The sequence below is a fragment of the Adiantum capillus-veneris genome, chromosome 17 (assembly GCF_014529385.1).
Source record: "Adiantum capillus-veneris isolate H3 chromosome 17, ASM1452938v2, whole genome shotgun sequence".
Classification (NCBI taxonomy): Eukaryota; Viridiplantae; Streptophyta; class Polypodiopsida; order Polypodiales; family Pteridaceae; genus Adiantum; species Adiantum capillus-veneris.
This window is the reverse complement of record NC_140947.1, coordinates 119,861,565-119,933,653: the sequence shown is the minus strand read 5'-3', so window position 1 is coordinate 119,933,653 and position 72,089 is coordinate 119,861,565. Positions and strand designations below refer to the sequence as shown.

General features: G+C 41.4%; 3 protein-coding genes across 5 annotated transcripts; all 3 read left to right on the top strand.

Annotated features, from left to right (window-relative positions):
* The first annotated feature begins 18,605 nt into the window (after positions 1 to 18,605).
* Positions 18,606 to 19,938, top strand: LOC147437977 (uncharacterized). Its single transcript, XM_086487363.1, has 2 exons — positions 18,606 to 18,858; positions 18,987 to 19,938. Exons 1-2 carry the CDS (start codon positions 18,715 to 18,717, stop codon positions 19,578 to 19,580), a joined length of 738 nt encoding a protein of 245 aa, XP_086343489.1. The 5' UTR covers positions 18,606 to 18,714; the 3' UTR covers positions 19,581 to 19,938.
* Positions 19,939 to 51,264: 31,326 nt separating this feature from the next.
* Positions 51,265 to 53,423, top strand: LOC147437976 (prohibitin-3, mitochondrial-like). Of its 3 annotated transcripts, none has more exons than XM_086487360.1 (2): positions 51,265 to 52,220; positions 52,920 to 53,423. In XM_086487360.1, exon 1 carries the CDS (start codon positions 51,353 to 51,355, stop codon positions 52,181 to 52,183), a length of 831 nt encoding a protein of 276 aa, XP_086343486.1. In that variant the 5' UTR covers positions 51,265 to 51,352; the 3' UTR covers positions 52,184 to 52,220; positions 52,920 to 53,423. The 3 variants fall into 3 exon arrangements, with proteins under 3 accessions (XP_086343486.1, XP_086343487.1, XP_086343485.1); XM_086487361.1 differs by having other exon boundaries at positions 52,857 to 53,423; XM_086487359.1 differs by lacking the exon at positions 52,920 to 53,423 and adding an exon at positions 52,414 to 52,601.
* A 617-nt stretch (positions 53,424 to 54,040) lies between these two features.
* On the top strand, positions 54,041 to 57,117 carry LOC147437975 (uncharacterized). Its single transcript, XM_086487362.1, has 2 exons — positions 54,041 to 54,156; positions 54,244 to 57,117. The coding sequence occupies exon 2, from the start codon at positions 54,757 to 54,759 to the stop codon at positions 55,546 to 55,548; it is 792 nt and encodes a 263-aa protein (XP_086343488.1). The 5' UTR covers positions 54,041 to 54,156; positions 54,244 to 54,756; the 3' UTR covers positions 55,549 to 57,117.
* Positions 57,118 to 72,089: the final 14,972 nt, after the last annotated feature.

Sequence of the window (72,089 nt, the reverse complement as noted above, 5' to 3'; positions counted from 1 at the left end):
GCGGATTGTGTCGACAATAGGAGATCAATATCTGGCTATGTGTTCATATTTGCTGGAGCAACAGTATCTTGGAGGTCATGTTTTCAAGATTGTACGTCGTCTTCCACTACGGAAGCAGAGTATGTTGCATTGTCGGATGCAAGTAAAGGTGGAAACAACATTTCCGAGACTCCGACATTGTTGGATCTTCTCAGTCATGGGAAGAGATTAAGACTACAGTGATCGAACGCTACTCACCGACAGCTATAGGGCCATCAAAATGAATGAGTTTTTCTCACTCAAGCAGCTATCCTTGACTGTAGAGGGATATGGAACAAGAGTCCGATGTGTGGGTGTGTAATGTCGTCCACTATGTACTTGGTGGCGACGAAGTCAACAGGCAGGAATTATGGCCTAATGCTGATCTCCTAAGCCACTGTGGCATGGTATTAAATACCATGACCTTGGTTTTACCAAGGTTGATAGACAATCCACTATCCCCTCTCCAGTATCTTCATTGGTGTCCGAGCCGGAACCTCCTTTCCCTCTCTCTTTCTCTCGTGTTTGCTCTCGGCCCCTCTTTGTTCAAGTTTGTTGCCCCCCTCCCCCACCCCTCTCGTTCTCTTCCTCCGTTCCCCTCCCTCTCTCTTTCTCCTTTTCCTCTCTCTCTCTCTCTCTCTCTCTCTCTCTCTCTCTCTCTCCATTCATTCATGACCGCTCCCCTTGATCCCCCCCCCCATGCCCAATCCTCCTTTCCCTCTCTCTTTCTCTTGCCCGTGATCTCCCTCCCCCCCTCTCTTTCTTTTCATCCTTTCTCTCTCTTCTACCTCCCTCTCCTCCTCCCCCTTCTGTCCTCCTCCTCCTCTCTCCTTTGTGTGTGTGTGTGTGTGTGTGTGTGTGTGTGTGTGTGTGTTTTGCATTCAGGGTGGCTCTCCCTCCTCCCATTTCTTCTCTCTTCTTCTCTTTCTCTCTCCACTTTGTCCAGGTGGACCTTTTTTTCCTCTTCCCTCTTGCATTCACGCCCTTTTCTCCTCTTCCTCTCTCTTTCCCTATGTTGACACCCATCCTCTCCCCCCCCCCCCCCCCCCCCCCTCCTCTCTCTCTCTCTCTCTCTCTCTCTCTCTCTCTCTCTCTCTCTCTCTCTCTCTCTCTCTCTCTCTCTATATATATATATATATATATATATATATATATATATATATATATATATACGTCCGCTCCTTCCTCCTCTCCTCTTCTCCCTCTTTATCTCCTTCCATATAATTCTCTCCCCTCCTCCCTCTCTCTCTTTACCTCTCTCTATGTGCGTTCGTATTCACGAGGGTGCCTCCCCTTCTCGATCGGGTGGACACCGCCTCCTCTCTCTTTTCATCCTCCTCTCCATCTCTCTTTTTCCACGGGGTCTCTCTCTCTCTCTCTCTCTCTCACACACACACACACACACACACACACACACTTGCAATCCCTCTATTTATTTTTATTCAGTTGTATATACAAATATAAATAACCTTATATATATATATATATATATATATACACACACATATTTATAGTAAATTTTAAAATTTTCTATACTATAATGAATTTGTTTATCTTAAAAACTTTAAATCAAAGAAATCATTTGAATCATTGATGAAGGTCACATTAGTTCTTTTGAGTCATTGATTAGAGATTACATGCATACACACACATATTTATAGTAAATTTTAAAATTTTCTATACTATAATGAATTTGTTTATCTTAAAAACTTTAAATCAAAGAAATCATTTGAATCATTGATGAAGGTCACATTAGTTCTTTTGAGTCATTGATTAGAGATTACATTAATGTTTTATTTTAATTTATTCAACGACGTTCCAAGAACATTGTTATTCATGGAATTCTCGAAGAGAAGTTAGCGACACCTCCTTCTCTCGCCATTGTTATTGAAGATTTTTTCAAAACCCACTTTGGCATGTCCGGAGTTATGGTATATAGAGTTATGTCCGGAGTGGGTAAGCAAGGAGCTCCTCGCTCGGGAGAACGGCCAATTGTATGCACTATGTCGGATGAGACCAAACGAAACATTATCCTTGATAATAGTTGGATCTATTTGAGGAATACAAAATGTTTGTATGTGAAGATCGCACTATTAAGCAACAAAATAAGCGTCGCAAGGCATATAAGGAAAAGAATAAGAAAAATAGGAGATCTTTCACAAAGAAAATGTGCCCAAGGAGGAGGCAAGTCCCTCGAGCAAATAGGGAATGTGTGACCTATGAGACCGAGTTACAATTGAAAATATGCTTTTGGAATTGTAATGGATACCCATGGAATGTGGGGGTTGGCATTGATGAACTAACAAGCAAAGCCGATGTTGTACTTCTTGTTGAAACTTGGGCGCATGATACACAAAGGATTAACGTCTTGGAGGATTACAATGTACATTCATTGATGTTGTCAAATAATTTCAAGCAACAAAGAGAGCAAGGAGGGGAAGCATGTATGGCTAAGAATGGATTGAAAGATTTTATATCAATTGTGAAAGATGACAAGTACAAACGTTATGTATGGCTGAAAATTATGACACCAAAAAGAGCACCCATTTTTGTAGCCGGTGGCTACATTCCTCATCATGATTCCCCCTTTTATGTTTGCATGTATAGAGATCATCCATTTTTTGATTTAGAAGAGGACATTGCTTATTTCAAAGGCGAAGGTGATGTTATTGTATTTGGGGATATGAATGCTCACACAAAAACATTGCAAAATGATACTCAACAATTTGATATGCCATACATTTCAAGGGAGTTGGAGGAAGTTCACTTGTATGATCGTACTTCAATGGATGAGAAAGAGTCGGATCACTATGGAAAGTTACTTTTACACATGTGTGATAGCACATGTATGCTCATTGCCAATGGTGTATCTTTGTGGAGTGGAACCAATGGAATTACATGTAGGAAACATAATGAGGATAGTGTGATTGAATATATGCTACTCTCCAAAGCCATCATGTATAGCATAAAGAGTTTTATATTTGGCCAATGGACCCCACAATCAGACCATCGAACTTTATGTATTGACCTTTCATGTGGAGAAGCAATTAAGCATGATAATCTTAGCCAAAAGGAAGAGAAATTATCACTATGTATGGATTTCAAACGGGCACCAATGTACATTGAAATGGTTGAGCAAAAGTTATGGATGACAAAGCTTCAATATGATGCACCATTGGAAACTAAATGGGAAGCTTTCAAGAAAGTTATTTGTTCTTGTACTGAAGAATGCTTTGCCATAAAGCATCTCCATGGTATCAACAAAGATAGATCACGAAAAAGGTGGTTTGATAAAGAATGTCAAGATGCTCGGAAGTCCTTGGTAAATCTTGATGAAACTATAGACAAAGACAACTATCAAAGTCATTTGCATACATACAAGGCATTGATTCAATAGAAGAGAAGAAGATGGGAAGTAAAGCAACAACATTTTCAAGTCCAAGAAAAGGCACATGTATGTGGAAGATTTTGGAGAAACTTGAGGGGCAAGCGGGTTGAGAATTTTGGTACCTTGAGTCTTGTGGGAATGTACACACATTGTAGGCAATTATATGAGCAAGCAAATGCTAAAAAAATACTATTTTATGGTTCACTCCCATGTATGTCCTCTTTTTACTATTCAGGATGTATGCGGTGGGCTTGAAAAGTTGGCTACTTGCAAAGCAGGAGATCTTCAAGGTATCAAGTCGGAGATGATCAAATGGACGGGAGATTATACCCATGAGTGGATGTGTGATATGTTCAACCTTGCACTTCAACATGGTATGCCTTATGATTGGAGTACTAATGGGGTTAAGCCTTTGCATAAAGGAGAGGATGTAAAGAATGTAAACAACTACCGGACTATAATGATTGAGTCTCTTATGGCAAAGTTGTTTGGGTGCATAATGGAGATGAAATTGAGTGATTGAGTGACAAGCATGCAAAAGGACAAGCGGGTTTTTGTTGATGCCATAATTGATCATCTTGTCACTCTTTGTGTTCTCATGAAGGAAAGTTGGTTGAAAGGCAAGCGATTGTATTTTTGTTTTGTGGACTTTAAGAAAGCCTTTGATATGATTCCACGTAACAATTTGTGGAGAAGGATAGAAGAACTCCATGTGCCAAGTGAGTTTATGCTTGCGGTTTCTCGAATCTATGAGAAGGTGATTTGTCAATTGCACATGGAAAGAGGGATTTCAAAAAAAGTTGTAAGCAATATTGAGGTTAAACAAGGATGTCCGTTGTCACCAACTCTCTCTGGTCTATGCATCGATCAATTGGAACAAATGGCACTTGACTTTATGCAAGAAGAAGGCATTGAAGAGGTCACTATTTGCAATGCGGTAATCATGCTTTTGTTGTATGCGGATGATGTAGTGCTTCTAGCACACACTTTAGAAGATGCAAAAAAGCGTATGGTTGTCCTTGAGAACTTTTGCTTGCATAGTGGGCTGATTGTGAATGAATCCAAAACAAAGGTTATGCTTGTGAAAACCAACCATAAGGAGAAGCCATGCATTGTGTACAACAATGAGACACTTGAAGTTGTTGAGAGCTTTAAGTACCTTGGCCTTGAGGTTCCGTCCAATCACAAGTAGCATGAATGTGCTATGCGTCGTTTGGAAGCGGGAAAGAGAGCATATTCTGCATTTGAGAACATGTGTAATGTGTAACATTTAATGGCCTAATAACTTATGTGTAGCGGAAATTAGCATGAACATAGTGGGCATTTCATTAGAATAGATTCCTAATGAGAATTACAAGAGTGCTTGGGTGGAGAGAGCAACAAAAAGCATAACACCTAGTTAGATAGCATCAACAATACTTTCAAAAGAGAGAGAAATTAAGCTATTGACAACAGTTGAGGACCGGATTTGCATGGAGCCGGTCCCCCCTCCAAAAGGCTTTGTATTATGGTTTCTCCCATCAAGAGAGACATTGTACAAAACAATTCTTTGTGTTCCTTCAAAACTAGCTAGTGCAATGAAGATGGAAACTTCATGCACTAAGCAAAACACTTAACAAACACAACTTGAATTATCCCCGTTCTTAGACCCAAGACCTCACACACCTTCGAAGATGGTGAGAGCTAGCAGGGTATGAGAGTAGATTGAGAGGAAGAAGGAGTATCTTACGAGAAAGATGTACATCTCCTCACATAATCACTCATATTAGCATAGATTTAGCTTAGTAATTAGCTTGGTAGAGGAGATGAGCATGCATTGAAGCTTGGCTCTTGGTTGGATTTGCATCCACATGCCAAGAGTGTGTTGATGTAAGCTTCTATCTCACAAGCTTGGAGTAGGTGATGAGTTCTCCATTAAAGCTTGGGAAGAGATAGTCTTCTCTTTCTTCACACATGAGATTGTGTGAGTGTGTGTGTGATAATGCCTTGCAAAAATCAGTCCCCCTCTCTCTCTTGGGCGAGCCCTCTTGCTATTTGCTCTTGCTGAAGCCTTATTGGCCCTCCCCAAGTCAAGACAATCACAATTAAGCAGCATAAGTGATAGCCTTCTGACATGTGTCCCCCTTTCCCCTTTTGTGAGAGCTTTAGGTAATTAAATAATTAAACTAAACTCTCATTGGACCCCTTTGCCTCCTGGCCAATAGGAATCAGGCAAGCCATTGGGCTCCTGAATGCTCATTGGACCCCTTGGGAGACTACCCAATAGTCTTATAGGAGACTTAATTCTCATTGGTTTCTTTTATTAAATGTTTTTAAATTAATTAAACTAGATTTACTCTAGTCTAAATCTCATTGGTCCACTTCAAGGGTCATCCAATAGAAATTGGGCACACCTTGTGGGCATCTGGCCTAGGGAGTTGACATGTGTCCCTCATTCCCTTTGTGTAAAGGGAGCCCGTGTGTGTGTGTGTGTGGCTTTCTCTCTCATCCCCTACCTTTAGGGCTCGCCCCCTCCCATGTAGGGATTGCAAAGACTTTTTTAGTCACACACAAAGCATCCAATTTCCCCTAGGTTTGACCTTTGGACACAACCTTTGAATTTTGGAACCTTAGCATTTTGGAAGTCTTAATGGGTTGAACCTTAGGGTCTTTTTAGCCCATTGTTGCACATGGCTCTTTTGCAGATGGCCCCCCCTTTGGATCCCTATTTTCCCTCCTTTGGATCCCTACTGTGGCCGGTCTGCTAGCTTAACCAATATTCTAGCTTTTTCTCCCCTGGCACTTCCCCACATTAAATGATCAGTTTAATATGAGAAAATCATTTAGGAGAATTAGATATTGATTATTATGACATTACCTCTCTCTTGAAATCATAGTCGTCCTCGACTATGGTGTAGAGAAGATAAAGCATATTCATGAGTCCTTTTCTTAGTGGGTAGAGAATCCCTATTTTACCCTACGACATCATTCCACAATGGATGACTAGTCCATTTGGCGCTTGAGAGCCTGAGGCTGCCGCAAGCATGTCTGCACATTAGTCCTATCAGTCTTCCATAGTAGAGTGACAAGCTCTACTTGGTGTTTGGGAGACGTGGTCTCCGCAAACTTGATCTAAGCATGCATTCTACTTCATTTTTGTGCACAAATAAAGAAAAAGAGAGTCTTATAAGACAAAAACTTTGTTCATTTTTAACATTTTGTACATTTGCTTACTCTTGGGAAGCATTGTAAGCATTGACAAGGTTTAGGTTATCCTTTAATTGTATGCCTTGCATCCATCTAGCATCTTCAAAAGGATAATTCTTAAACTTAATAAGATATCGTCGGATAGTCTTACCGCCTCTTAGTACCTTGTCCTCATGTCGGAGAATGGACTCGGGCTGCAGCACCTCTTCTTGGTCCTCGATCTCCGGTGGGTCTTCAATAGTTGGTTCTTGAGGTGGCTCTCCTTTGTAAGGTTTTAATAGGCTCACATGAAAAGCATTGTGTATGAGCCAATGATTGGGCAACTTGAGTTGATAGGCCATCTCATTGATTGGCCTAAGAATCTGGAAGAGACCATAGTACCTTTTTGCTAATTTAGCATAGTACTTTTGGTGGCCCGTAGGATTCTTGCCCGTCGTGTGCCTTAATCGAGCCTTGGGAAACTTTAACAAGACCCAATCGTTTTCTTTAAAGGCTTGGGCTCTTATGTGCTTGTCAGCAACAGCCTTTTGCGTTTGCTGTGAGATAGAGATAGCATCCTTAATCTTTTGAAAAGATTCTTGTAGGTCTCGGCTATACTCATCTGCAGCGAAGATCTTCCCATGTACCTTAAGTAGCAAGGGACTTTTTGATCTTCCCTCAATTACCTCGAAAGGTGCTTTTCCCGTGGAAGTATGTAGAGTGTTATTGTAAGCATACTCCACTAAGGGTAAGTACTTCTCCCATTGGGATCTTTGATCTACTTCCGTTACATAGGCTTTTAGTAGATCGAGAATGGTTAGGTTAGCTATTTCACTTTGGCCATCAGTTTGTGGATGATAGGCCGAAGAGAAGTTTAGCCTTGTTCCTAAATTCTCAAAGAGACCCTTCCAGAAATTACTGGTCATTCTAGGATCTCTATCCGACACTATGGACATTGGCAAGCCATGGTACTTGAAAATTTGTGAAATGAAGAGGGTTTCCATTTGATGGGCTTTGATAGTCTTTTTGACAGGTATAAAATGAGCTTGTTTACTAAACCTGTCTACTATCGTCCATATTACTGTATTCCCATGGATAGACTTAGGCAATCCAAAGATAAAATCCATGGATATGCTCTCCCATGGTGAATTAGGGATTGGCAAGGGTTGAAGCAATCCAAGTTGCTTCCCTCTATCATATTTTGTCTTTTGGCATACCACACATTTGGAAACATACTCTTGTATGTTCACTTTCATGGTAGGCCAATAGAAATATGTTTCAATTCCCTTTAAGATAGACTGAATCCCTCTATGCCCCGCATAAGGTGGAGCATGAGATTCATACATTACTTTCTCACGTAGTGAGTTAGTAACGCATAGTCTATTTCCATAGAGAAGATAACCATATTGTAAAGTAAATGGTTCTTCTTTCTTCCCTAATGCAAGGGCTGAAATCACATCTCTAAAATCGGGATTAATAGCGTACTCATCTATCATTGAAGATAGATCATTGTGAGTTGCTATGGAAACCGCATTCACTCTCGACCGTCTTGAGAGTGCATCAGCTACTTGATTATGCTTGCCATCAATGTGAGCAATATGAAAATGAAATTGCGAAAGGAAATTTGCCCACCTCATTTGTTTGTCGGAGAGCTTGGTCTGCGTCATGAAGTACTTAAGACTTTGGTGATCTGTTCGCAGAATGAAAGGAGTCCCCAATAAATAGTGCTTCCATGAGTCTAAGGCATGTAGAACTGCAAGGAGTTCCTTTTCATATATGCCTAGAGCTTGCTCAACAGGGTCGAGCCTTCGACTCTCATAGCCTATGGCATGCCCTTCTTGGAGCAAAACAGCTCCAAGGCAATCACCACAAGCATCACATTGGACCTCAAATGGTTTTGAGAGGTCCGGTAGTGTAAGCACAGGTTGAGAGATAAGCTTTTCTTTAAGCTTTTCGAAAGCATTGTTCTCCTTAGCAGACCATGTATACCTAACTCTTTTCTTTGTTAGGTCATGTAATGGTCCCGCAATTTGTGAGAACTTTTCTATGAAGCGTCTATAGTATGCACACATACCTATAAAGCTTCTTAGTTCATGAAGATTCCTTGGTTTAAGCCATCCTTTTATTACCTCTAACTTGGATGGATCCATTTGGATGCCATCTTGAGAGATAATATGACCTAAATATTGAATCTCTTGCAAGAAAAATTCACTTTTCTTTCGATTAACATAAAGTTTATTCTCTCTTAAAACTTGAAATATTACCTGGAGGTGTTGCTTGTGTTCCTCCAATGAATTAGAGTAGATGATAATATCATCAAAGAACACTCCAATGAAGGTTCGATGAGGCCTGAACAACTTCTCCATCAAGCAGTTGAATGTGGCTGGTGCATTGGTCAAGCCAAAAGGCATGACAATATATTCGTAAAGACCAAATGTGGTGCGAAATGCGGTCTTTACAATGTCTTGATCAACTATCCTTATTTGATGATAGCCACTTTTTAGGTCAATCCTACTGAAGTAGGTCGATCCTTGTAGCTTATCAAATAGGTCTTCTACCCATGGAACGGGAAACCTATTCTTGATAGTGATCCTATTTAGTGCTCTATAGTCGACACACATACGATATGTGTCGTCTTTCTTTTGCACTAATAGCACAGGTGAGCAAAATGGAGATGAGCTAGGCCTAACCATGCCCTTCTCAACTAACTCATGCACTTGCCGCATAATCTCCTCTTGTTGAGCTTGAGAAACTCTATAAGGAGGTTTGTTAGGCGGTGAACTTCCTGGAAGAAGTTCAACTGCATGGTCATCATTACCTCGTTTAGGAGGTAGCTCACAAGGGATGTCGTCAATAAAAACATCTTGAAACCCCTTGAGAAAACTGGATAACTCTAATTCCTTTTGGTTGCTTTTATTTTCTTTTGCTAAAGCATTAGGTTCATTTTGAGAATCTTTAACAAAAATCATGTACACGGAAATAGAGCTCTTTATTGAGTTGTTGAAAGCTGGTGTATGTACAATGGGGATAGTGTTACCCATTTCCTTAGCATCTATATACATGTCTTTTTCCCTGAACTTAAAGGAGATTCTCCTTTCAGGAAATTTAACATCGGCAGCCAGGCGGTCAAACCATGGTGCCCCTAGGATTACATCCTCATGCTTGAGAGGAGAGATAAAGAAGTCCTCTTTGTCCACATAGCCTTGGACATGAAGCCTCAATTTCCCGATTAAGGGAGTGACTGAAGCTTCTTGCCCCTTGAAGGCACTGTCTGCGGGTAGGACATCTCCCATCTCGTAGGATTGTATGCCTAGCTTGGTGGCTAACTCCATAGATATAAAATTGTGAGTAGAACCAGGGTCAAAGAAAATAAAAGCATCATGTTCTCTTACCTTTCCCCAAGCATGGCATAGAGGAGATCTTTTGTGGTGAGTTTGGTGAGTCTCCTCCTCTTGGATTTCAACCAAAGAAGCTCTAGGAGGATCTTGGCGGTTGTTCTTTTGGGGACAAGCGCGGTACGCATGCCCTTGTTCGCCGCACTTGAAACACCGGTTATCCTTACGATAACGCTCAAGCTCTTCAGGAGAGAGTTGATTCTTACCTTTGTAAACTCCCTTCTCTTTAGCTTTGTTGGAGTTGCCCTTAGGAGACTTTTGAACATTGTCCTTCCCCTTAGGCTCATTGGAACCCTTGTTTTCTGGGGGCTTATTATTTCTTTTAACCCCCGTTTGGAAATTGATTCGAGAGGCCACCATAGTATGGTGTATTACTGCCGATATGGTACGTGGCCTTTGGGAGTTGACATACTCCGCCATTTCTTCGGTTAAGCCCACACAAAATTGTTGCTTTTTCTCTCCAAAATCCAACTTTTTGAAGACAGTGGCTTTGAGTTGTAGGTCCCAAAACTTGTCTACATATTTGTGGATGGATTCATTGGGAGAGAGCTTTAAGCTTCGCCATTCGGTGAGTACTTTGTCTTTGGCATCGATGGCCAAAAACTGCTTTATAATGGAGGCTCTTAAAGCCTTCCATGTTCGTGGAGCTTCACCGTTGGCTCGTAGGCTAGACCACCATTGTCTGGCGGACTTTTGAAAGTGCATAGCTACATGGCATAGCTTAGAGGACTCCGTGAAGCCCTCATCTCCAAACGCCGCATTGAATTGCTGGATAAAGGCCAAGACTTTGTCCGTAGCACCAAAGGTACCATCATAGGTAAGGAAAGAGATGCTCTTCCCTCCCTCTTTGAATTTCTTCAGCTTGGACGACCTCTTCCATGCGGCATAGGATTTCCTATGGACTCTTCTTTTTGATGGTTCAAAGGTTGCACCATCACTTTCTTCAGAAGGTGAAGAATTTGAAGAAGGTGGAGAAGAGGGTGACCTCTTTCTGGCCTTTTTCTTGTCTTGATCTTTGTCATCTTCACCATAGCTTTCATAAGAGGAAGAGGATGAAGAAGATGGAGAAGAGGGTGTCCTCTTTCTCGCCTTTTTCTTCTCTTTCTTTTTATCATCCCTCTTTGAATTGTGGTGAGGAGAAGAATACGATGGTCTTCTCCGCTTTGGTGGTGATGGAGAGCGTTTAGCCCGTCGTCTTCGTGGAGCCATCTCCGCCGAGGTGGCAGGAGACTCGCTTCTTTCTCGTTCCTTCGGTGGAGGCTCTTGAGTTCTCCTTTGGGAAGGAGATTCATCATCAAGAAGTAAATTCTTGAGCCCTTCATAAGGATTCTCTTCTTCTTCCCGAATCGGAGAGAGACCTCTTTTGGTAGTCTCACAAGGAGGCTTCCTAGGTGTTCTCTCGTCATGGTGATGAGCTTGGAGAATCCCGTGAGCACGGAGCTGCCGTTGCACTTCACTTTGAAGAGACGGATTGCCCATGGCTTGTTGAAGCCTAGAAACAAGATAGTTAACAAGCATTGAAGCATCATTAGTAGATTGCTCATGAGCAAACTCAAAGTTATCAACATTAATTTCACTCTCTTTACTATTGTCAGCCATTCTAACAACTTTTAGGTGTAAACTTTTTAGATGTACTTTGGCACTTCAAGCCCTAGTTGCTACTCCTCTTTACCCCTTTAGAAAAAGCACTCAAGCTACTGTACCCGCGGCTAGAATACCATTAATTGCAAGGAATAGAAGAGAGGGTCTTTCAACACCAAACAGCACCGGCTCCTGTCAAGCTTCTAATAGCTCAATAGTGGTTAAGCCGTAGGCAAGCCCCATAGGACTCCACTATTAAGACCATAGCTCTCGACGGTGATGCCCCGTTAACTGCACAAAGGCAGGCGTACTGCAAGGCTGAAATATCCCTATTCTACTTACTCACAGGCAATTAATAATACCAACCATTTGTAGCTAGCTTTAGGACCTCCCTTCTTGAGCAAGAAAAGAGAAACCTTGAGCTCTGATACCAATGTAACATTTAATGGCCTAATAACTTATGTGTAGCGGAAATTAGCATGAACATAGTGGGCATTTCATTAGAATAGATTCCTAATGAGAATTACAAGAGTGCTTGGGTGGAGAGAGCAACAAAAAGCATAACACCTAGTTAGATAGCATCAACAATACTTTCAAAAGAGAGAGAAATTAAGCTATTGGCAACAGTTGAGGACCGGATTTGCATGGAGCCGTTCCCCCCTCCAAAAGGCTTTGTATTATGGTTTCTCCCATCAAGAGAGACATTGTACAATACAATTCTTTGTGTTCCTTCAAGACTAGCCAGTGCAATGAAGATGGAAACTTCATGCACTAAGCAAAACACTTAACAAACACAACTTGAATTATCCCCGTTCTCAGACCCAAGACCTCACACACCTTTGAAGATGGTGAGAGCTAGCAGGGTATGAGAGTAGATTGAGAGGAAGAAGGAGTATCTTACGAGAAAGATGTACATCTCCTCACATAATCACTCATATTAGCATAGCTTTAGCTTAGTAATTAGCTTGGTAGAGGAGATGAGCATGCATTGAAGCTTGGCTCTTGGTTGGATTTGCATCCACATGCCAAGAGTGTGTTGATGTAGGCTTCTATCTCACAAGCTTGGAGTAGGTGATGAGTTCTCCATTAAAGCTTGGGAAGAGATAGTCTTCTCTTTCTTCACACATGAGATTGTGTGAGTATGTGTGTGATAATGCCTTGCAAAAATCAGCCCCCTCTCTCTCTTGGGCGAGCCCTCTTGCTATTTGCTCTTGTTGAAGCCTTATTGGCCCTCCCCAAGTCAAGCCAATCACAATTAAGCAGCATAAGTGATAGCCTTCTGACATGTGTCCCCCTTTCCCCTTTTGTGAGAGCTTTAGGTAATTAAATAATTAAACTAAACTCTCATTGGACCCCTTTGCCTCCTGGCCAATAGGAATCAGGCAAGCCATTGGGCTCCTGAATGCTCATTGGACCCCTTGGGAGACTACCCAATAGTTTTATAGGAGACTTAATTCTCATTGGTTTCTTTTATTAAATGTTTTTAAATTAATTAAACTAGATTTACTATAGTCTAAATCTCATTGGTCCACTTCAAGGGTCATCCAATAGAAATTGGGCACACCTTGTGGGCATCCGGCCTAGGGAGCTGACATGTGTCCCTCATTCCCTTTGTGTAAAGGGAGCCCGTGTGTGTGTGTGTGTGGCTTTCTCTCTCATCCCCTACCTTTAGGGCTCGCCCCCTCCCATGTAGGGATTGCAAAGACTTTTTTAGTCACACACAAAGCATCCAATTTCCCCTAGGTTTGACCTTTGGACACAACCTTTGAATTTTGGAACCTTAGCATTTTGGAAGTCTTAATGGGTTGAACCTTAGGGTCTTTTTAGCCCATTGTTGCACATGGCTCTTTTGCAGATGGCCCCCCCTTTGGATCCCTATTTTCCCTCCTTTGGATCCCTACTGTGGCCGGTCTGCTAGCTTAACCAATATTCTAGCTTTTTCTCCCCTGGCACTTCCCCACATTAAATGATCAGTTTAATATGAGAAAATCATTTAGGAGAATTAGATATTGATTATTATGACATAATGCGGGAAACATCAAGTGTTGGGTTCTCAAGAAGTACCTTTTTGATGCATTAATGACACCGGTTCTTCTTTATGGAGTTGAAGTGTGGGACGGGAGCATCTCAAAGTCTACTTGGAAAGAATTTGAGAATGTCCAAAAGCATTTTCTTATAAACTTTCACCAAGTTAAGACACAAACACCATATATGCTCCTACTTCTTGAGTCGGGATCTCTTCCAATTGAAGTTTTGGGCGTGGAAAGGGTTGTGGAGTACATGATAAAGATGCGTCAAAACAATTGCATGATGGGAAGCAAGCAAAAAAGTTCAAAAAACGCATAAAAGCAAGATCTTGAGGATGGGATGGATGCAAGACATAAAGAAGTGGTTTGGGAGATGAGATGCATTACATTTGCTACATGATGCTTTGATTGACTCCCAAGTGAATGAATCTTTTCTTCAACGCCAATGTATTACAGCTTGGGAGAAATCCGGTGGGTCACGCTTCATACATTACACCACCTATATTGCCCCCAACTACAAAACCATGTTCTTCGCTGAAAGAGGAAACTCACACTTACATGCTTGAGCCTATCCCCTTATCGATGATACGCACTATCGCTGCCATTTGGCTTAGCTCCCATTTCCTTCAATGCGAGAAAGGGCGTTGGGGCAATTGAGAAGAGTCAAATTGACTATGCACATTATGCTCACTACAAGTTCGAGAGTCTAAGTACCACACACTACTAGAGTGCTCAGTTTTTTGTCACATCCGAACTTGCTTCTCTCACATTTTCAGCCATGACTGAGACCTACACACTTTCCTCTCCCAACCACAGGCCTCTTAGGCCACACAAAAAAATGGCTACATTAGAAATCATGTCAAGGAGGTCTAACAAATTGCTCTTGCATGCTAAGCTCATGTCATTGGTGGTCATTTTATAACATCAATCTAAATTGTATTTATCTTCATTTACTGGTAGATGGCTCAACCCCAAGGGATGGTCCATGGAGAACTTACCATACCATGTAAACATCAATCTAAAATTGAATTTATCTCCATTTAATGATATATGGCTCAATCTCGGCTCAACATCACAATCACATCGTATGCACCTCCATAGTAAATTTTGAATCAGCAAATTCTATTCAGGTCGGGCCTTGGTGTAGCTCAAGGCAATACTACACCAAGGCAATAATAAGTGTTTTTACGAAACTAATAAGCTAGTCTATGTATAAGTAGATTTCAATGAAGCATCTTGTAGTTGAGGGTTATTTGCAGATTCATCTTTGATTACCACGTCTTAAGTCTAAGGCACTCCTTAGAATATAGGTTTACACATTGCCAAAAAATTTATATTGTAAGTGAAAACTACTCAATGATACTCCCATCTCTTCCTCGGTAGATCTACTTTGGATGAAAGGACGGATGATTTTCATTACAGTTTTCTCATGTGATGATCTTGCCTTTAACACTAGGTTGGTAACCTAACAGGACATAAAAGTGTCCTTTCAGGGTTTTGAAAAAAACCTCCAAAACCATAGTAGATCCACTCATTTTGTAAAATCCTTTCATGAGGTTATAGTTCAAGGCCTACTACACATGGAAAAAATAAGAAACTTGTAATATTTCTCATCTTTTGGTCACACCAAGCCTCCAAAGTTGATGGACCAGTGCATTTTCATCAAAACAGTCATTTCTTATGTTTTGTTGCATAAAAATAAGATTTAGGATTTTTGTAGGACTTGAGATAAATTCCCTAGTTAACTTCAATGGGTTGGTGATTAGAACATATGATTGCTTCTCACTCACTATTTTTTGTTTTGCCAAAATAAATAGGTACCAAAAAGTTGAATTTTTACCATTCTGCAAACATATAATCAAAGTTTCTATAGCCACGCTCAATACAAATAATATATGCATGTTTTCTTAGTTCCCTATTGTCCTTTATGTTCATAAGGAGCCATGGAGCATGTCAAAAGAATAATACATCTCTTACCAAGGGGAATCTTGGGGACAAAGATGAAGTGTTAAATACAGCAAACATGAAAAAACTGGGTTCAACATTATGAGTTGTAGAATCCCATAGAAACTATTCAATATCTAGCCAAATTTGATCCTTATGACTAGATATGGTTACTACCTACAAAATGCATGTAGTTGTCACAAGAAACTAACAATATTGAAAAAGCTATACTTGATATACTAGAATGTTTCGTTTTCTTCTATGATTGAAAAAATCAACCATCGTTGTGTACTATGCAAAATAGGATATTAGGTGCCCCAAAACTCAAGGAATGTTAGCTTTATGTTACAATATGCGACATAGAAAATCAAAAATGCATTTGGATATCATGAAATCCACCAAAAAAATCATAGAAGAGCTAAAATTGGCTAAAAGACAGGATTTGACCATTTTTGTAATTTGGTTATAACTTACAACTTTAATATTTATTTCTCCCTAGAAGCATCAGTACATGTTGAGGACTACTAAAGATAGTTCTCTAGCATTATAGACCTCACAAACATGAATTCTAGAGTGGTATAGTTGTAAAAAGTTGAAAAAAGCCAAAAACAGGACCCGTTTTTTCACACAGTTTAGGTTATGAAATGTTGTGCAAGGACAATGTTAAAGATGGAATTGATCTTCCAAAAAAAAGTCGAGTTTTTTTCAGCTCATGAGACAACTTTCTAGATAGATAGCACCTCAAAATCCATTTTGAAACTCTCGACATAATTCAAGGAAAATGGTCACTTAACAGGACATAAAAGTGTCCCATTACCAACCTAGTGTTAAGAGCAATGTATGAGACCTCTTGACTCGAGTAAATTGAGCATCAACTTTACTAATGTTGAAATAGACACCTACAAAATTGTTTTTGATTACCATGTCTTGAGTCTCAAGTATTTTTCGAAAAATAGGTCTACACCTTGTTATAAAATTTCTCTTGTAAGTTAAAATTACTCAATGATAGTTAGATCTCTTCCTAGGTAGATCTACTTTGGATAATGGAGGATGTCTGAGGATGTCTAACTTTTATTGCAGTAATCTCATATGATGAGCGTGCCATGCAAGAGCAACCTATGAGACCTCCTTGACTTGAGTACTCGAGAACCAACTTTGCTAGTGTGGTTTAGAATGAACTTTCTCTAAATCCATAAGTCCAAACTAAACAAAACCCTTTACTCCTCTTATGAGGTTGCTAGGTTGATGTAGCCAAGTTTACTATATACTTTGAAAGATCATTATCTTAACCTTTATATACCCTTTATTTTGGAATGATCTTTTCCAAGGATGGATAGTGATGGACATGCAAGCATTATGGAACATCACAATTGTGACGATTCAAAATCATTTGATAGCTATACAAGACACAATGATCCATATGTGAGAACTGTTTATATTGAGAAGAACATGCATAATCTACTTGAATACAAAGCAACCAAACATAGTTACAAAGATTGTTAATCTTGTGAATAGGTCCACATTTACCATAATTATTGATTATGTAGGCCTGAGGGGATTGTGGAAGATCTATGACTGTCACCACACATCCATTAACAATAAAATTGACGTTTCAAAAGCTATTCCAATTTAGAGATTGTGGGAATCTCATGCGCAAATCAAGTCATAGAGCTTTATCTATTATTTGTCGAGGAAAAGTTACATACAAGGGATACTTCTTTAGCTCGGTTCCTTATACAAAATAATCTTGTTGCTTTTGGAAGAAAGCATTGCCACCTATGAAACTAGAAGACTTCCTAAAAACTTGGACCTACTCTCCTGCAAAGCATGATTTGCCACCTTCCCTTATGGGGGGATTTGTCGACTTCCACGAGTGTAGTCTGAATATGGGACTCATTAGGGCCACTCTCCTCCCACTATTCCTTTCTCCAGTATCTACATGGCATAAAGGTCACATTCTCATTCTAGATTTTAACCTCTTGTAGCTTTCACATTGATATATTCAAGAGAGACCACAATGTATGGCTCATGCTTGAGCTTCTACATTTGCTTCTTACTTTGCATCTTCTTTGTGCTTTCTGTTGTCATCTCTTGCTGCACTTTTTCACTTTGCTTTCAATGACAAGAAATTATTCAGGAGTGGTACGAGTAATTTAAACTTGATGCAACTACCTCCTAATGTCCTAAGTAGGCATTATGTAAAACTGTATGTACAAGTGACGACCCATATACCCTTGTGTGCTAAATGAGCTTGTTGTAATGGATGATATATACATAGTTTTGTAGAATATGTAGTAATTTGTCTTGCAAACTTATAAGCAACTCATAAGACAGAAGGTTGGGAGACAAACTAGTGAGAGGAGGTACATTGCCGTGTATGTGCCAATTGTTGAAAGTTTTTTGGTTGGTGCTATTGCTTTCATTTGAGAAGTGCTAAGATTGAATGGTGAACTTGGTCTTGATAGTAACTAACATAAATAAAAGACTCACTGAGAGCAATTAGAGATCGAACCCACTATCCATTTTGCACAGAGAACCTAAAAGTTTGAACATGTGCCACTATGTGTGTTTGGTTGGCTTGTTTTCTTGAGCAAATGTTGGTAATAATCACACACATTTGGTGATAATTGGCTGAAAATGGCAAGTGTGGGTGGGGTTGCATCTTCTTGATGCAACAGAGGCAATGGACAAGCTCTAAAGTGGCATCATTGGATGAGTTAGACGAGGGATCAACATGTGTTTTTGTAGCATGGTGGACACACAATTGGGAATGAAGGAGTTGCTTGATGAAAGAAAAGTAGAAGGGGAGAGAAAGAGCACAAGGTCTTCTATGGAGAAGGGGCTATGGAGTTAGCAAAACTCAAAACGACACATTGAAAAATGGGGGGCAGAGGAGAGGGGGGTTGTAAGGGAAGAGAAGCTACCATGAGAGTGGTTTGGAGAAGATAAAGAGATTGACGTTAGATTATATCCGTATCGGACGGTGCACATTTAAATCAAAAAGTAGGGTCGATCCAGAGGGAGGCGAGATCAACCAATAGGGGGCCGTTTTAGGCGCCTCATAAACTAGACAGGCTCGTCGAGGGCGATCATCATTCATCGGGTGTGCATTTGTCTGTCTGAGTGCAATCGTAGTTCGTCATTCTCCCTCTCAATAGCTTAATTCTCCGTTCGGACGTTTCTCTATCAAGGTTTCATGGCGGCTGAAGATGTTGAGAAGGTGGAGGAGGCCACTGTGGAGGTCAAGGCCGATGACAAGCCTGCGAAGAAGGCCAAGGCCCCCAAGGAGAAGAAGCCCCGCGCTCCCAAGGCTCCTGCTGCTCATCCTCCATACTTTGAAGTAAGATCTTAATTTCCCTTCTAATCTGTAGCGAATTATAGTAACCACTGTCTGATTAGTACGAATTACTCCTCATCTGGTATTAATTTAGCCTTGTAATTTCAATTCGGCATTTGAATGTGTTGCAGATGATCGTCGAGGCCATCACTGCTTTGAAGGAGAGGACTGGCTCCAGCCAGCCTGCAATTGCCAAGTTCCTTGAGGGTAAGTACAAAACCGGCCTTCCGCCGAACTTTAAGAAGCTGCTGTCCGTTCAATTGAAGCAATTGGTGCAGAAGAAGAAGCTTGTTCAGATCAAGCATTCTTTCAAGTTAGCTGAGGGAGTGAAGAAGCCGGCCAAGCCTGCTGCAGCGAAACCTGCGGCAGCAAAGAAGGTGAAGAAGCCGGTAAAGGCAGCTGCGCCAAAGTCGCCCAAGCCCAAGTCTGCGAAGGCAAAGACAGCAGCGAAGCCCAAGCCGAAGCCGGCTGCCAAAGTGGCAAAACCTGCAGTGGAGAAGAAACCTGCAAAACCTGCAGCGAAGCCAGCTGCAGTAAAGAAAGCAGCGGCGCCCAAGCCCAAGAGGGCTGCTGTGGCTAAGAAGCCAGCTGCGCCGAAGCCCAAGAAGGCAGTCGCTGCTAAAAAGCCAGCGGCGCCAAAGCCCAAGAAGGCTCCTGCCCCGAAGAAGGCGAAGGTGGCTCCCAAGGCTAAAGCTCCTGCTACAAAGAGGGCGAAAACAGCGTAACTTTGTGAGCAGATAGATCTTCGATCTCGCTCTGGCTCTGCGTCTGTCCTAAACACAAAATGGTGTTTTTAAACACCGCCTTTTCTGTGAGGCTTATCAGCTGTGACTTCTTTAGATCAATCGTGCCTCTGTATACTTCCATGGGAACTGTACATACGTAACTCTGCAGTTTAGTGATGTACACGATAGCTAGTTGTGCCATGGCTTGCTGTATTGAGGTATGTTCTGTATTGGCCGGGGACCTAGGTCCCATGATTTCTGTACTGTTTTTCTGCTACACCTAATCGTCAGAGACGGGGTTACGCCCTTTGTATCACACCTCCCAGTTTGAATTAAGCATCACTGCTCACTTAAGGAATTGATGGATTTCTTAGCAATTTATTTGTTGATGCTGATTAGACGACCGAATCGAGCCTCCGACGCAGGTTTTTTTTTTTTTTTTTTGGGGGTTGGGGGGGGGGGGGGGGGGGGGGGGGGGGGTTTGCATTTGGTAGACCATGTTTTACATCAGCTCACTATATAGGATTGTGCTCACAAACCTACACGTGAGTACGTGGGTTAGTGGGCGTGCTTAAAGCCCTAACCATAATTGATGTGCTTATTTAACTGTTAGGCCCACTTTCTTGGCCTACCTAGGTCTAACTTTTGATAGACAAAAAGTTTATTTTGATATTTCCCTCCCAAGTCCTTTTTTCATATGCATAGAATCATATCAAAATTAGTATACATAACATACATTCAAGAGTACAAGTCATGCAATTTTGAGTTTCTAGCATAGGGTGTGTTTAAAAGCTCTTTCAAAGGTCTCCATGTAAATCTTTAAAGCTATGGAGCAACAAGAGCAATATACAATGCAAAATGTTTCAAGCATTGCTATGTTTATGCAGCAATAAGATGCCAACAACTAAAGCCTTTCAATCTTTTGTGAATAAAATGAAACACTGTGAAGGGAAAGATGTCACCAAGTCTCTTTGTTGTTATGGCAAGCAGATGGAGTTACGAGTACTAGAGACAGAGATGATTGGAAGTTTCAAGCTTGTTGTGGTTCTTGAAATTAGAGAGCACGTAAGGGGTATCATATGGAAGAGATTGGGAGCAATTCAAATTGGTCTTAAAGGAAGAATACTTCATGGAGACTTTGAGAGGGTTACGAAATGAACTTTCTTAGAATCTAAACTAACATACTATGGCAAAAAGGGAGTCACATGTCAAAATTTGTGACATGAAGGCCAAACTCCAAAACTGAGAGAAGCCTTGTGTGTGTGAGAGAGAGAGAGAGAGGTTGGTTGTACTAGCGGGTTTCAATTTCATTTCACGTATGCCCTTAACAAGCTTGTCAAGCATAGAGTTATCACCTCTTGGACTCAAGATAGCAGGCTTTGTTGGGATCTCAAGCATGCTAGAGATAGGAGAAGCACCATTCACCACCATCTTGTCTCTGCGTCATTGCCTCTTAGCAAGCAATAAAATTACATTCTCAACCTCTTTCCACTCTACCTTGTTCTTGTCTTCTAACAATAGCTCTAGCTTATTTGGGTCCCGTGGCTTGAAGAAACAATTCAATCTTTTCACTATCCAAAGTACCTCGTTCTGTCCCTGACTTGAGAATAGCGTCACTCAAAGTCTCTTAGCAATTCAATGATAGAAAGCTCTGCGTGAAATGAAATTGAAGTTGGCTAGGCTTGAAGTGAAAGGGAAACCTTTTAGACAAAAATCCCAAAGCAAAGAAGAATTTGTGCACGGATGTATATGGTGTAATAGCACACACCATGGCACATGTGCTTGATTCTATTTGTTATCTGGGGTTTGATTAGGTGGTTGCTATGATTTATCAAGCATTTGATGGTACTCATCGAGATCTATCCATTGATACATAGTATGCCATCAGATTCTTTATATTCTAGAAGACTCTATTTTTTGATGTGACAACTCCGTCTTATAATGGAATCTCTCCCCACATTGCAGCTTCAATAAAGTGCGGAGGCCATAACTTTTACAAATCAACTTCAAATTTGTCGGAGTTTGGGGATTTAGAACTTACTTTTTAAGATCTTTTCAATGATATGTTGGTTGATAGGGTTTTGACAAAGCGTTTATGTACTTCACCACGATTGCCCACTTTGGACAAGAGAGGCAAAGTCAAACCTCCTTATAGGGCCCCTTTGAGAGTCCAAATTTTTCCTAATGAGATTTACAGGGCTTGAATGTGCAAGAGTATGTGTTCAAAGATCTGCAAGGTGATGATTTAGAGGGGGTGCAGACTCCTTTAGCAAGATTTTGTGATGTAGAGGTCACAATGTGGCAGACTAATCCCATACTTGATGATGCCTATTCGAAGGGGGTGTATAATGAGATGCAATCTTTTGGTGGTACATATGATTGCATTCATTATAACAATGATATGGATAGGAAAGTAGATGCTATTTTCAATATGCATGTTGAAGTTTGTGCTACAGAAGTTCATAGATATTTGGATAATGGTTGGTGAGAAAATTGAAGAGCAATCTATATGCATGTTATATGTGGGAAGTCTATCTTGCAGCTTGAGTTTGTAGGGTAGAAGATTCTTCTGAAGCGAAAAACCCAGAGCTTATGTGTTATTGTACAAAGCTTTGGAAGGATTCTCTATTATGGATGCTAAAGGTACCGAGTAATACAGTCTTGTGCATGAGCTAATTTATGCAGATGTGCCTTATGTTGACCTTATGAATATGCTTGATGAGACTTTACTAGATTTTGAGTATGTGCAAAATATGGAATTTTTTTTTGATGTTTCTTGGGAGCCAAATGAGGAGGGCTTTGCCTGGGAATTGATGTATCCAGATACGCATGACGAGGTTCCTAATGCTAGAAAGGGATCTCCAAGCATGAACTCTTGCTCTCTTTTGAGCTTTCATAAAATAGAATATTCTCTCACAATCATTAGGAAGTGAATGGGCTACTGGATGAACTCTTTATTTAAAATGCTTAAAGCTTAAGCCAAGTTTAACCAAGCCTAAAAGAGTGGGCGAAAAGGCCCATGCTGGGCTTTGAAAAATGCCATTTCTATATTTTGTTTTTGAAATAGACTATTTTAACCCAAAAGAGAGGTGGTAATTGAATTTTATAATATATATATTTGAATTTTAAAATGTCTTTTTTCCATCCCTATCCCCTCTCTCTTACATTGAAACCCCTCTCTCTCACTTAGAGGTCATTAAGGAAGCCCTTTTTAACCCCCCCAGCCAGAGAAGCATATTTTTCACATTCTCTCATTACATTCTCTCTCTAAAACATGAGCCAACTCTCTCTCTCTCTCTCTCATCTCTCGTCACCTCCCTCTCCCAATCATTGAAGGGACATTCATTGTTGCCTACTTCTGATGACAAAAAGTAGAGATTACTCTCTCCCCCACTGTCTCTTCCTTTATTATCTCTCTCTCTCTCTCTCTCTCTCTCTCTCTCTCTCTCATGCTTCTCCATCTCCAACGCCAGGTGACAGCAATGGGATACTCCATTACCTTTGTGTGCAACAACATTTCTCTCTCTAAAAGACTCATGATCAACCATTTGAAGTCAAAAGAGATTAAGCAGCATTCCCCCCCTTTCTACCCTCACAACATAATCTTTTCTCATATCTCTAAGTACTCTATGTTTCTTCCCTTCATAGCCAAGATCCTCTACTTGTAGCAATCACCATTACACCTTCTCTCTCTAATTTTTTTGATAGGCTAACACAAATGTCATTGCTAAAGATTGTATTCAACTTTCTTCAATGAAATGGAAGCAAGAAAGCAGCTCTTTGCTGCATATTTGTTGTTGCAAGAGAAGTATGTGAAGGACATTTCAACAAGTTAGAGAGGAAGCCAATGAGAAGACGAACTAACTGAACGATGGGATGGTGAAGCTTAATAAAAAATTAGAGTAGGAAAAAAAGGAGCAAGAGCGTCAATTGGACAATTACGTTCAACTATGGCACACTGCACGTAATACGCACCGTCGAACTAATAATCTCACACACATTCCCTTGGTTTCCACATATGTATGTGCAAGAGACAAGCAATGTCCATGCTATCTTCACGTGGTGGAGCTCAAAAGAAACGTATCTGTCAAACTAGGTAAGGGCAAGAATGCACCCTTTCAATTGGCTACAATTTCCACAAGTGGCTGTAATTTTATTTCAATATGTAGGAATTTGGCTCGAATGATGATGGGAATCGATTCGGATGCTCAAGTGGCAGGGCGTACTCTACTACATCATATCATCAAGACAAACGAGCTGGTGGAGCTATTGGATGATCGATCCAATGCTAGCAGTTGCCAAAGTTTTGTGCGAAAAGTATTTTAGTGACTTGAAGAACATTGTGTCGCCTCAGGAGATGATGGAGGTGTGTGACAATGCAGGAATAAGTTTCAAGGCTTATGAAGCCTTGTACAGAATTGTCACGCCAGAACACAGGGCAAAGGGATTGTTTAGGTTGCTGCCAACACCTTATAGTGTCAACTTTCGTTGCTAAAACATACGCCAGCAATGATGTTGCAAGCTTTTTTGGTGGATTTCAATATATGGAGGATGTCAATGATTAGATTCTCTGGTGTGACACAGGAAGAGTGTGATGGTAAATTTATCTTTGTTGTGAAGCTTGATGAGTGCCAGATTATCAAAGGTCAATAGCTCAAAAGGGCTTATAAGCATTACATTAATAAACAGGACCTTGGTGGTCATCGATATTGAGCTAAATGCTAACAAGAAGGGAAACACGTGTTTAGGGGTTCAGTGAGAGAAGAACATTTGGTGGCTGACAGCTTTTCATCTCCCGCATGAGACACATGAGCCCGTGAAATGGTATTTCGATATTAATTATGCTTGGAATATGGAGCGTGCAGAAAGAAGAAAAGAGTGTATAAGAGAACTTGAGGCTATTATATCGAGTGTTGGTCTCCATGGTGGTGTAGTTGAGCTATCAAAGGACAACAAGGCATGTGAAACTACATAGGATTGCCTTGATAAAATATGTATGGATGGTAGTAAAAAGTGAAGCATTTACTTTCAAACTATTATGACTCACAAAGTATCATTGAGTTTTAGTTTGTGGAAAAAGGTGTGTGGCATTACTACCTAAAGAGGTAACAAAGCAGCCCTTGGAATTAAGTGCGCTTGTGTGTGGCAGTTTGTTTACAATATTTTTCATCTACTTGAAAAGGCAAAGCTAACCTCTGATGAGATCTCCACCTTGAAGTTTGTTATCGATAGTGTCATAAAAACTAATATCTAATTCTCCCAAATGATTTTCTCATGTTAGAATGATCATTAAATATGTGGAGGTATCAAGGGAGTAAAAGCTAGAATATTGGTAAGGCTACCAGACCGATCTCAGTAGGGATCCAAAGGAGGAAAAATAGGGATCCAAAGTGGGACAGTCTGCAAAAGATCAATGTGCATCAATGGATCTTAAAAGACCTAAGGTTTAGCTTCATTAAGACTTTCATAGCTAAGGTTCCAAAATTTTAATTAAAAAGTCCAAATGGTCAAAGCTGGGAAAATTGGATGGTGGTGGGAAGACTCAAAAGTCTTCCCACATCCCTATCAAGGAGGGGGACGATCCCTAAGAGTAGGGGAGTAGAGAGAAACACACACACACACACACACACACACACACACAATCTCCAAAGCTTCCCCCAAAAAGGAAGACTAGACACATGGCCTAATACTAGCCCAGTTGCCCCCAATCTTTTCTCAAATCCGATTGGATGGCCATAGAGGTGGACCAATGAGAATTAGGATAGAGTAAAATTAGTCTAATTAATTTTAAAATGCTTGATAAAATAACCTATTGAGATTAAGCTCCCCAGAAGACTATTGGATAGTCTACCAAGGGGTCCAATGAGCATCGAACAACCCAATGGCTTGTTTGATTCCTATTGGCCAGAAGACTAAAAGGTCCAATGAGAGTTTAATAAATTATTTTAATTACCTAAAGCTCTCACAAAAGGGAAAAGGGGGACACATGTCACAAGGCTATCAATTATGCTTCTAATTTGTGATTGGCTAAGCTTTGCTGCAGCCAATGAGAGGCCAACAAGAGTAATTGGCAAGAGGGGTCGACCAAGAAGAGAGAGAGCTGCATTTTTTACTAACACATTGTTATACACACACACACACACACACACACACACACACACACACACACACACACACACACACACACACACACACACACACACAACTCATGTGTGCAAGAAGAACTCCATCTCCTTCTCCAAGCATTGAGCAGTAGAGGCCTACACCAACAACTCTTGGCTATGAAATGCAAATCCAACCAAGAGCCAAGCTTCAATGGCATGCTCATCTCCTCTACCATGCTAATTACTAAGCTAAGCTATGCTATTAGAGTAATTATCATGTGAGGAGAATACTTCTTTCTCATAAGATACATCTTCTTCCTCTCAATCTTTCCTCATTCCCTGCTAGCTCTCACCGTTTTTGAAGGTGTGTGAGGTCTTGGGACTGAGGCTAGGGACACTAGGTGTGTTTTTCAAGAATAATTTGGTTCATGAAGCTTCCATCTTCATTGCACTAACTTGTTTTGTTAATGAACACAAAAAGTGTATTGTACAAAAGTCTCCATTGATGGGAGAAGCTATAATACAAAGCCTTTTTGGAGGGGTGACCAGCTCCATGTAAATCCGGTCCTCAAATGTTGTCAATTGTTCTATTTCTCTCTCTTTTCAAGCATTGTCTACGCCAAATTAGCTAGGTGTAAATTGCTATGTTGCTTTCTCAAATTAAGTACTCTCTATGCTCATTAGGAACTTGTTCATAATGAAATGCTCACTATGTGATCAATTTCCACTACACACAAGTTACAAGTGCATTAAATGTTACATTGGTATCAGAGCTATTGGTTTCTCTTTTCTTGCTCAAGAAGAGAGGTCCTTAAGCTTGCTACAAATGGTTGGTGTTATTAATTGCAAAAGAGTAAATAGAATAGGGATTTTTAATCCTTGAAGCACACCTGCTTTATGCAGTTAACGGGGATATCGTGGAGAGCTATTGTCAGGACAATGGCAAGGCCGGACTAGACAAGGGCAAGGCTGGGCTAGGCAGTGTGGAAAGGGAGTCCAACTAAGGCAAAGGGCTAGGAGCCATGCTATATAGGGGTGGTTGGGAGGTGGACCCCTAGGTTCTAGTTCCCCTTTCCACTAAATGCAACCTAAATCTAGGACTTATTTCACATGCAAAGTGCCATATTAAGTCATTTTTGTAAAGTCACGACCCCATACATGGTAAGTGGGTCAAGCTGTGGCTTGTGTTTTTTGTTCCCTCTCTCGATGAGAACGTTATATAGCCAGATTGTTGCATGCTTATAGGATAAGCTGCAAGTCAGGCATAAGATGCGTCAAAGCACACAGATTGGGCAGAACATATACAAACTCGTCACTTAAGGAAAGTTCCTCATCCCAACATTTTCTCTCTCTTTCTTATTTCTCTCCATGAATAATGAAAACTTTCTACGCAGTTTTTGATGCATGTTTTGTTTGGGAGTCAGAATGAACCAAGGTGCTCTAACTCTCAGCTAGAAATTGGGCAAGACGCCCTCTACATTAGTCTTCACCGTTTCGTCGATTGAACACTAATTTCCATAAGGGCTATGAGCCACACACGCTGGCTAAGAGTCATTGTCAGATCTCGGGTATGACCAACTGTTGGCATTCCTTGGGCGATTGTTCTTAAGATCGAACAGATCTATCCATTGGACTACACAACGACGTTAATGGACAAGCAAGAGTCTTGTCATTACGAAAGTTTACGGTGTCATTTTTGCACGACATGGTTTCAGTGCAACACTCGAGTTGAGTTTTTTGATAACCATAAACTCAACTTAGCTGATTTTTACCACGGATTTTAGATGCAACATACCGTTGCGACATCATGGATGTCCATAAGAGCTAGGCTTTCCACTTGTGTGGATCTCCTGCTCTCTCTATAGCACTACGAGTATCTATGGACGCATTGTTTTGGGGTAAGGCCCTGCGAATGCTTACTAAATCACCCCATAGGCATTGAGGATTACAGTTTGATCTTTTCCCGTTATACCTTCAACGGAAGAATTTCGCAATCTACCACGCGGTAGCGAAAAAATTCAACTTTTCAAATTGATTCTTGTCATTCTGTACACGGTTAACTATGTTGGTTATTGTTACCTGCTAGTTGAGCAGTTTCTACAAAGGGTCTTACCAAGGGGTTGACTACGTAGATTCTACTCAACGGGTTTGGATTGCAAAGGCAACACCCAAGGTTTCTAGTGCAATGTTGCTTGTTTTTTTTTCACAAGTGGGAGACGTACTCCTGTGCATTTGAATACGGGTAACTGAATTTTCAGTTCAAGCCCCAGGGCCATGCCAAGGGCATGTCGAAACAAGTATTTTGGGCCGTAGTGTCCAAAGTACATTATGCTGTTATGAATCCACTTGTAGGATTTGATTTGGCACATGTTGTCACATGGGATACAACATGGTCTAGGAACTCTAGGAGTTCGATTTAGCCAGTGTGGAGCAATGAATGAGGGTCCCTCTCACGCTTGTCGCGGAGTGTTTAGAGTTACCTCCACACATAAGTACACCTTGTACTTGCTGCAGGATGTTCTTTTTTAAACATCCTTACATGAGACATATTCCACATGTGGAGACTATGAGTCTCTGGATTGACACTAGCGCCCATTATTTTAAATATGTGTCAGGACAAAGTCCCTAGGTGTTGGTCAAATCTATTTTCTAGACCATTTTCAGCACGACGTATCAAGAGCAATTTCGATGGCCAAAAATTGTCGAATAGTTAGAATGACTTATTCAGGTACAAGTACTACTAAACAACATTACAGATGGTTGTTTATACATATAGCAAGGCTCTAAGTTGTTAATGAAAAAGTTTCATTGTTTGTCCCTAGAAGTGATCAATGTTTTACTTTCTATTATGGTTCAGACGTTTCAGCAAGGATTGCAAAAGATTGCAATTGAAAGTATTTAGTTTCTTTTCAGAACTATTTACATTCCTTTTTGATGTGTGCTAGGTGCATCATATTTTCCATAAGTACTGGCAAGGATCACCATGGATATATAGGTTTGAATCTATTTTTTGCTAAATGTATACATAGGTGTTATGGGCCCTAATGTTTAGCAAAGGCTAATTTGGAACGGCATGCATATTCCTCAAGTTGTTGCTTATGAAGCATTTTGCACTCTATGTGCAATATCTCTATGAGATTACTTTTGGGTCTACTAATCACCAATAGAGGTCATGGCTCGGTTTGAGTGCTTGTGGATTTTTCTAGTTAAGCACGATGGTTATTCCGGACATTGTTGATAATGTTACACGATATTGTGATTCCCATTTACCAGTCATCTGGGAAGACTGTCTGTAAACCATGAGGGAAAACACACCTCAGTACTGTCAGTTATCCAAGGGGATAGGCAGATTACAAAGTGTAATATGGGGCTAATGGATATGCAATGTGCGTACATTAGCACCAAGAACTCCAATTAATAAGCATTTATTGCTCTACTTGGAGTTTACTTACTATCAGTTAACGCATGTTTGCGACTAAGTTTAGTCTCTTCATGTTTAAATAAGGCTCTCAACCTTGAACACTAGTTATGGTGGGGTTGTTTAATGATGAACAAGTCAAGGACTTACACTGGGCTTATGAGTTAGCTCAGCAAGTTACTTTCATGGAACATGAAAAGCGGTACTCTTTCAGGTACATCTTTGTCGTGATAACTCGTTTAGCATGCTCATGTGCTTGCTAAATGGAGTCTACACACTAGATGGTTCCAAATGGACAACAATGTGCAAAATCAAGATGTTATTCTTGGTTTCATTGAACCTCCTACCTTACCACATGAACCTGAACGTATTCTCGACTATCATGAGTTATGTACGCGTCATCATGTACGTCAACAAGCCTTAATCAAGTGGAAACATTGACGTGAGGAAGGTGCCACTTGGGAAAACATTAATGTTCTTAAGAAGAAGTTTCCCACTTTTGTTTTCGAGGACGAAAACTCTTCTTTCAGGGGGGAGTAATGTAAGGACTGAAGGAGTACGAGCGGAAGTGCGACGCGAGAGAGAGTGCGAGAAGAAGAGCACGACGATATGGTGAACTCGCTCTACTGTAATGTGTAGAGCATAGTGAGTTCTTATTAGGTTTTTACAAAAGAATATGTGTACATACCTGGCAGCCCGCCCACTTACCTGGGCGACCACATTGGGCTTTATACCCCAACAACCTCCCACTTAAAGTCCAATGTGGTACTTTAAGTGTGAGAGAAGCTACTATACAAGCTAATATACAAGAGATGTAGAGAAGTGATGTACTACCCTACACCTAACTGCTTGCAAAAATGCGCAAAGCTCTCTGAGGGAAGTCCTTTTGTAAGTAGATCAGCAGGATTTTCTATGGTGTGAACTTTGACAAGCTAAAGTTGCTTATCCTCGAGCATTTCCCTGATGAAATGATACTTCACATCTACATGCTTTGTCTTTGAGTGATAAACTGGATTGCGAGCCAATTGTATAGCACTTTGACTATCACAATATAACACAGGCAACACTTCTTTGATTCCCAAATCTGTTACTAGTCGATTAAGCCAAATTGATTATTTGCATGCCTCTGATGCTGCAACATATTCAGCCTCTGTAGTAGACTGAGTAACACAATCTTGTAATCTAGAACGCCATGATACTGCTCCACCAGCCAATGTAAAGACATACCCTGACGTAGACCTTCGGTTGTCTAAGTCACTTGCATAATCTGAGTCTGTAAAACCCTTTACACTTAGCTCCTGACTCCCATAGCATATACGCATACTCTTTGTAGCTTTCAGGTATCTCAATATTCCTTTCACTGCCTCCCAATGTTTCTTGCCTGGGTTTGACATGTATCGACTTACTACTCCCACTGCAAATGCAATGTCTGGGCGAGTAGCAATCATTGCATACATCAAACTACCCACTGTAGACGCATATGGAATCTTATCCATTTCAGCCTTTTCTTCCTCAGACACAGGACAATCTTGTTTGCTAAGTTTCACATATGGTGGCAATGGAACACTCAATGCCTTTCCCTTCTCCATATTGAAACGTTGCAAAACCTTGTCAATATACTTTGTTTGAAATAACCAAATCAACTTCTTTGATCTGTCTCTCTCAATGTGCATACCAAGTATATGACTTGCCTCACCCATGTCTTTCATGTCAAACGATTTTGCCATCTTTGACTTCAAAGCTGAAATTTCTTCCAAGTGCTTGCCAGCAATCAACATGTCATCCACATACAAAATAAGGATCAGCCAACTGTCATCCTTAGTCTTCTTTGTATATAGACAGTGATCGAACTCACTACGTTTGTAGCCTTGAGAAAGCATAAACTTGTGGAATTCATGGTACCATGCCCTCGGTGATTGTTTTAAGCCATAAAGACTCTTTAACAACTGGCATACCCAATCTTCCTTGCCTTTCTCAACAAACCCTTCTGGTTGCTGCATGTAAATTTCCACATCTAAATCACCATGCAAGAACGCTGTCTTGACATCCATTTGGTGCAACACCAAATCTAATATGGCAACCAATGCAAGAAAGCATCTCAATGTAGTCATCTTGACGACCGGAGAGAAGACTTCCTCAAAGTCAATGCCTTGTTCTTCCTTAAAGCCCTTGCCAACAAGCCTTGCTTTGTACTTTGGCTGACTATCATGAGCGGTGATCTTATACTTGTAAACCCATTTACAGGGTAGAGCCTTTTTGCCCCGTGGTAATTTAACTAGCTTCCATGTCTGGTTTTTATGCAAAGATGTCATCTCTGATTGCATGGCCAATTTCTAATTCCCGGAGTCCTTCATTTGCACTGCTTCCTTGTAACATGAAGGCTCATTGCAATCAGTCAACATGACATAGTTCATAGATGGAACAAACCTATCAGGAGGTCGCGTGATACGTCCAGATCTACGCACAATAGGTGGCTCAGGCTCAACCACAACCTGTGGTTCCACTCTATCCTGTCGTTGCTCCTCTTGAGCCCTGACATTTTGTCTGGCACGTGCAGGTCCATCTTCTTGGAAGACAACTCTTCTAATCTCCTCAACCCTCTCTGGTTTAGAATGATATTTGGATTCATTAAAGTGAACATCATTGCTGCGGACAACCTTTCTGGATTCGGGATCCCAAAGTCTGTACCCCATCTCACCAGAATTACCATAGCCTAGAAAGATGCACTTTCTACTCTTTGGCTCAAGTTTGTTCCTAAATTCCTTTGAAACGTGAGTATATGCCTCACAACCAAAGACTCTGAGATGCTTGTATGAGGGCATTTTGCCTGACCATACCATCTCTGGCACTGAATCCTTGTGCAAAACATTGCTAGGAGATCTATTTACAAGATGAACAACTGTTGACACAGCTTCAGCCCAAAACCCATTTGGCAGCTGTGCATTAGACAACATACTTCTGACCTTCTCTTGTATGGTCCTATTCATCCTCTTAGCAACACCATTTTGAGGAGGATTGTAAGGAGCAGTAAGTTCACGTTTTATACCTTTTGACTCACAAAAGTCCTGAAAGGCCTTTGAAACATACTCTCCACCATTGTCAGTGCGTAAGAATTTAAGCTTCTTGCCACTCTGATTCTCCACAAGTGTCACAAACATTTTGAAAACACTAAACGCTTGAATTCATTCAGATGATTGGACATAGGTGTCCCTTCTTTCATCTTCAAGTCAACAAGCTTCTTAAGCCAGTATACCTGTGAAGCTACACTCTGCTTCTCATAAAGATCACTCAGCTTTATCCATGCTTGATAAGCCGACATCTCGTCTGCTACATTGAAGTAAACGCTTTCTGCCAAAGTCAGCATAATGGTAGAAAGTGCCAATTCATCCATTTCGCTCCATTCATCTTCGTCCATATCTTCTAGTTTTATCCCCTTGAGCTTTATAGGTTTTATCTGCTTCTTTTGTACCAACACGTGCCAAATCTGCTGCTTCCACAATGGGAAATTGGTTCCATCCAGCTTCTTGATATTGTAAAGAGCAGTGTCCTGTGATCCAGCCATAGCTACGCTTCACAGTAGTTTACTTTCCTGGGAAAAATTCGGCAGAGTTTCCCCTGTAAACTGACCTCTGAACCAATATCAACCTGTCAAATGAACCAAGAAAGCTTCAGATTCTGCATAAATTTTGGCAGAGTCTCCTTTGTAAAATGGCTATGGTGTACTAAAAAACAGACCAAAAAACAACTCAAAAACACTGTCTCTCTGACACTGTAAGCTACTGGTAAACCTGTCCTGCACCTATACTGTCTCTGACTGTCCTGTGACTGTCCTGTAAGCATAGGCTGCGACAATGCCTCAACGGCAGTAAAGCAAAGATGCAATCCGAACTGTCTAACTCACAGTCAATACATCCTAGCTGCCTATCTAAGGGTGCTCGAGGGATCGCTCCAAGACCTGTATCACCGAAAGGATCTCAACATTCGAGAATCCCCCAGCTCAATAAAACCTCACTCGACCCTCAACAAAGGCTGCAGTAAATCTGACAGTACATAGACTTCCCACAAAGTCATACATCCACAAATTTCCCACTGTATGCTGTAACCGCTGCGGCGGTTGTTTGCTGCGTGACTCACAGCCAGCAAACCCTCAACAGACATACATCATCTCTGACAATACATCCCATGTGGAAGTACGTGCAATGTCAGGATGAAATCTGGAATATCAAGCAGCAAACACAAGCTACCTGATGAACTAGTGGATGTCGCGTACAGTCTGTGTAGATGCGCCCGTGTTGTATGTGACACGCCTCCAAGAACTGCTAGCCGTTCTTCGATGTGTAGACAACCACAAATCAACACTCTAGGAGTGTCGATATCCTCAGCACCTGCAGTCGTAGGCCGAAAACCCCAAATTTGCAGAGTCGGATCTGCACCCGCTGAGACCACGTAGTCGAAAATGGCCTGCGCAGACCTTTGTCGAAGCTGAATGATGGCCAAGATGACCTCAGAATGAAATTTGACAACACCAAGCCCTTCGGGCTTGCCCACGAGATTTGGGGCTGTGTCTTTGCCTGTCGAATTTCACTCCAATCTGAGCTGGTGACTCTAGCCTCCTGCAGTGCTGCCTCGAGCCTCGATCTGAGCTCTGATACCAGTTGAAGGAGTACGAGCGGAAGTGCGACGCGAGAGAGAGTGCGAGAAGAAGAGCACGATGATATGGTGAACTCGCTCTACTGTAATGTGTAGAGCATATTGAGTTCTTATTAGGTTTTTACAAAAGAATATGTGTACATACCTGGCGGCGCGCCCACTTACCTGGGCGACCACATTGGGCTTTATACCCCAACAAGGACAACGGCAAGGCCGGACTAGACAAGGGCAAGGCCCGGCTAGAAAGTGTGGAAAGGGAGTCCAACTAGGGCAAAGGGCTAGGAGCCATGCTATATAGAGGGTGGTTGGGAGGTGGACTCCTAGGTTCTAGTTTCCCTTGTCTAAGAGCTATGGTCTTAATAATGGAGTCCTACGGGGCTTGCCTATGGCTTAACCATTATTGAGCTATTAGAAGCTTGACAGGAATCGGTGTTGTCTCGGCTCTATTGAATCCTCTCTTCTATTCCTTGCAATTAATAATATTTGAGCCATGGGTATAGATGCTTGAGTGCTTATCTTTGAAGGTAAAGAGGAGTAGCAACTAGGGCTTGAAGTGCCAAAGTACAAGTAAAAATTTACACCTAAAATTTGCTAATATCGTTGACAAGGGAAAAGAGATTGAAATGAATGTTGATAGATTTGATTTTGTCAATGAAAGAGCAACTAGTGATGCCCCTATGCTTGTAAACTATCTTGTTTCTATGCTTCAACAAGCTCTGGGCAATCCATCCCTCCAAGGTGAAGTGCTACAGTAATTGCCCACCCATGGTATTCTCCAAACTCCCCACCAAGGAGAGAGAGTACCTAGGAAAGTTCCTAGTGAGCCTTCCAAAAGAGGACTCTCTCCGAAATGGGAAGAAGAGGAGGATCCATACAAAGGGCTCAAAAACTTACTACTCGATGAGAAATCTCCCTCCCAAAGGAGAACCCAAGTTTCAATGGTAGAGCCTCCATCGAAAGAACAAGAAAGAAGTGAGTCTCCTGCCACCTCAGCGGAGATGGCTCCACGAAGACGGCGGGAAAAATGCTCTCCAACATCCCCTAAATGGAGAAGACCATCGCATACATCTCTACAACATGGAAGATATTGATCTGAAATGTTCAGATGTCAAAGAAATTGATGACAGGGTGCTTGTGATTGAGGGGACGGATGAGCTATAAAGTTGTACTATATTCACAATTAATTTTGTAATGCGAAAGCTGTGTGGAGTTTAGGTTCACAATCTCTCTCTCTCTCTCATTGTCTCTCTTTCTCTCCATCTTCTTTCTATCATTGTAAAGAGAGGGAGGGAGAGAGAATAAAACTTACACAATTGCAACAACATCCGACATGTTCATTTGTTCCAACAAAATAGAGATTTACATATCAAAAAGAGGTTTTAGTTACAAATCTTGAGATTTAAGATACAAAAAGAGCTCATTATTGTTTGAGGGGGACGAGTATGGAGAGAGCTTTTGAAGGAAGCTTTTGAGAGAGCTTTTTTTGTTCCTCTTCATGGTCAAATTTTTCTAGCCAAAAGCTTTCCACACCATCGCCGGAGAGAGCTTATTGGAGGGAGATTTTTTTGTTATTTATCAATCCCTAATAATATTAAAACTAGCATTGTTTGTGATAAAAACTATGCTTGAAGCACATGTGTAGGACAACAAGATACATTCCACACTTTTAGGACATTTTAGCCATGACACAAATCACAATTCAAACTCAACACACAACATCTATTAGCAAAGAAATATGCTATGCACAAAGCAGACGCTGCAAAACAACTTCAACCTAGCACATAGCATCTAAAAACAAAGCGATATGACAAGCCTAAAGCAAACAAACTGCATAACAACTAGCATCCATTAACAAAGACATATGTTACGACAAAGTGGCCGAATTTCAATAAAAATAGACATTACATAATCCTGAAGACGATTTTTCTCCTTAAAATAGTTCCAATACCAAATCACCCCGCAATTACATACAAAGTAGCTAGTGCTCAATGGCAATTATGTAGCACGTCGACAATTGAACACACACAACATATCTTCATTTGTAAGCTTGCTCTGATGGACGAACATGTTGTGGTTCGAATCCAAGCCAAAATGCGGAGGAATATGTAGTATATATGCTTGCACACCATATATGGTTTAGTTTGCACAACTCGTTCTGCAAAGTCTCCACATGTACACATCAAACTATTGGCAACATGAACCTTGTACCTCTCTCCTCAAACTTGAGAAGAAGATGTCTCCACCATGAATTTTTCATGCATGTCTGACTTTACAATAGTGTGTTGTACAACATTTGCCTCCATGGTTATTGTAAATTCAATTCTCTTAGAGGCCTGAATTGATACTCCTGGCCAATAACGCACATTGTTGGTTTCTCTTAATGTGATCTTATTTACGGTGAAGCCCCCTGACTCCAAATCCAATAGCTCCAAGGCATTTATGTTTGTTCCTTTCTCCACAGGCCAAGTTTTAGGTACTCTTGTAGGGCATTGAATGATTGTGTTGCAGATTTTCCACGTGTGATCCACACTGTCATTACAGAACCACATGAATTGTGCCTTTGAAGTGCTTCCTTGTCCAGTGGTATCCCCTCTCTCCCATGTACATATCCCCTAGAAAGATGGTGCAACCGCACTTGCATCTGTGTTGCTTAAGTTTTTCTTGCATTTACCAATTCTAGATCCCAACCACCCCTTGACATTGAACCTACTACCCTTTGGTATATGATAGATTGCCCACATTGTCTTATGAATATCCGTCTCTTCTACTATCAGACTACCCTCGCTTTCTTCGACCACCTGAGCTGCCCTTGTAATATATTTTGGTCGGTGCGATGCATTCTCTTCCTCACAATTTACTATCCCAACACTTTTGCGCCTTTTGGCTACTATAATATTATCTCCCTCCATTGATGGTCTTTGATATAGGGGTGTACCTCCTAGCCCATCTTCGATCTCTTTAGCAACGGCCGCTCGACCCGGTGCTTTTCCTTGTTGTGCAGGACGACCAAGTTTTTCAGCTAAAGGACCTGCTCCATGAGATATACTCTCGACAAAAGCAAGCATCTTCACACTTTGCAACAATGAGTTCGACAAATTGGAAACACATGCCTCATACAAGCTCAACAATTCTTTGTTTCCCTCACCAGCAAGCCAACTTGCATGCTTTGTTTCTACAAGGTTTGTAGTTGGAATGTATGAAAAATCATCTACTTGCATTGAAGCATATAATTATATATGCAACTAAGATAGCATCCCACATAGTTTTACCCCAACAAAGTGCTTTCTCTAGCGAAAATAATGCACATACCACCAATTGAGCCAACAATCCATTTGGGACAAGTTATTGTCGGAGACTTTTCCAATTGCCCACCAAGCTCAAATAGTCTTATACAAGCCTCCTCCTCGCTCCGTGCACATCGCCAAAGTTTACATAGACTCTTATGCTCGTCCTGGAAATTTATATGTACGTATTGCATGGTGTGAATGTGCAAACTTTTCTCCCAATGAAACTAGCAAGAACGTTCTCTTCCCTCCATAATATTGTCAAGCCCTCCATTGAATACAGTCCGAACAGCTCACTAATTTGCCCCAGCCTTATCTGCCATGAATCCTTTATAAAATTTGCCGGAAGGTGCCCACTTTCTAAAAGCACTGAATTCATCATTTCCCAAAACATGGTTTGTGCCTATGTTTCAACACTAGATTCTGGTCCAATGAGACTGACATTTTGAAAAATCTTTTTGATTTGTGGATTGTCATGGGAAAAGAAAACCAAGGAAATACTTGTAGCCGCAACTATTTTTCAGCCGAATCAATTGGGACTCTGCACCAACACCAATCCGTGTTGATGTAGCTTCTCACATCCAATGTTTGAATCTGAGTCACAAACAACAAAGAAGAAATCAATAACTTCCAAAGTTAGTGCAATCGATACATTTATTAGACATCATTTAAATATCTCTGTGTATGAATTAGGGGCCGCATTTCCTCTAGTACAGAGGAGCTCATTACTATTCATCTCCTCCCCATTTTCATGCATCACCGCTCCCATAACCATCTGCTTTGCAAGATTTAATTGCAAATGCATAGGGCTAGTCACTGGGCTTTCAGACAATACACGTGACACAAGCTCTCTAGTTTGCCTGATTGCTGATCGCAAAACTCCTTTGGCCATAGGATGATTATACCTTCCGAGGTGGATAAATAACCGGGTCCAGTTGTAATCTGCTAGTAAGTAATAGGCAATGCATGGACACTCCCGAAGAAGAAGTATGATAATTACCACAATGAAAGCAACGTAGTGTCCCATTTTCAAAACTAAACATACCAACCGAAGCAATTGATATTAGTAATTTCCCCGCCCAACCAGTCACGTTAGGCAACCCGTTCACTGCATTTATCGAACATGAGCTATTCTTACAAATGAGGTGCTCACAACACTTACTTCTCTTGATCAAAGCTGGATATCTCATTCTAGACTGGACACGCTTAACCCAACAATGGCCATCATACTTCTGATCCATTCCCATCGCCATCCGGCATCATGTCTAGCTCAAAAACGCAGTCCCCATTGCATATTTGAGGAACTTCATCAACACGCTTCTTAATTGATCATCTAGAGATCATTCGGCTTAACTTGGGGTACTTGTGGCTATTTAGCGCTATGTACTCCAATGTACTTTGTGTTTTGTCCATTTGCTTAAAATCTGCTCTCTTTTGTTTTTTTTTTGATATGTTCCTCACTTAATTTACTTGCCATTGCTTCTTTACGGGCATAAAAGGAATCCTTAACCTTACCAGATGAAATTTCGGTAGACCTTTCTCCTTGTTCTTCAATGGAGCTGTCAGGCAACTCCACTATTGCCACCTTCGGCGTTGATGACATTTTCACACTATCGTGCGTGACCAACAGAAACTTGCAAGACAAGTTTGAATCCAACACAAATTGAAATTGTTAACCTACTTGCACACCATCTGTCTAAATGTCACCTTCGGGAGTTGAAATGATGGCAAACATCTTATGTCACCACCACCGCCATAGTCTCGAGGATTCACCATTGAATATCTTGCTGGGCAATCAAGCAACAATGGGACAATGCCAACATTATTCAAATATAAACTCACCTTGCTCAAAGAAGATGAAGCCATTGCTCAATAAATCCAAGAGAAACAAATGTATATATGTGAATTTCAGAGCTTTTCTCTTATCGTATATTTATAGGCATCCGAGACACATAGACAAATATTATCATAAATTAGATTTGGAAAACCAGAGACCATATTAGAGACAAGACCAAATCCTGACATGTAAGATATTAGTTAGAATATGTCTATATATCCAACACTCCTACTTGTCGATCTCTGTTTGTCTATTTCTCTTCACAATGCACTCTATCATTTGACAATAACGTTTTTAGTACACTACTCTAGAGAATTGGTAGTCCTAGAATTGCCCAAAATCCCCTTCAACTTTTCTATAATTTCCATAATACCCTTAGTTGAGAGATTATATTATCCCAAAAATAAAAATACAGGTTGCCTTCCATAAGAGGATGGATTGCTTCATTACTTCTTGGCATCAGTGCCTATTTTGTACTATGCAGTATGAGACAATTTACTTGCCAAGGAATCAAAATTGGATCTCAATTAGAAAAAAAGCAAAGAGACAGATGTTTTCCCAAAAATAAAAATACTAGTAGTCTTCCATAAGAGGACGGATTGCTTCTTTACTTCATGGCATTAGTGCATTTTTTTCACTTGCCAAGAACTCAAAATTGGATCTCAATTAAGGAAAAAGATTAGAAATATTTCAACAAGCTAACAAAAACATTACAATGGTATTTAAAATATCATTAAATACCCCCATTATTTTGTCATAAATTCCCAAAATGCCATTCAAAATTTACAAAACACCCAAAACAACCCTGTTTAGTAGATTATATATTTTCAAAAGATAAAAAGTTGTAGCTTTACCTAAGAGGACTTATTGTATATAAAGAAAAGATGCTAAAAGTTAGATTTGGGTGAGTGATTTCACTGTTGTACTGTAATTGCTTCATTTATTACAGCCATAGTTCCATTTTTTGCTATGTAATTTGTGACAAATCACATGATAAGCACTCAAAACAGATATCAATTGTCATAAAGAATAAAGTTCAGGAACAAAGATAAGAAGGCCTTGAACAATCAAAATACACCCTCGCTATTTTCATAAAAATCCAAAAAGCCCTCAAATTTGTGAAAAAAATACCTGGCTGAGCACTCAAATTCGGATATCAATTATGAAGTTAGAAAAAAATCCAAGAAACCCTTGCAAAAACTAACAAAAATAGATGCTAATTATAACTAATTCATAGAAAAAATAGAAGCTCAAATCTCTCGCTATAACTTTTTCTCTATCTCCCTCAAGATCGCCAAGTAGGCTGGGCAAGTAGGTGATGTAGGCATAGCTGCCTCGGCCGAGCCAAGGAGTTCCAGTCTTCTTGGGACGCCAAGGACTTGCAAGGCAATGAATTTCTTTACAGACTTGGCAAAGAAGCTTACGATGTGAATATCAATGTCGGAGCTCGAGTTGGCATGGTTGATGACCTCTTCATAGGGAACTTTCTTGGGAAGGAGGGTAAGCTATTTTCACCTTTGATTTGCAAGATTCTCTCAACTTCTTTGATGCTTTGGTATTGTTCAAGTGAGCATCATTTTTATGTAGTTTGGGCATGCACCTTGGCTAAGAATTTTGTGTCAATCCATCTAAAATGCATTCTAGGCACATCAATTCATTGCAATGAAACCCTTTTGGTCTCCAAGGGTGACAAAATCTGTGTGCTAAGTGAAATATGCGAGTTTCGTGTATAGATAATCAATTGGACTGACGTAAAAATAGAAGCTCAAATCTGTCGCTCTCACTTTTCCCTATCTCCCTCAAGATCACCAAGTAGCCTAAGCGCTAGCGCCCAGCCTACTTGGTGATCTTGAGGGAGAAAGAGAAAAAGTGAGAGCGAGGGATAAAAGGAACACGTAGGAGATTATCAAATCAAATTCATATTCTATCGTCCCTCCCTACAAATCCCTACCCTTTTGCGCTCACCCTACTCTCTCAAATGCTTCTCTGCCTCTTTCTCTTTCTCTCAATGCCTTCTGGAGGGTGAGCGATAGCGCCCACAATGCATGGACATAGAATTTGAGTTATAGTTATTAACCAACGGATATTAGGGGCATTTTATGCCCAAATTTTTAGAAAGTACAACAAAGCGAATTTGTGGCTCAAAACCAATAGTAGTTTGATATAGCAAGGGTTTCGGCAGGGGCGAATTGTGTTTGTAGGAAATTTGTGGCGAACAGAGTTTGGAAGAAAGCCCGGGGGAATTGCTTTAGCAAAGGAATCGCAAGTAGGCTTCAAAGGGCCACACAAACTTCGGGAGTTGGAGACCGTTTCATCCAAGCACGCCAGGTAGGCTGTCTCGCATTCTGATTTATGCTCTTCTTGCTTAACATGATAGGCAAGCGCTATCACTCAGGCATAATAAAGAGCATGCAATAGCGCACTTTCAAAGGATGGACTGGAAGTGTTTTGGTATGCTATCCTACTATTGCCCAAGTGTTAATAGTTGTCTCTCAATGTCATTTTGACCAAGCGCATGTTGCATAGAATTAGAATGCTGGAAGCATTAAGCGCTAGTGCTCAGGATCAGGAAGCATTAAGCGCTAGCGCTTAGGCAAAGTGCAGCATAGGGTAGACAACTCCTTCAAAGGATGGATTGGAAGTGCTTTTTTTTTTTGGTATGATGTCCTCATGTTGCCCAAGTGTTAATAACTGTCTCTCAATATCATTTTGACCGAGCGCGTGTTGCATGGAATTAAAATGTTGGAAGCATTAAGTGCTAGCGCTCAGGATGAGAAAGAGAGTAGGATAAGGAAGCCTTAAGCGCTAGTGCTTAGGCAAGGTGCATAGCATAGGGTAGACATACCACGGTGCATAGAATTGGGACATGGCAGTTTGTGGCAATAAGAGTGGGAGGGAAATGCCTATAGATAAGGGTACCTCCATTATGATAAACAGTTTCAAGAATGATAGCTACTTGTAAGGTAATAATCTCTAAGAAACTATCCCGCCCTCTATCTTTTATCATGATGTCTAGGCGCTCACCACACTTGGTGAGCTCAAGGGAGGTAGAGGGGATGAGAGAGAGGGGGAGAGATGGAAGCTAGACATCAAGATAAAAGATAGAGGGCGGGATAGGGAATAATAGATGCCTATAAAAAAGGGTGACTCATTGATGATTGAGAGTAGATTGAAAGCGGTTACATCCGAGCAGATGCGTGTAAGGTAACCTACTCCTTGACACCTAGAGAGAGAGATGAAAGGTATAGAAATATTGGCTCTCTGACCAAATAAGTTCATTATTTGTAGACACAAGTGACACATATTTGTCAGTTTATTTTGTAAAAATGTTTGTCTAGGAAGCTTAAAGATAGATCTACAACATAAAAATTGGATAAAGCATGTGAAAATTGGGTTTTGGAATTTTTGTGGATAGGAGGATGAAAGAGTGTGGGAGGGATAGGGAATTATAGATGGAAAAAGGAATCTTAACCTGATTGTCTTTACCATTTTTGCTTCTCTGTTCTTCTTCCTCTCACTTAATTTCTATCTCCCTCTAGGTCAACAAGAGAGGAAACTAGTATATAGATAACAAGATAGAGTTTGAGATAGAAAGGGAAGTGCCTTAAAATTGGTTCATCATATATATAGTGGAGCAGCTGATGGGGCATAGTTAGTTCTTGTCATCCGTACAGGTATTAAGCGATTGTGAATAAGGTAGCAAACATGCATACATTGTTGTTTTGTTTATAAGTTTAATTAGTGTATTTTGGTTTTAGTTTATTGTGCAGATTTCACTATCTTTGTAGTAACGTCTAAAGTAAAGGGGAAGTGCCAAAAAATACACTATCACTAATGATATATTGGAGCAGCTTATAGGACATTAAGAGTAGGTGAATTTATACATAGACAATAGATGAGAGGCATATTTAATTATTGTCATCCGTGCAGGTATTAAGCGGCTTTCAATAAAGGGAGCCAATGACATCAACTTAATATAAGTATAGTACAATAATTCTTATAAAAATAGATACTTCCATTAAGGTGGGCAATTACAATAGAGTGATTTAGGGGGGTTTTGTGTGTATGTTGGGTTAAAGGCCCGTGTGCCCGACTGCCCGTTGTTCAGCCGCCCATGTACAGCCATTCATTTACTCATTCATAATAACTATACTCATAACTACACATTGTAGTGTGAGTACCGCCCCACCACACACTGTGTCTATCTCCTTCTTCGTGTTGGCTCTCTGTGTGTGTGCTCTCCGATCCCAACAAGTGGTATCAGAGCTTGGTAGTGAGAGCATTGAGAGCTTCATCATCATTGTTGAGTGTGTTGAAAATTGCTGCTGTTTCATTGCCGTTTTTCGGTTTCGCGCACGCGCGCATTTCTAAAGAGCATAAGGTTTTTCCGAGCTTGGCATTGGAAGGTTCAGCACTCCGCGAGTATTTTCGCCAGGTGTCCTGGTGTTTAACCCCCCTTTCGGAGCCATTCGTGCCATTAGAAATCCCATCCGAGCTACAGACTAGGAGCTACGTTTTTCATCTCTCTTTGGTAGTTTTCTGCTGCCAGAGCTTCCATAGCCATTACAGGTGCCATTGTTGTAGTGTCTTCCACTTACGTGAGCCCACAACTCATTTGAGAGTGTGTAGCCTCTTCTTGGAGTGGCCTCATACACACAGATAGAGTGGGAGTTTGGCGACATTGTCTTCTTCGACTACAGGTACAGGTACAGGTGCAGGTACAGGTACAGGTACGGGTACAGGTTACAGGTTACAGGGAGCTTTGGATACAGGTTTCTTCTGTGGTTACAAAACATGTATTTTGACTGTGGGACAACCATGTATATGGTTGTGGTTTGAGTGGGAGCTTCTACTCTTCTGGGCAGTCTGTTTATGCGTGTTCTTGAGCTACAGGTTTACATCATCTATGTATGTTGATGGATGTGGATATGGCAGTTTGACAGACACTCTTTATGCATGATATTGTGGAGATTTGGTTCACTTATACATAGAGCGGGTTTGCTCTTGCTTGCAGTGTTGCGGTTTGAGTACGGACAGGTACTTGGTTGACAGTAGAGATTGGACTTCGTTGAGCTTGTGCATTGGTTATATGCTCACTTGGATCCATTTATGCTCACGGATTTGTGTAAGCTTGGTCAGCTTATGTCTCTATTGTGGTTATTCAGACATGGAGTATGTTTATGCCTCTATGACAGCTCATTGTTGATGCATTTTGTGGCACGGTTTGCCTAGGCCGGTTGAGTTACAGGTGTCACGGGTTTATGCATTTGTTTGTGGATTTCTACGTACGTTTTTTGACCATATTATGGGCTGATTTATACTCTATGCGTTTGCTCTTTGATTGAGCAGCAGGTGTTGTCAGATTTGCAACACTACTTTGTTGTGGCAGTTTGTTGGTTGGTTACAGGTTTCTCATTGTTGCATTCTTGTTGTAATGGGCACTAAAGAGGACACAATTTTCAATATTGAGAAATTGGATGGTGCTAATTTCTCATATTGGAAAGATTAGATTTGGGATGTCCTGGTGCAGAAGAAACAGATTCGACCTCTAAAGTTGCAGGGAGTTAAGCCAGAGAACATGGAGAGGGATGATTGGGAGGAGTTGGATGAGATGTGCAGGTCTACCATTAGGCTTTCCCTTTCAAAGTCTGTTTATTACAATGTGAAAGATGCACAGGGTGGAGCTTATGAGCTATGGCATCGGATTTGCGATATGTATGATAAGCATTCGACTGCTTCTATGGTGTATTGGATTAAAAAGCTTATTGATTTGCGAATGGAGGAAGGTGCTTCCATGAATGCGCATTTGAATGAGTTCAATACAATTTTCAGCCAACTTGCTACGCAGAAAATTACGTTTGAGGACAATGTAAAAGCCATGTTTTTACTTGTCATGTTGCCTGAGTCATGGGACACATTTAGGACAGCCATAAGTAACTCGGTTCCTGAGGATGAGTTGACAAGTACTAATGTGGAGTCTAGTCTTCTCACGGAAGAGATTAATCGAAAGAATAATGCAGGTAGTAAGTCTTCTAGTGCAATGGTTGTCAGAGGCAGGACTATGGACAAGTATAAGTCCAACAGGGGTAAATCTAGAAGCAAGTCCCATGCAGGCACAAGTAAAAAGGATGTGGAATGTTTTCATTGTGGTAGAAAAGGCAATTTCAAAAAGGATTGCTACAAGTGGAAAAGGGAAAATGGAGATGGTAAGAAGAAAGACCATGATGCTAAGGACAAGCCTAAGTCCAATGTCAAGATTGAGGAGTTAAATGCAACACAGGGAGAGTGTAGCTCTCAAGATGACCATGTATGTGCTCCGACTAGTGCTACTAGTGAAGAGCTTGGTGATGTGTTGCTTGCATCCTATTTTGATGACGCTTTTCTTCTCACTCATGAGAGTAGTATGCCTATGGATTGGGTCATTGATAGTGGTGCTTCTTTTCACGTTACACCTCATAGGTCGTGGTTTCATGACTATGATGCTTCGAGCACAGGTACTGTCAGGATTGCCGATGGGCATTCTATGCAGATTCATGGCATTGGAAATATTCATTTGGCTATGCCAAACTCTACTATGTTTGTCTTGCAGCGTGTGCGTCATGTGCCGGCTCTTGCAAAAAGCTTGATTAGCGTGGGTCAGTTGGATTCACTTGGTTTCAATGTATCTTTTGGTGATGGAGGTTGGAAGCTCACTAAGGGCAGCCTTGTTTTGGTTAAAGGTGCTAAGAGGAATACGTTGTATTCCCTTTGTGTAGCTACTGTGGCTGATCACATTGTGGGGATCACTGAGCAACCTCCTGCTTCTTTATGGCATCAACGTTTGGGGCATATGTCACTGAAAGGTTTGAAGTTGTTGGCACGTGCGGATTACATTCCCGTTTCAGATTTTGGTGGTTTTGAGTTTTGTGAGCACTGCCTTTATGTTCGACATGCTCGGTCTTCTCATAAGAAAAGTGTTCCACACAGATCTTTGGAAAAGCTAGCTTTGGTGCATAGTGATGTATGTGGGCCGATGCCCAATGCTTCTCTTGGAGGTGCTATGTACTTTGTTACGTTCATTGATGATGCTAGCAGGAAGGTATGGGCATACCCCATTCGTAAGAAGGATATGGTGTTTGATATATTTAAGCAATGGTTGGCTCTTGTTGAGAACCAATCAGGTTGTAAGTTGAAGTGCTTACGTACGGACAATGGGGGTGAATTTATGTCTCATGCTTTCACAACATTATGTGTTGAGAAGGGTATACGGCGCGAGCTTAGTGCTCCCTATACACCTCCTCAAAATGGTGTGGCAGAGCGCATGAACAGGACTATACAGGAAAAAGTCCGTAGTATGTTTTCTATGGCTGGTTTGTCAAATGGATTTTGGGCTGAAGCTGTTGCCACTTCTGTTCATTTGATAAATCGTTCACCTAGTGTTCCTTTGGGCTTCAAAGTGCCTGAAGAGGTATGGACAGGTTTGCCACCTTCGTATGGTCACCTTCGTGTTTTTGGCTGTGAAGCTTATGGCATGTACCTAAGGCAAAACGCAGCAAATTGGATCCAAAGAGCAAGAGATGTATCTTCTTGGGTTATGGTAGCTCTGGTGAGATGGGTTATCGATTGTGGGATCCTATTGACAGGAAGATTGTGCGCAACCATGATGTTGTTTTTCATGAGGACACTATGTATAGAGCATCACCGCGAACGGTTGAGGTTCGGCGTGTGATATTTGAGGAGGATGGTCATCGGTATGATGGTCCCATGGCTGCTCGTGGGCAGCCCATTGACCCTCAAGTGGGAGATCAGCCCTTGTTGGGAGATCATGTAGATGTGGGACAGCCAGATGCACCTCCTGCACAGTCTTTGAGGCGTTCCGAGCGGCGTGCAAGACAGCCTCAGCGTTTTGTGCCTTCTATGGATTATGTATTGTTGACTGATTGCGGGGAGCCATCATGTTATGATGAGGCCATGTCTAGTGTTGACAAGCTCAAGTGGGAGCAGGCTATGCAGTCAGAGATGGATTCGTTGATCCAAAATGAAACGTGGGAGCTTACTCCTTTGCCAAAGGGTAAGAAGGCACTACCATGCAAGTGGGTTTACAAGATAAAATTGTGTTCAATGGATGCAAAGCCTAGGTACAAAGCAAGGCTTGTGGCTAAAGGATTCAAGCAACAGAAGGGCATTGATTTTGACGAGATCTTCTCCCCAGTGGTGAAGATGTCTACTTTGCGTATGTTGTTTGCCTTGGTAGCTACAGAAGACATGGAGTTGAAGCAAATGGATGTAAAGACAGCTTTCTTACATCCGGACTTGCACGAGGATTTGTACATGGAGCAACCAAGTGGGTTTGTTATTCATGGTTCAAAGAAGATGGTATGCCGGCTTCTTAAGACCTTGTATGGGTTGAAGCAATCATCTCGTGAATGGTTAAGTTTGATGCATTCATGAGTTCATTGGGTTATGTACGCAGTTATGAGGACCCATGCCTCTATACTCGCAAGGCTGCAGATGGTAGTCTTATTGTTTTGGTTTTGTATGTGGATGACATGCTGATCGCAGGGAAGTGTATTTCTGATGTGGATGCCTTGAAACATAGGCTACATGAGACCTTTGCCATGAAGGATCTTGGGGATGCCAGTCATATTTTGGGTATGCGGATCACTCGTGATGCATTCATGAGTTCATTGGGTTATGTACGCACTTATGAGGACCCATGCCTCTATACTCGCAAGGCTGCAGATGGTAGTCTTATTGTTTTGGTTTTGTATGTGGATGACATGCTGATCGCAGGGAAGTGTATTTCTGATGTGGATGCCTTGAAACATAGGCTACATGAGACCTTTGCCATGAAGGATCTTGGGGATGCCAGTCATATTTTGGGTATGCGGATCACTCGTGATCGTTCTCGCAAGATGCTCTTTCTTAGTCAGAAAGAGTACATTGACAAGGTGCTTGAGCGTTTTCATATGGAAGGGGGGAAGGCCATTAGTACCCCGTTGCCTCCATATGTAAAACTCAGCCATGATGACTGCCCTTAGACAGATTTGGAGACTATAGAGATGTCTCAGATTCCCTATGCGTCAGCTGTTGGTTCCTTGATGTATGCCATGGTTGCTACGCGTCCAGATCTTGCTCATGCAGTTGGTGTGGTTAGCAGGTACATGTCTAACCCGGGCAAGCGTCATTGGGATGCAGTGAGAGGTATTCTCAGATACTTGAGAGGGACTTCAGAGTTGTCCCTATGTTATGGTGAGAAGGATATGTATGTTTGCGGATATACAGATTCAGACTATGCAGGGTCAGTGGACTCGAGGAAGTCTACTAGCGGCTATGTGTTCACAGTTGCAGGTGGACCGGTTTCGTGGGCATCACGTTTACAGCCATGTGTTGCTTTGAGCACTACAGAGGCTGAATATATGGCTGCCACTGAGGCTGCCAAGGAGGCTGTATGGCTCTCACGACTAGTGGGAGATCTTGGTATGGCTGGTGATGCTCCAATTCTACATTGTGATAGCCAGAGTGCCATAGCGTTGGCACGGAATCCTGTCTTCCATGCGAAGACAAAGCACATTGAGGTGAGGTATCACTTCATACGAGAGGTGCTAGAGGACAAGCGCATAGAGCTTGTCAAGGTACACACTGACGATAACCCTGTTGATCTACTCACGAAGTCGTTAGCCTCACAGCGGTTTGCACACTGTAGATCGCTGATGGGTATGGCTTGACTTCTTTTGCTGTACTTTGGCCACTTTAAAGGCACACTGCCTTTAAGTGGGAGATTGTTGGGTTAAAGGCCCGTGTGCCCGGCTGCCCGTTGTTCAGCCGCCCATGTATAGCCATTCATTTACTCATTCATAATAACTATACTCATAACTACACATTGTAGTGTGAGTACCGCCCCGCCACACACTGTGTCTATCTCCTTCTTCGTGTTGGCTCTCTGTGTGTGTGCTCTCCGATCCCAACAGTGTAGAAAACAAAGCAAAAACAAGAAGGAGAACAAAAAAAGAAAACACGCCCATCACCATGTACTGGAGATATGCCAGCTTGACAACTTTTGAACGTCCACAAAGACTGGTAAACTTGACACTCAATATGTAGGGTTTGGTGAAGCGCAAGTTACCTCTATCGAGGAGGGACATCAAATGGTGTGGTAAGTAAAGCAATATCAAATTTTTCTTCAAAACTGCAAACACAGTGAACAAATGCACTGAATTTGCATACTATCGTGGAAATGGCACATCCCCATTTGTTGATAATCTGGGGACGAGCGTGCAAACTCTCCCATGAAAAGACACTTGTATGTTTTTTTTTCCTTGAAACATCAAAAAATGGAACCACACAACAATAATAGTGTCTCTAAGCAACGCCAAACTAAACTAGCTCTAATTGTTTGCATCGCTTCTTTGCGAGATACACCCGAACGAATGTGGATTGCCCACCTTCAAAGGGCAACAACCACGATGCCACATGAATGGTTGGAGAAGACACAAGTAGATAATACTTTTGCGTGTTGAATATTTCTTATTGGTTATGCGAAGTATCCAAAACTCTTGTAAATTAATTCATTCTAATACAATTGTCTCCGTTTTGGTTTCTACGTTGCAATTTATAGTTTGTTCCTACACCTACTCCTCCTACTCTACTTGCTCAATTGAAAAAGAAATTCATTACTTTCCAAGATACTCTCAAATATCCCCCTCCCCCCCCCTTTTTCCACGTAATATTCCCTCCCCTCCTCCACGTCTACCGTGCCCTCCTTGTGCACTTCATCCTAGCCCTCCCCCCCCCCCCCCCCCCCCCCCCCCCCCCCCCCCCCCCCCTCCCTTGACCTTCTTTGCTTCCTACGCTTTTTATTAGCCCATTCTCCCTATGACATATTGCACGTGCCAACACCAAAATTGTAGGCTGCCACTGTATACTATCCTTAGGGGAGATGAGCTCCGGATGAGAGAAGCTCACAGTCCCATCAAGCAACTACAACAATGCACGAGCATGCATCAATATATAAGACTCGAGGGCAGTCTTAGAGAGAGAGAGAGAGAGAGAGAGAGAGAGAGAGAGAGAGAGAGAGAGAGAGAGAGAGAGAGAGATTGAATTATTGTCCACCAGGTCAAATATGACCTATGGGACCGAAAACAAAACATTACAGAGGGTTCCTTTTGAGTGAAGGGGTTGTTAGATACATCTCAGTTAAGGATTGAGGGTCCAATGAAGGGTGGAAGAGAGAAGATAAGATAAAATGAACAAAACCTAAGCAGGGGTAGGTGAGGAGGGAGCAAGTTTGGGAGTTCGGAACTCTTGGATAATGGCTTTACCTCCTCGATAAACTGCCTATTTCCTTGCTGTGCCCGCTTCTCGCATCTTTTGGAGTTGTGCCTTCTTTTGTTTGAGTTGGGCGGGTGTAAGATCTTTTGCAAACCAAATTTTAGTGTCCTTGAGAAGCTTAGTTTGATTCAATCTACCTTGGTCTTGAAAGTGAGGATTGCATGGTTGGTGCGATGTTTGTGTGTAGGAGAGGTGATTGTTGCTGGGTCCCATTGTACCATGTGGATTGTTGTTCGGATGTGGGCAAAGGACTCGTGGAACTTGAGGTCCCCCTCCCCTTTCTAGTCACTTGGAAGGCTGCCAATGCAAACATTGAGCACAATATCCTTTCGGCATTGTCGTTCACATAGGGTGGATGCCACATGATCTTCAACCTTGCAAGAGATGATATCCTACACTTGATCTTGACCTCCTTTTGTTTTATCGAGCTTGATTTCTATCTGTGCCATCTCTTCCTTTTTGTAGTTCTATGCTTCAACTCCTCATTCTCCTTGTGAAGTCTTTCAACTTCATTTTGAAGGTGGGTGATGATGTCCATCTTTGAGGGTGTTGCCACAACCTCGACGAAGGTGGGCTTGCCTCGAGATGAGGCCTGAGTGGCCATGGGTATTGCTCAAAGGATGCTGATGGGCTCCCTTAAGTGGAACTCAAGGTAGCGTTGCCAATGCTCAGGGAAAATCTGGTGGGCTCTGACAACAGAGATGCGTGTTGATAGAGTCGGAGACAGAGTCGGGGATAGAGTCGGAGTGGTGGATAGGGGCAGTGCTGGTTGAGGGGCAGGGCTGTGTGTTGATGCCTCTCACAGGGTAGCCCCTCACCTTGAGGATGACACGAGAGAGAAAGAGTTAGGGTTGCAAGCTGAGAGAGAGAGAGAGAGAGAGAGAGAGAGAGAGAGAGAGAGAGAGAGAGACATTCTTGCACCGCCAAAATACGTCGTGAACTCTCTAGACGTCCCTACCTCGTGAACAATCTACCGTGCCACCCTCTAACTCTACCTCCACTCCGATAAGCTAATGGAGGAGTTGCCACCTTCTAACTCTACGTCCACTCCGATAAGCTAACGGAGGAGTCTAGCCTTGCGTTCCTTTAACTTGCCGAAGGGTTTTCCGTAACCGAGGGTTTTAGGGCACCTTCGTCTATTCTCTGCTGTGACCTTGCCCGCCATAGACATGAGTGCTCAGGCTCTCCTACAGAAGCTTTCACAAGCCGCTATCGCGCTCGGTATTGGAGGCAGTTTGCTGTCCACTGCTATCTACACTGTCGATGGCGGAGAGCAAGCTGTGATCTTCGATCGCTTTCGCGGAGTGCTGGACAAAACTGTGGGCGAAGGCACCCACGTTCTCATCCCATGGCTCCAAAGGCCCATCATCTTCGACGTCAGAACTCATGCCCACTCCGTCTCCTCTGTTACAGGCACCAAGGATCTCCAGATGGTGAACCTTGGCCTCCGTGTGCTTTATCGCCCTGATTCCGATCGTCTCCCCGAGATCTACAAGCGCCTCGGCATTGAGTACAATGAGAAGGTTCTCCCCTCCATTGGCAATGAGGTTCTAAAGGCTGTCGTTGCTCAATTTGATGCTGATCAGCTTCTCACAGAGCGCCCACATGTCTCTGCACTTGTGCGTGAAAGCCTTCTTCGTCGTGCCAAAGAGTTCGACATCCTTCTTGATGATGTTGCCATCACCCACTTGTCCTATGGTGCTGAATTTTCACGTGCTGTGGAGGCAAAGCAAGTTGCACAGCAGGAGGCTGAACGTTCCAAATTTGTAGTGGCAAAGGCTGAGCAGGAGAAACGAGCAGCAGTTATCAGAGCTGAAGGTGAGAGTGAGTCTGCAAAGCTTATTTCAGAGGCCACGGCCCAAGCTGGTCCTGCTCTCATTGAATTGCGACGTATTGAAGCTTCAAGGGAGATTGCATCTACTTTATCAAAAACTCCCAATGTTGTCTACATTCCTGAAGGCAACAATATGATGCTTGCTATGAACAACCTTCTCAAGTAGAATGCCGGTTAAGCAAAGAGGGTCTCAAGCAGATTCGGTATGAGATTCAGCACACTATCTTTTACTTTTTTGATCAGTTTTTAGGGTCAATATGAGAACATTGTGATACGAAATGTTTTGTTTTTCATAGTAGAGAAAATATGAGAGCACCTAGTTGTTGACATGTACCTTGGCTAATTATCTTGCATTGTGCTGTCTTTTGAACTGTGCCATGGTGAACATGGCACCAGTGTGCATGCGAAGGGTGATGCAGTTTGACTGTCTGACAGTCAGATTTGCCAAAAAAATTTCGAACTTGTGGCCAGTGTTCTGTGGCCATTGTTGTGGTTCACAGCTTTATAAAAATCTGTGCGCGCTTGCGAAGGGTGATGAAGGACAGTCACATTTGCTAACAAAATAATTCCTAAATTGTTTTCCAGTTTCGCTTTTTTGACTTTTCATGTTGCTTTGCTTAAAAAGCGTCTCACGAAGACCATTTGAGTGATCATGCTCATCTCAGGTTGTGCTTGTCATGTTAGCTGTGTGCAGGCAGTGTGATGGTTTACTGTAGCCAGAGCAAAACTTGTTGGGAACACTCTTAAGAGTAATCAAGGTTCATGAGTCCAATGACTGTGTCTGCTATTTAGTTCCTCTCTGACATGTTTTTAAAGTTTTTGAGGTTTTCATATCTTAGGGTGCTTACACATGGCCATTTGAAAATGTGCTCTGGTCCAAAATATGGTGGCCACATTTTTAGGTGGCAGGCTGCAGATGGAGGAAGAGGGCACTAGGGTACACACTGCCATTTTGGAAACGGAGACAACAAAGGGTTTGATTGGCGGGGAAAAGAATGCAAAGGAAACAACATTTTTGGGCTACGTGACCCGCCGTCTAAAACTTTCCATCTTACCTGGCTGCCAACTAGGAGATGGGGAGTGCCTGCAAATGGCAGTGTGTATGGACCTGAGTGCCCATTTCCTTACTGGCTGCAGCTGACGGGCTTCAAGAAATTAAATGGTGTAGTGTATAAACCCCCTTGGGACTTTTTGTTGGATTTTTATCTGCAGTGCCAACCTCAGAAACTGCCGCGAAGCTGCAAATGTTATCCGGTGGTTGTATCTCCATGGCTGCTTAGCTTTTTTTTTTTTTGGTGCATTTCTTAATTAGAAGCCAATGCTAGGGGTACACTGTACAGCTTGAGCAAAACCTCTCGGAACACTCCAGGGTAATCAAGGTTTAAGAGTGGTGGTTTCGTTTACTATCATATTTCTCGTTCACTGTCCTTGAGTTCTTGAGTCTTCCTCTTTATAGGACTTTTTGTTGGAGTCTCATTGAATTTTTACGCACAAGTCACTTGGTCTGAAATGTTATCTAGTTGGCATTTTTGACATGGCTGCATAGCTGATTTTTGTGGCATTGCTGTAAGAAAAGCTTTCCCTTGTGTAACCTGCTTATGTGCTCCCTGTTCACAAGAGGCGGAAGCATAATCTTAGTCTTAGGCCAGGTTCAGATGAGATGGTGGAGACCCACTATCACTTTGGGGGGGGGGGTGGCTTAGGGCTGGAACGTGCATCCTCTACCATTAGGCTACACCCCATTGGATGCCTTTCCCATGTGTTGCTTTACAGTAAATTGCTGCTTTCGCCTCATCTGAACCAGCAGCACGGAGGCAGGTGATGAAAGTCCAAACCTCATCGTGGCCATCTGAACCCAGCCTTGGCGCACGGATTGATATCCAATGGGCATTGGAGTAGTGTTTGAGGCAATTCCTGAGCAAAACTTTTGGGACCACTTTTAAGGGTAGTCAAGATTTACGAGTGGTGGTTGGGTTGTGCCTGCTGGGTAAATTTCTCTGACAGTTTCTTCTCCATTATGTAGGTTTCTCTCTCTCAGGACTTTTTGGTGGATTCTTTGAGAGTGCACACAGGCCACACAGTCTGAACTCCATTTACAACTTCTGCGAGAGCTCAAGTGTTTGTTTTTAAATAAAAATTGTGAGCACCGCAGTTTCAGGCCTATCAGATTGCGGTGTGTTTAAACAATAAGCTTTCTGATAGCTGCCCTTTTCTTGTTTTTGGCAGGAGGGGGGGCTTGGTACCCTTTGGTATTACGTAATCAAATTATAGGTTTGAAGGCATTACATCAGCCCATAGGCACACACAATTTTATGGATCTGATAGTGGAAAATCTCTTGAGATATTCACCAACCATAGTTTTTTCCAGGCGCGTCCGATTGCCCAATCGGGCTTCCTCACGCGTGCGCGCATGGTTGCTGCATGGTTCAGCTTTTCGGACGCGAGCAGGGCATTTTTGACGCGCTAGCAAAAAAGCCCCCGATTTGTCAAATGTGGCCCAAAATGCCTCTGCGCGAATTGTTAAAAACTTGCAGCCATCCCGTTTCTGCACAGAGAGCCCCAATCAAAGCTTGAGAGCCGAGAGGACTCGAGACCGCGAGCCGGGAGCCCTACCGAGTGCCCACACACTCTCCCGCGCGCGGCTGATTCTTCACCTACGCCGTCTGTTACTCGTGAGGCCTTCACTTTGTCAAGGTTTGCAACTTTGCAGTGTGCACCTTGGAAGTTTGCAGAATCCATATGGGCCGAGTGAAGCGTCCCGAATGGCAGTATGTAGAACAATTGAAGCCTCAAAAGAAAGGGCAATTTACATGTAAATGCAAGTATTGTGGGCATACTTGGGACGGCGGTCCCTCCCGTATTCGTGCACATTTATTGTCCCTCTCTGGCTATGGTGTAGGCCCATGTGGATTGGTGCTAGAGGACGTCAAAGAGGTGGTCACAAGATTGCTTGTAGATGTACAGAATGATGGGAAGGACCCAAATGCATTTGTAGATGCCTTGGTGGATGATTTGGGAGCTAATGCCTTTGCCTCATGCTCAATGAGTACACATGCATCAGGGAGTGCTCATGTAAGTGCCACTGGGACTTCGGCTTCCAAATCAAATGTGGGGTCCTCGAGCAAGAAGAGGAAGGTTGCACAAGGGCTCTTGGCAAGTGCATTTAGCTTGCAAGCACGCAAGCAAGCAGATCAAGCCTTGCGCAGGTTTTTTTATGCAGAGGATATTTCTGAATGGAAAGTGCGGAGTCCTTTCTTTTTGGAAATGGTCAAGGCAATTGGACAAGTTGGTCCATCGTATGTGTCTCCCACATACAATGCTTTGCGCACCACAGAGTTAAATGATGAGGTCAAATGCATTGGTCATGAGATCATGGGTTTGCGCGAGAAATGGAAAAAACATGGATGCACAATTGTATGTGATGGATGGTCTGACACTAGACGCAGGTCTATCATTAACTTTCTTGCATGCTCTATACATGGTTCTGTGTTTTTGAAATCTGTGGACACATCTGGGGAGGTCTATCATTAACTTTCTTGCATGCTCTATACATGGTTCTGTGTTTTTGAAATCTGTGGACACATCTGGGGAGACAAAGACATCAGAATTTATTTTCAAGCAGCTTAAGGATGTGATTATTGGGGTAGGACCCTCCAATGTTGTGCAGGTATGCATGGACAATGCAACTAATTGTGTTGGGGCCGGGCAAATGGTGGAAGAGAAATGGAAACACATTTTTTTCACGAGGTGTGCATGCCATTGCTTGGACCTCTTGTTTGAGGATATTGGGAAGCTCCCTTGGAGTGCAAAAATTCTTGAAGATGCAACAAAGGTTGTCACATTTGTCACAAGGAAGTCCACTGTCTTGGCATTGTTTCGCCAGGACTGCAAAGGCCATAGTGGTCTCGGACATTGTGTTTAATGCATCCTTTTGGCAAGAGGCCAAGTTGATTTTGAAGATTTGTGCTCCCATCTTGAAGATACTTCGTTTGGCTGATAAGGAAGGAGCCACCATGGGGCTTGTGTATGAGCTTACGGATCGCATGGTTGAGCAAATTCAAAACATGCAAGGTATTGATGCGGCAAGGATGCAAGAGATCAAGGACCTATGCGTTGATAGATGGAATATGATGCACACACCATTGCATGCTGTGGGATACTTGTTGCATCCTATATGGTGAGGAAGAGGGCAATTCAATGACAGTGAGGTTCATGACGGGTGGATGACATTTTTGGACAGGTACACCAAGGGTGATTTGACCATGCAGGGTACCCTCATTGATGAGTTGGACACTTTCCTCACTGAAAGAAAGTCATTTGCTCATCCTATTGCAAAGGATCCAAAGAGAATGCAAGAGGGTGTAAAATGGTGGGAGACTTTGTGGGCTTGCACGCCCACATTGCAGACTCTTGCACTTAAGGTGCTTTCTCAAGGGACATGTGTCTCTCCATGTGAGAGAAATTGGAGCACCTTCTCTCTCATTCACACCAAGAGAAGAAATAGGTTACTTCCTGCTCATACCGAGAAGCTTGTCTACATACACACCAACTTGAGGCTCTTATGCAAGAACAAAGAGCGCGGCTATGAGAGAATGGAGGTGACATTGGAGATGCTTAACAAAGAGAAGGATGAGGAGCGATTGCTTGAATTGCAGGAGATTTAGGAGGCTATTGCACAGAGCACTGTTTATGTTATGGAGTCTCTTCCGATTAGCATGCCCAGTGATATTGGGACTTCATGCTCCGTTGTTGAGGATGAGGCTTGGGATGAGGATGAGGATGAGGATGAGGATGATGAGGGTGATGATGAGGATGATGATGAGGAGGTGGCCTTTGATGAGAGTTAGAGCTCATTGCATTTTGCTCTAGCCTCGGTCCTGACTCCTCTTAGCTCTACAATCTACTTATGTTTTGGATTCACTATTTAGCATCGAGCGGTTGGACTTCGCCCTCTAGGCTCTATTTATGTTTTGTCATTTGAATTTTGGAGTACTCAGTACACAATCTTGTTGGTTTTGGAGGCTCCATATTTTGCCATCTAGTATGATCATGATTCATTCATCATTTGATGTATCTATTGATCAGAGATCTTGATCTGTTTCTCTGCTCCCGACTCCTTGATTTAGCTAGATTCTACATTTTCAAGTTTCTATGATGTTTTAATGCATTATGTGGCTTTGGGCTACTCTCTAGAGTCTAGTGTTTTAATTTTAATTGCTATTTGTTATGAGATATATATATATACACTAATATTTTAGTGCCGTATGGTATTCCACGTATGGAATCTTCGGAGGGTCTGAATTGGGCTTATATCAGGCTTCCATACCCGACCGAGTGAGACGCATGGTTGCCGCATGAAAAAACTATGTCACCAACTACAAACCATAGGGTAAAAACTACCAGCGATCCAAAGTTGCAAAAGATGGGCAATTCAGCACCAGCTAGGACCATGGGAGACAAAAAAAAAGGTAGGATAAAGTTGAAGTAGAAATAGGCCACTGGCCAAAAACTCCACCAAAGAATGTTTGATATCCAACTCTGGCTCTCCATTGTCGTACAACACATCCAAGCGGACTAAGTGTCACCTTTTTCTTGACCCCACCATGCATTAATATCTGGGAGAGAGAAACCTCGAACCATCCTTGGCATTGATCATGCCGCCCTTAGTTATGAGTGATAATTTGGATTGTAAGAGGTTTTGATACTGCTGGAGTATTCGTCTATCCAAGGTGAGGGTCTGTTCTCTTCTCAAACCTTGTGTGCTGTTAAGCTTTCAATGATATTGCAATGATACTTTGTCTAGGCTTAGAAATTCCAAATAAGCTTTCAGGCACAACATTCCATTGAGGAATTTTTTTAATGTGTCTACCCGCAAGATTCTCATTTCAATGTTTGGGGGACTTATTGGGCTGTAATTTTTGATTTTGAGGCAGCCCATTTTACTCGTGGTCTTGTGTCAACATCCTATTGCATACTTCAGTTGTCTGGTTGTCCGGTTGTAGTGCGATAATTTTGGATGCACAGGCAAAGGTAGAGCCGAGTTTTTATATATACATATATATATATATATATATATGAGAGAGGGGGAGAGAGTTAGTTAGTTGAAGGAAAAAGAGGGAAGGGGATGAAAATTCGGATGCATCATTATTGAAAATGAGGTTCATTAAAATTGACATTTTGTTAAAGTCGTTGCGTTGAGCTACATTGGTGTCAAGGGGGGTGCCGAGTAACTGAAGGGGGTGAGGTGCAAGTCCTAGGGCACCTCAAGCCTATGTGAAGGTCCTAACCAACTATGCAAGTATTGTTTTTAACATGCTTGGGCTTTTGAATTTTGGTGTATGTGTAGTTGTGTTTTGATCGGTACTTAATTAATTGGCATTGCCTCTTATGGATTGTAGTAGGAAGAAGGGGGTCTAGCTGTTGGTAATGAAAATCTAGCATAATGCATCAAGCATTATGAACCTTGTTTGTTTTGAGTGTTTTGGCCCCACAAGGCAAGAATCAACGTTAAGGCATTATGTCACCACTTAACAACACATTATGGTTGTGCAAGTGACACAAAGTGGAAGATTCCCTCATAACTATAATCATAAAGAAAGAACCCTTACTATTATTAAAGCACCTTTGAAATCAATGACATATAAGTGATAGTTGGTGGATCGTTCATCCCCAAACCAAGTGTATATTGATTAGTGAAGATGTTTTTGTGCAAGATGCAGCAATTCAACCTTTGATAGCACGTGTCTGATGAGATGTGAACCAACCAAATGTGGACTATACATTGTTGTTCCTATTTGATTAAATGGTGGGAGTACGAATATAAGCTTTAACGAGGCATACATATAGCTTATGCACGTTTCAAATAATGTCATGGATCGACCAATTATTGATGTATATATATATAAAATGCAATTGGTGAGGATGAGGATAGGACTGAAAATGAGTAAGCTAGAGGTATGTAAAATGGTTGGTGTAGACTTTACGTGACATTAAAGTGGGCACACCTTTATCTAGTTGTACTCGTACTTGGATTAGGCTAGTTGCTATGACACACAAGTGTCTATTTGTGGTTTTTGATTCATGCTCTATAGTTTAGGAGCATTGTGGATGTCATTCCTCGAAGGCAATAAGGGTCTCTGCTTCGACCTAAGTGGCAACCTTCCGAAGTTCTTTACGGCTTCTATGCCTGATGCATGTTCTTGCCTTCTAGCAATATGTTGGTGTTTGAGGAAGCATTTTACACAGGGTTCTTCACTTGGCGAACGAAGATATTTGGGCGAGTGTGATAAGAAACCTAACCTCCGAATTTGTTGGCTACTTAGCCATTGAGCTCAAAAACAGGGTCACCATGTAATTCTTGCAGGTTCCTGACAAAGAAAGAAGACTTAGGTATGAGAAGGCACTCCATGCGCTTAAAGACCGCTTCGTCAGTCGTCAACTCAAAGATTACTTCAGCCCATGAAACTGTGTCAAGGGACGACACAGGCGAGGAGGGGGGAAATGTTAGCAGCAAGCTAACTCGGATATCATTTTTTCGGAGCTTTCATTAAAAAAACATTTATTATTTTGATGAGTCAGGAATATTGTAACTCTTACTTTCCAGATAAACCTTATGATTGATGAGCCGGGGCTACAAGCTTCCAGATTGTATCAACCTATCTTTGATTACCTAAGTGGCAACCTTCCGAAGTTCTTTACGGCTTCTATGCTTGATGCATGTTCTTGCCTTCTAGCAATATGTTGGTGTTTGAGGAAGCATTTTACACAGGGTTCTTCACTTGGCGAACAAAGATATTTGGGCGAGTGTGATAAGAAACCTAATCTCCGAATTTGTTGGCTACTTAGCCATTGAGCTCAAAAACAGGGTCACCATGCAATTCTTGCAGGTTCTTGACAAAGAAAGAAGACTTAGGTATGAGAAGGCACTCCATGCGCTTAAAGACCGCCTCGTCAGTCGTCAACTCGAAGATTACTTCAGCCCATGAAACTGTGTCAAGGGACGACACAGGCGAGGAGGGGGGAAGTGTTAGCAGCAAGCTAGCTCGGATATCATTTTTTCGGAGCTTTCATTATAAATACATTTATTATTTTGATGAGTCAGGAATATTGTAACTCTTACTTTCCAGATAAACCTTATGATTGATGAGCCGGGGCTACAAGCTTCCAGATTGTATCAACCTATCTTTGATTAGAGCTCCCAGATTATTAGTTTTGACCACCAAAAACCTTGGCTAAGGTATAAAAGCCAAATTTTTGTAAGTTTGCCATAAGTTTTGGATAATAGAAACACAACGTGAGCTAACGGCGCTTACTTCTCTCCTTCTCGTGCTTCCTATTGTCACATTGCAGTCGTGTTTGTTGCGTTGCAACCGCAGGTAAGAGCTCTACGCATTGACGTAAGCATTTCATGGTAATTCGTAGCTTTTGGCGTCGTTGACCCGCGGTCTAATCTCATAAGTAGGAATTTAAGCTTTAAAATCAAAAACTAAGTATAGGCGGGGTATTGGGGTATCATTGCTAAGCATTTAGATGCATTCTGGATCGAAAACGCTAGGTCGAAAACTCACTGCTGTTAATAATCGTGATTTTTTCACTTGACCTACAGTGAGATTTGATACCATAAGCATGTCTTAGAAGTTTTGTAACATTTGGATGTCGTTTGATGTTGTAATGGATGTGATTTGTTTGCTGATGAGCGATTAGCTTTTGGTGATTTCAGTCATTTGAGTGTAGCTTGAGTTAAATGCGAGTTGTTTGTTGTTTTCCAAGAGATTGACAACCTCTTGTAGTCTCTATGCACTAGTCGAGTCAGTTTCGTCGCATGGATTGACAATTATTTTCGTGGTTCTCGCTATGTTTGCAATAAGATAGGAGTGAGGTTAGACACCCGTCCCACAGATTTCCATGAAAGTGTACCATGTGCTTATCTTGGTATAATTTCATAAAAATCTTGTTTGTAAGATTATAAGTCTCAATCTACCACATAACTTGCATATGTTGCTATATCAAAGGTAAGCAAAGAGGCTATATGGATCACTTATCTAGTGGGAGATTGTGTGACGACATGAGGCATAAGATCTCTCTTGAGACATAGGCGCCGTAGCCTCTTATGACGAGCTCTCCATAGAGCAGCTCTCTGCATAGAAGCACATCAATAAACTCTCCATAGAGGACCTCCTGTGGTGAGCTCTCCATAGTGGATCTCTGTACATGAGAGCACACCCATTCATGCGTGCCCCCCCCCCCGCCCCTCTCTCTCTCTCTCTCTAACCACCCCGAATCACATCACATTTATCAACTAGAGCCCTTTCTTGGTCCCCAAGAACATCACACACATGCTAGTTACATGCGCCTATTGCCATAGGAGGCATATCTATGTATACTATGTGTTTAACCTCAAGCCATGCATCTTGATTGTGCGAGTAATGCTGATTTATATAAAGAATCAGTTCTTTTCTAGAACTGATGGGGACAATATGATATGCATCTTAATTGTGCGAGTAATGCCGATCTATATGAAGATTCTGCTCTTCTAGAACTGCTGGGGACGATATGATATGATAAAATATAGAAGAGATATGACAATCAATAAGAGAGCTTGTTTCTTTAAACCGCGCTTGCAACGTCTTGAGACTATGTCCCTACTATGTCATCTTTTGTTTTTGAATTTTCTTTGGATATGTTATTTAGCCTTTAATGTTTTTTCTCCATGGGGATAAAAACCTTGTGGCATACATATCTTGGTGGAACAAGAAGTATCATACACTCGCAACTTTTAGTTGTGAGATTGAGTACATGGAAACTTTCACACAACTACAATCCAGTGAGTTTAGCTCAACTGCCTTATGATCGACTTGGGTGTTGAATAACAATCTAATACTACCACTATCTTCACTGAGTCATAGTGGTTTGGCAGTTGCGAGAAACCCAATGTTCCATGCTCAAACAAAGCACATTGAGGTGCCATTATGTTAGCGGGAGAGTCTTTGCAATAGAGGTCAATTTGACTTATGTGCCTACGCAAGTCAACCCTACCAATCTCTTCGTAAAAGCTTTGCATCATGAAAAGTCCAAAGGTTTTTGAAAAGCTTTGGGCTTACTCCCCTTTGTGAAATGGTCATATAGGGTTTTCATTTTACTACACATGAGTGCTAGCTCATATTAATCGCATCACTTTTAGGGGTTGCTAGCATAGTATGGTAGCAAATACATTTAGGACCCCTCAGGTAATTATTTCCCTCATTGGAAGGTTTTTTTCCACCAGCTTGTATATACACTCATCGTTCTAGGGAAAGCTGCATCTTTGTATTAGCACACTGTAATAAAATGTCCTAAGTTAATTTCCTATGAGCCGCTCTTTCACCTTCTCTATCTTTGTGTCCATTCTTGCAACTATATGTCCAATACAATTGACGAGTAAAAAGATCCAAATCGACTCAATTTTTTTTTCAATTAAATATATAGATAAGGGAGATCTTATTAGAGGTCCTAATGAGAGGAATATGAGAAGCCATAGTATTTAATGCAATGCCTAATATTTATTGATCAAAACTAGTTAATCAAGGAGGATAGTAGTTCATTAGGTACCCTATGAACTTGTTTTACACTTAACTGCTAGTCAATAATCAATGAGAGAGATTAACTACACAAGCTTGACTAACTAGCCGGATTATTGCATTAAAAAGTACTAATTATCACGAGATTGATGTTGGATAAAAGGCGAAAACACTAACAAGCCACTCATAGTTAAGAGAGAACAAACTAGACATAAATTGCACAAATGAGGTGGGCAGGTGTGAAATCCAACTATAGCAAGAAATTTTTTAATCCCTCTTTCTAGGGATGCATTTGGACTCTTGTGGAATGCGTACATGAGGTGAAACATGCATTAACTCATGGTAATCAACTCATACAAGGGAAGGTTCACAAAGAGGTTATGGTCATAGATCAAAGCTCATTCTCAAATGGCAACATATTGTGCGTGCCACTTGCCTCAAGAAATTTTCTATATAGACAAATTGCTTGAGGTGGTGCTTGCGGTTAGGCGATCTATAGTCGGCATCCTCGAAGTGGCTTCCTCGACCACTTATCTAGACTCAAGTGAGACAAACACTAGCAAATCACCACCTAGCTTGCCCATACACAACCCTAACCTATATGTAGTCCCCATTTGATTTTTTCACTACTCCCCCTTGTGAAAGAGTCTTCATCCTTAAAAAAAAAAAAGAACACTTATATTTTACCAAGTGGGAGATTTTACTAAGTGGCACCCTCCTCATGCCTTTCTTTCCATTTCACAAGTACTTGTTTGGTGTGGTCACAATGTTGTTCCAACACGTTCTAGCTTGTGAAGTTGAACTGGAAATTTTATGAAATCTACTAAGACACAAGGAATGATTTTGCCATTGGAAGTAGGACCTCCTTATTGTTCTCATGTGTGTCCAATTGAGAATTCAAGTTACTTTATTGGTTGTTATTCAAGTTGTATTTCTTTATATGACATCAACATAGAAACATCAATGTATAAACCATTTTCTCTCCAAGAGCATGTGTTGCCCCCCCCCCCCGCCCCCCCTCCTCCTCCCCCCTTTTAGAGATCTTGATCTTGGGAAGGCAACGATGTCGGTATGTGATTCCAACAATTGGTATGAGAGCAGGTCACGTCCTCCTGGTACTATCGTCGGTACCCCTTTGCTTACGTCTCAGATTTTTGCAAGCTTTGACGAGCATCAAAAAGTCAAATAATACTTCAAAAAGGCTCATAGCTCTTGTTGTGCTCAAATTTTTCATTCGGGCTCGTTTCGGCCTTCGTTTCCACTACAGGTAGTATTCTGCACACAATTTTGTCCTTTTGTGCACAATTTTTGTCAGTGCATTTTTCTTGCAAAACAGGTTCTGATACTCAAAATTCAATGGAGTCACAAGGGTTCGATAGCATTTAATTGCTTTAACCGTAGCATAATCTTCCTCCTCATCATCTAAGGTTAGAATGTGACCAAATGTAAGGATCATCCCTTCTATCTATTCAATCAATGTCACCACATCATCGAGTTCCGAAATTTGAAGTGTGACCTTAAGTCTGCATGTGCTCCCTAGAGTTGTGGAATATGTATTTGGTTTCTTCGTTTTATCTTTGTTGTCCTATAGATTGATGTAGACTTGTTTTCATGTTAGACACAATGTAACCTTTGCTTCAAGTGAACTTTTCATGATTGTGTATTTGGGTTGTTCATTTTGGCGAGAATCTCCCATGATGCCTTAGGAAATTGAGCCTTCTTTAGATGTGGTATGAAAAAATCACTAACTCATAATGAAGTCCAATGCATCACCTTTTTGTAATTTTCCATCCATATCTTGAATGCCTCTACTACCTCTACTACTGCTCTACTTTTACTTTCCATTACACAGAATCTTCCCAAGATGCTTTAGCATCTCCATTCAACTCACAATTTAAAATCAATGCTAATGGGTAGGATTTGACGTCAGCACGTAGGAGAACAAAGGCTCAACCTTAACCACTAGGCTACAAGCCTACGGTACCCTTGGAGGTGTCCTTAAGCACTAAAAAAAAACAATACCCCCCCTCCCACCCTACCCCCACCCTGCCCTTTTCCTTTCTTTTCCCCCTGTAAACTAATTAATGGTTTCTGAAAAAGTCGTTTTGGGGACCTACTAGAGCCGTGTGTTTTTCAAAATTCTCTTTATTTTGTTCATTTTCAACTTTCGATCACTTGTAACATAATTGCACAAGCCTTTTCTCATAATAAAATTCTCCATCCTATAAGACCACACATTGTAATTCTTCCTTGTTGGCTTCTCTCCAACAATCTTGTGAGTGAAAAATTTGACAAAATTTCCCTATATTTTTTATAACAACTAAAAAATGTCTCTAACTCAATCAAATTACTCAAGAGCTGGTAAGTCAACTATCACTAAAATAAGGGTGATCATTGTCAACACTCTGACATAAAACTAACTCAAACCAGACATTAAAAAAACATTGGTATCAATGTCCAACATGGACGTGCCTATGATGCAATCCATTCACTATCCTACACCGCATAATGATACATCCCTCATCCAATATTCCTAAGTGGCATATCAGGCCTTTGTTGAGGCTGGGCGGGGGCACACTCTAGTACCTAGTCCACCTTGCCAAGGTACCAAAGCTCTCAAGGCAAGGCTTCAAAAACCTCACTTGATCCTCACAAAACCTATAGTTTTCTTAAATATATTCTCTATGATACATAAACCACAAGAAATTATATATGATAAGAAAGGCCTCAATCAATATCCACAATCAACCATACATACGCGGTCATCCAAAACGGACCCACAACCCATCATAAAAGAAACTGCTCAAAAACCACATTGCAAATGGGGCATATCATCATGCTCTCCCTCACTCTAGCTTATCTCACATATGTAACATGTGTGTTGATGAATTCAAATGTTGGAGGAGAACACTTGTAACCTGTAAATATAGAAATACCTAGTTTTTTTGATGTTTCTACGTAAAAGTAGCCAGTTGATTGTTACAAAAACTTCATATATTTGATGTGCTAGATGTTTCCTAAATACCCAAATATTAAAATTGACTACCATACCCTGTAAACGGAGTTTGTATGTGGAAAAATGAGCAAAAATTTGTTTTTTTTTTTTCTATGAATTGTTCAATTTGTGAACTACATGTAGCACCCTAATGTGGGCTCTCTTTGTAGAGTGTAAAGAAGGTGAAGAAGACATAGACTCCAAAGCTCCACACACACACTTTCTCAAAGATACCCACACATGTGCGTGCACGTGCACGCACATACACACACAATCATTTCCCTGTAGCAACTTCAATGTGTTGCCTATTCTTCACATCTTCATTATCTCTTCTAATGTATTTACACCTTGGTTTTATTTTGAGTCTGGCCATATTGTGTCCGTCCATCAACAATAATACAAACTCTTTTTAATATACCCTTCAACAACATGGTTGTAAAGTCTTGATTCATGGAGGTTCAAGCCATGAAAAGACGAGGGATGAGCATGGTAAAAGGAATAGGGGTCCAACCTTTCCAAGGACACCAAACAAGAGCACATTTTTGCCAAGCTTTGGCCCCAACTCTCCTTGTCATTTCTCACTTTACCATTGTGCCTTGAGGTGAATGGTTGCAACTTAATTGTGACTAGTGTGTGACCCGTGTGTTGCTGCATCCAAGAAAAATATGGCCATTGGGTCACACACACACACACACACACACACACACACACACACACACACACACACATAGTGGTACTATTAATGCTTTATTTTCTCCCTCCTTCTATATCCCCCCCCCTCTTCTGAAGCAATTATGGGACACTGACTCATAACATGCCACTTATGGCCTGTGGGACTATGCCCTTGCATAACAAATCTCTCCTAGAATTGGGCGTGAGTAAAAACATTGGAATTTCATGACAAATAGTAGGCGGCCTCCGCATCCTGGGCTGGGATCTCCCCTTGCAAAACTTTCTGTGCATCACTTGAAGACGCTACACAGCAGGGCGGCTTGCCTCTCTCACCGATCACGCTCAAGAAATGCAGCTCAACCTCTATAAATAAGGTGAGGGCGCACCTTGCCCCTCACTTAGCTTGTGTGTTATTTTGTTGTTCTGACTAAAACCAGTATACCGTCTGCTTCACTGTCCGAGCTATGGAGCTCTCTGCACAAAATACTCAGGTTTTTCTCTAAGGCTTTTTTTGAGAAAAAATTCTTTGAACTTTGGTTGCTTCTAAATAGAAAAACATTTGGTACTGCTTGCAGTAAGCTCTCATAGCGTAGCTTTTAAACTGTATAACATTCATTTTCGTAGGGTTTTTACTTTAAGAATTTTGGCAATACTCTGCGTAGATGGGTTTTTTTTCAAATAACTGTTGTAACCCTTAGATATGGTAGCAAGGCATTCTCTGATTGAATGAAAGCACACCTAATGGGACTTATGAGAAGGATTGGGGGCATTTGCTATCGACTGAGCTTTTAAAGGAAAGAACTGTGCATCATTAGTTCTCTTGGCTTGACCTAAGCCGCTGCAGGTCTTGCTGTTTACCGACTTGACTAAGGTTTTTTTGCAAAAAAAGAAAAGGGCTATGTTTTTGCCGTTACAGGCTTTTCTTTGGGCTCTGTTTTAGCCGACACTGGTCTTCCTTTTGCAGGCCTAACAGTAACCGGACATTACAATTTTTAATGATGAATAAACACTTGGATTTAAAGGAAAAGGGGTAAGTATATAGCTCTTTCGTTTTAGCTCTGGCCTGAAGCAAAGGCTAGTAACCACATGGGATGTGAATGGAACCTTGGGTTTTTCGAAAGCTTGTGGATTTTTTGGTGATAAAATTCTGTTTGACACCGACAAGGATACGTATGGCTTTTCTGTTTTAAGAAATATGGCAACTCTTGGACATCTGCATAATACCTTCCCTCATGATGTCATATGAGGAGAAGGTGTTGGGGTTATCTTAAACCATGCCGGTGGAAACTTGAAAATATCTTGGCTAAAAACATGGCTGAACACTACCGAACTGTATTGAATGCTAAGGACTTAATGAAAAATTTGAAGATTTGAAGGTAAGTATACACTCTCAGCTTTGGCGTAAAAAACTGGCCTTTGGCTCATGACATAAAGTTTCACTTGAAAAAAATGGGGTTTTTTTATATACTCTATTTGTGTTTGGTAAGTATATGGTTGCTACTGTGAGTATAAGCATAGCTACAGAGCTATGGAGAAATCTTGGGAGGTTGAAGGTAAGTATATGGCTGGTACCCTCAAACTTGACATAAATACTGAGATATGGCTCGAGAAATGTGGTTCCACTTGGTAAAAATGGAGTCTTTTTTATACTCTATTGATTAGTAAGTATATGGTTACTGCTATGGGTTCAAGCATAGATACCAAGGTATGGCTTAACAAATAAACTTCACTATTCTTTAAAATTTTCTAAAGAAAACTCTTGATTCTTCGTAGATTTCACCACTCAGATTAGAAGGTAAATTGTACCACTGATTCTGGAAGGAATATGTAAAGACTGCTAAAACATCTAATAACCTAAGCTTGTCTAAAGTAATTAAATTCTGTAAGATGGACATGGATAACAACTGATATGGTCCATTGATACCTGTAAACACATCCAAGGCTAACTGAACTATTGTCTTGTTTGGATGGATGTAGGTAAGGACTCTATCTTATCTTGGAGGGTTTTCTTTTCTTTGGCAAGCAACATTACTGTGATGAAATACCCACTGAGGAACGGGGAAGTTCTTTTACTACCAACCTTACTGAAAGAGGATCTCTTTCCTACAATCATTGTACCTAAATAATTCTGATACAGAGTTATTTTTGTACATATCAATTCATTATTCCTTGGCCAACTGTCTTTTGAATGTAAAAATTCAATTATGTCTTATTAGTTAAGGTTTAAACAGCTACACACACATCCTATACATAAGGTTTCTTCTCTTCGGGGAAACCAGGGTGCTGCCCTAGGAAATTATCGTAGGAATGGAACTCTAAATTGGACCCACAGTCGGTAAATCCTTCATTGGTAGACTGGTGTTAGGTGGCCCCTTTTAGACTCTTTTCTGGTTCCCTGCTCACGGCTACCATAGTCTCAGACTTTGCGGGTTGAAGGTTTGAGGACCAAAAAGACTTTACAATATAGACACTTTGCTAATTTTTATGTCACCTCTGTTTCAGGACTACTCACGTTATAGAATGACAGCTCGCATGAGTACTAATCACAACCCTGAGAATCATGCAAAGATTCTTGATCAAATTAAGCTCTACCTTAAAGACCATACACGAAAGGATGCCCTAAATGCTAGCACTAGACCTTTCCTTGCTAGGAAAGCCAAATTATGTATCACATACTATGGCAAGAAAAAGTAATCCCGATCTCATTGTTTTTGCAGACACTTGCTTCATCTCAAGGATTGGAACTTACCGCGGAGCCCCTCTCTGTGGCTTCCTCTTTGGTCCTCAGATGTATTAGCAGTTTGGATGCTTCACAGCTTATTTATGATTCAGCTCTTGTTTCGGACAAAAAACTTTCTGTCTTGCATATGTTATCTTTTAATGGCTGGGTAAAAATTCTGGCTACATTGGACAAAGACCCCTTAGAAGGTGTTAATCTGCTATCCCAATATATTTACCAACTTCCTGTCCTTGCTTCACAATACCAGCAAGAGCTTGCCCTGTTCTCCTCATCTGGAGATGAGCTGTCAAATTTCCTTAGAAAACTCTATGGGCTTAACCACTCATTTGTCTGCACCCCAAATACCCCCTCCATCCCTCCAAATGGTGGCATTTTCTGTCAAGATAGTGCAGCACTAGAAGCAGTAAAAGAGTTTCAAAATAATCTTTGCTCTCTCAATGATGTTAACCTCCTTGAGATGGTACCTAAAATCTCAAAAGTCTTTCCTGTCTTACCAATAAGACAAATAGAAATTGAATCTCTCGGAGTTGACCATCAACTGTGGGTTCTACCAAACAAAGCCTTCCTGGCTCCTATTCTTAGTGAAACCTGGGTATACTTGGCCAACCTTCGCGCCTCAACAATGGAAGACTGTAAACTCAAGATTCTTAAAGGTGGGCAATTCTTGGACAAGGGAGAACTGATTAAAGCCCCCTTTAACCTTCATCTTATCGACCACTCCAAATGCCCCTCAAATGCTGGATTGTACATACGTACTAAGGGTAGCATGGAATTTGCGAAAAGTAACCCAGATTTCTACATAGAGTCTATCTGGAATATCTTCCGTCCCTATGTGCAATGTGCTTGCAGATTTGTTGACCCCAAAGCTACCTGTGAATCAAGCATCATGTGGTTTGATCATGCAATATGGTATATCCTCAACCGTTTGGATCTGCTATTCCCAGAGAAACCAGTCGACTTTCATCTATCCCTCATCTACTCATGGCTAGGAGGACAGGCTAAGCAGATTGTGATTGCACAAATTGCCTTTAATATCTTCAGAGGTCTTATGCATGATATTCTTAAAGAATTTAAAGTTGATGAGCCCGGTCTATACCTCATCACTTATGCTAACTACAAAGGAGTCAAATTCATCACTAATCTGCTCAAACCTTGTATTGAAGAAGATGATTCTCCCGCTCTAAAAAGAGCTAACTCTTTGGCGCCTCCCAACTCTTTCACCTCGTTTTTTACACCTAGCTCCTCATGTAATCGAGGAAAGTCTCGTAGCTTTACAAGAGGGAGAGGAAGATTCCCTGCAATCAGAAACTTTCGTGAAATATGACCCCTGGCTATATTGCAGGTCTTTACAAACCCATGTGGAAGAAATGTTCTCAACAAAGATGATTCGAATTGTGGTGCTATCTACATACACTGTCTGTTTCACAACATAGTTCTCGATTGGATCTTACCAAAAAGTCTTTTTTGTGAGTGCTTTGACTTATTTTTTTGGGAATCATAAACTGCTTGACAATATTCTCATTGGATGGAGATATCATCATCCTATAAAAGGATTAGTTTTAAATAAGGACTTTCTTAGACAAGAAACAATCCCTTATTGTACATGCATTCAATTTACCTCATTCTGTAGGAATTTTGAAGGATTTGGGAACCATGTCTGTACTCAAGACCTTAGCATTAACGATAATGTCACAATACGTAAGTTATTGGCCAAACGACTCAATCACATACCCAAGTATCCAAAAAACCCTTACTTTGCCCTATCAGCTTTACTTAGCTGCCTCACTGACCTTGTCAGTGCTCTCCGACTGGAGATGACAGTCCTACAGGACTTAAAGGAATTAGTAAAGGAATGCTTCCTTCACAAAATTTCTCTACTTCCTAGAAAGTGGCTTTCTTCTGATAGTTCTTGGCTTACACCTCAGCTAGCTTTGGACTTTCAACTAATCTAAGATAAATGGTTGGTGGTCGGGCTTGACAAAAGCTCTAACTATCCTACTATTATGTGCAAATACCTTGCTTGGAAAGCAGCTCGGGATCGAGTATCAGGAAAAGAATTCTGTCATACCAACAAAACACTGCAAGATATCTCTAACAAGATCTCTAAACATTTAGGACAGCTTGGCTACGCTATCAGTAACACCAAGTTACCAGTACTATTTCCTACATATAAATTTCACAAACTAAATTCAGATGGATTTTTGATGCCTCTAACTGTGTCTTTACATATATCACCAAAGATATTACTCTTTGCCTGGATATTATTCTTACAGAATTAGAACTCATTTGTGTAGAGAAGCATAAAATATGCAAGGATTTCCTAAATATCCAATACAATCCCTTCTGGCTGACAAAAAATTCTACAGAAGTAACACTAAACCTTCCTGAACATATTTTTGATATCTTTACAGCTGATATTACACAATGCTATGAAGACATCCCACTTAGTGGGGATCTTGGCCTTAAGACAGTCCATTTTCGGACACGAAGACAAGGTAGTACGAGGCGGTAAGACTATCCAACGATATCTTGTCAAGTTTAAAAATTATCCTTTTGAAGATGCTAGATGGATGCAAGGCATACAATTAAAGGATAACCTAAACCTTGTCAATGCTTATAATGATTCCCTGGAGTAAGCAAATGTGAATATGTATCAATGAACAATGTTTTTGTCTTATAAGACTCTCTTTTTCTTTATTGTGCGCACATGCTAATAAGTATGCATGCTTAGAATCATGTTTGTGGGGACGTCGTCTCCTGAACACCAAGTGGAGTTTGTTACTCTACTATGGAAGATTGATACAGACTAAAGTGCAGACATGCTTGTGGCAGCTAAGGATCTCAAGCACCAAATGAACTAGTGATCCATTCTAGAGTGTCGTAGGGTAAAATAGGGATCCTCTACCCGCTAGCAAATGGACTAATGACTAGGCTTTATCTTCTCTACCTCATAGTCAAGGACGACAATGATTTCAAGAGAGAGGTAATTCCATAAAAACTAATATCTAATACTCCCAAATGATTTTCTCATGCTAAACTGATCATTGAATATGGGGAAGCTAGAATATTGGTAAGGCTGTCAGACCGGTCTCTGTCAGGGATCCAAAGG

Bases quoted from the DNA above. Each gene is read 5' to 3' on its own strand.
- LOC147437977 (XM_086487363.1), top strand. From the start codon at position 18,715: ATGGCGGCTGAAGATGTTGAGAAGGTGGAGGAGGCCACTGTGGAGGTC. The intron at 18,859-18,986 runs GTAAGATCTTAA...AATGTGTTGCAG, and splicing joins CTCATCCTCCATACTTTGAA to ATGATCGTCGAGGCCATCAC.
- LOC147437976 (XM_086487360.1), top strand. From the start codon at position 51,353: ATGAGTGCTCAGGCTCTCCTACAGAAGCTTTCACAAGCCGCTATCGCG.
- LOC147437975 (XM_086487362.1), top strand. From the start codon at position 54,757: ATGGGCCGAGTGAAGCGTCCCGAATGGCAGTATGTAGAACAATTGAAG.